This window comes from Primulina huaijiensis, chromosome 16, assembly GCF_012295235.1.
Source record: "Primulina huaijiensis isolate GDHJ02 chromosome 16, ASM1229523v2, whole genome shotgun sequence".
Taxonomy (NCBI): domain Eukaryota; kingdom Viridiplantae; phylum Streptophyta; class Magnoliopsida; order Lamiales; family Gesneriaceae; genus Primulina; species Primulina huaijiensis.
In genome coordinates this window covers 7,559-79,647 of record NC_133321.1, presented here as the reverse complement: position 1 = coordinate 79,647, position 72,089 = coordinate 7,559, and the positions used below count along the sequence as shown (strand labels likewise).

At 36.8% G+C, this 72,089-nt stretch overlaps 1 protein-coding gene and 1 pseudogene across 1 annotated transcript; one reads left to right on the top strand and one right to left on the bottom strand.

The window, feature by feature from the left end:
- Positions 1 to 6,524: 6,524 nt before the first annotated feature.
- Positions 6,525 to 7,108, bottom strand: LOC140961817 (monothiol glutaredoxin-S10). The gene has a single exon (XM_073420536.1). It carries the CDS (start codon positions 7,008 to 7,010, stop codon positions 6,702 to 6,704), a length of 309 nt encoding a protein of 102 aa, XP_073276637.1. The 5' UTR covers positions 7,011 to 7,108; the 3' UTR covers positions 6,525 to 6,701.
- Positions 7,109 to 24,237: 17,129 nt separating this feature from the next.
- Positions 24,238 to 32,227, top strand: LOC140961213 (sister chromatid cohesion protein PDS5 homolog C-like; annotated as a pseudogene).
- Positions 32,228 to 72,089: the final 39,862 nt, after the last annotated feature.

Genomic DNA, 72,089 nt, shown 5'->3' with positions numbered 1-72,089 from the left:
GAAGAACACCCACCATCAAACCAGGTTGACGAGGCTCCAGAAAGTCCAAACATAAAATCATTGTATGAGGTGATCAAATCAGCTGAGAAGGAGATATGAGATGGAAACCCACACACTTACTCTTTGTTGTCTGGTTTGGCGAGATTATCAAAGATGAAGCATGAGCAAAATATGTCTGAAAGGAATTACAATGACATGTGTCAATTAATGTTAGAGTTATGTCCTGCTGATAACAACGTTCGTAATAGTTTTTACGCTACAAATAAACTTATTAAAGCACTCGGACTTCCAGTCGAGAAGATTGATGCTTGTAACAACAATTGCATGATCTATTGGGGTGCAGACAATGCTTTGAATGAGTGTAAGATATGTGAATATCCGCGGTATAAACATAGTAGACGTAAATCTCAGAATACAAAGAAGCAAATTCCATACAAGAAGATGTATTACTTTCCAATCACTCATTGCCTACAACGGTTATATGCCTCAACTCCTACAACCACTCATATGCGGTGACATCACAACCACCATTATGATGGTGAAACAATGACACACCCATCCGATTCACCAGCGTGGTGTTATTTTGACGCCATACACCCATATTTTGCATTAGAGATTCGAAATGTGAGATTAGAACCATCGACTGATGGATTTCAACCTTTTTGACAAATTTGTCAACAATATTCATCGTGGCCTGTGATTCTGACGCCATATAACCTTCCACTATGGATGTGTATGAAAGAAGAGTACATGTTCCTTACTGTGATTGCACTTGGCTCGAGTAACCCAAAATATAAACTTGATGTTTTCTTTCATCCACTTATTGCAGAACTTCAATCACATTGTTCTAATGGTTTTGATACATACGACATTCACACCAAGAGAAAAGTCACTCTTAAAGTTATGTTGATGTGGAAAATAAGCGATTTCCCAGCGTACGCGATGTTATCAGGCTGAAGCACAGCTGGGAAACAAGCATGTCTTCATTGAATGTCAGATTCAGAGGCGTTCACTCTACCTTGTAGTGGTAAGACCTCGTGGTTCGAAAATCATAGGAAGTTTCTATCTGAGGATCACCCACTACGTTGCAATAAACACATGTTTCTTGGGCTTCTCCACCGAGCTACCAACTTGATAAGACACAACTTGGATTTCATGCATGTTGAGAAATTTTTTTCGACAATGTCTTTAACACAGTGATGGATATTACAGGATGTACTAAAGATAACGGTAAATCAAGAGGGGATCTTGTTGAAATGGTTATAAGACCAGAGTTACATCATAACAGGGTTACGAGAAGATATCCTAAAGCAAGATATGCACTAGACAAGCAAGAAAGAAAAGTTTTATTTAGATTGTTGAAGGAGGTTCAAATCTCTGATGGTTATGTTTCGAAAATGTCTCGTTGTATGGACATAAACAAGCAGCGCATTTTTGGTATGAATAGTCATGATTGTCATGTATCTATGCAACGTTTAATATCTGTTGCATTCACAGAGTTGTTACCATGTGACGTGTAGGAGGTTTTGACTAAGTTAAGTATTTTCTTTGCAAACCTAACGTCTAGGAATATTAAACAAAGTTATGTGATGTGCCTAAATGAACATATTCCTATCATTTTGTGTAAGTTGGGGAAGATATTTCCACCCAATTTCTTCGACTCCATGGAACATCTATGTGTACATCTTCATTACAAAGCCCTCTTGCAATTATGGTGGATGTATCCTTTGAAAGATTTTTGCGCAAGTTGAAGAACACAATACGTAACAAGGCACGATTCGAAGGATCCATATGCAATACGTAGTTGGTTAGAGAGACATCTATATTTTGTCAGCATTACTTCAGCGATTCATTAATGACCAAGGAAAAAAAAACTAGGCGGCAAGAATTTCATGATGTCAACGATCAAAACTCAGATATTTTGACCATATTTCTACATCATGGTCAACCGATTGGCTCTGAAAAATTTAGATGGCTTACGAATGAGGAATATCATGATGTTGCTACGTTCTACTAAGTTGTGTTGAAATCAAGCCCTTCGTGAGGTGCAAAAAGTTAATCCATCAAGTAGATTCATTTTTTTCCAATAAACAATTATAAGTTCCAACATTTGTATACAATTTCATAATGAAATTTAATTTATTATAGTAAGTACGAGAATACCACGCGTTCATAAATGCCAGATATAAGTGATTCTTGTGTTGAGGATCTGTTGCAGACAAATTTTTTTGTCTGAATTAAAAGCTATGTAAGATTATATAATTAATTATTCGTAATCATTGAAACATATATACGTCAATTAACTTCATTTTGGTCGTAGGCAACATTGCAAAAAACTGAATTCAATTCTCCTATCATTAACCAAGTTTCATTCTGGCCATTGCAGAAAGTGAATACTTACTAAGGTTACAATGAGTTTAATTTCCATTCTGTTAATGATACATCGTACAAGGACACCAATAATTCAGGATTCAATTTCACGGTCATTCAAGTTAGGGTCAATGTATCGAATTTTAATGTCACCTTGACGAGATAATTGAGGTTGAGAACTCGGTTTTTTCACTGAAACAAACAGTACTTTTTAAATGTTCTTGGTATGATACTCATCCTAGATCAGGGACGCGTACAAAAGAAGTATGACATTTTTTATGTTAATTATAAAAGAATTTTAGGATTTTACGAACCATTTGTGTTTGCTACACAAGTTTCACAAGTTGTATACTTGAATTACCCAACAAGTGAAAGAGCGAATTCTGATTGGCTGTTCGTGAGCAGTTTAAGAAAAAGAGCATATGTTACAGATATGGAGTCACGTGTAAACGTAGTTGATGCAACAACAGATGCTTTTCAAAACAACGAAAGTCAAAATAATGCATCAAAAATCTATTCTTGTTGACATCACAAGATCTTGTCGATGTCACGGTTCTTTATGATAATGATCTTGATGTGAACAACAGTGACAGTGATAGAGACGATGTTCAAGTTTCAAGCGATGATGTCTTGTACAACGACAATGACAACGATTAGAGTTATCAATGCACTTTCTGTAACTCTGCTTGTTTTTTTAACCGTATCATGTATTTCTTAGTATAATTTAATGCTCTACTGACGTGGTTGCTTCTGTATAATTTAATGTAATATTTGAGATGTAAAGATTTCATTATCAGTATTGACATATCGGTTTGATGCTTCAAATACCACAATATTTTGCACGTAGTTTGTTTACTTCCCATTTATACGTATATATTACGTATCGCTACAAGAAAATACTGAATACACGACACTTAAAAGACAACGGTTTTACAAAAAAACCGTTGTCTTTTATTTTTTAATAACGGTTTTAGTGAAAACCGTTGTTTTTTAGCATTTTTTAAAGCAACGACAACGGTTTTAGAAAACCGTTGTGGATTAGCGTGTTTTTTGGACAAACAACAACGGTTTTGCTTAAACTGTCGCTATATTTAGCGACAGTTTTAAAACAAAAACCGTCGCAAACTGTCTATAAATATTCGCTTTTCGGTCCATTTTCCTCCACATGGCTACACATCTACGATAAATGTTTCTCTCTTAGACGATTTTAGTTTCGATTTATGGTAAGTTTTTTCGCTTCAATTCTTGGTAAATTTCTAAGTGTTAGTTAAGATCATGAATATTGTTAACTTAGTGAGATTGTAAGTTTTTTTTGGTAGATTTCTGAAATTATAAAAGTAATTTTTTTTTATTTTACACAAAAAAATTAGCGACGAATTATGTCTAAACCGTCGCTAATTTTAGCGACGGTATATCTTAAACCATCGCTAATGAGCGACGGCTTAGTCAAAACCCGTCGCTAAAATTAGCGACGGTATATCATAAACCGTCGCTAATTAGCGACGATTTTTGAAATACCGTCGCAATATGATAGCTACGACAACGGTTTAAAACTGTTGTCGTTGAACGCACTTTCAACAACACTGTCAGTTACAACGGTTTTCTGGCAGCTACGACAACGGAAAATATCCATTGTCGTTTTGCGTTTTTGCTGTAGTGTATGGCTTCACAGCAGCCTGGCAGCTCACTTGTGGATAACCGTATAGCTTTATCAATGCATGATGACATGTAAGTTGTTTTATTACGTTAAATAATTTATTAAAATAAACAGTAATATATTAGTACATAATACTGTAGTTTGTTACGTTATTATAAGATTTAATTCAATTATCTATAACACATTTAAGCCGCATAATGGAAAGGTGTCGAGATACATTACTTCTACATTCGAATTACAGACCTGCCTTATTGGCCATTCGTGGAAGTATGTCACACCTGAGCAGAAGCAGTGGTACTGGGATGAGTTCGTCATATGTACTATAATATTGAAATTTTACTTTGTCATTTTTTAATTATTTAGTTTTGTTAATATCAGTTTAAGTTAATTATAAATATTACTTCAAATTTTGCAGAAAACGTATAAGTGGACCGAAGCAGATGACGAGGCGATAAAAAATATATGGTTTAGGCAGTGTGGTAACCTTTACCGCCACACCATACGCTTGTGGAGAAATTATGGCCGGTATCCACAGAAAGTGAGCGAGGAAAAATGGACGAGTTGGAATGCTATTTGGGAAAGTGAATATTGGAAAGCGAGGGCTTCAAAGAACAAGGACAACAGAAACAACGAGCCTGCAGGTAGGGACTAACACAACCAAGCATATTGCAGGATCGAGGTCATATGCTGAATATGGAGATACTCTGGTAACTAACTTGTTTATTATCAACATTATATACGTATATCGTATAATCATTCTCATTACAAGTAATACCATTATTGTTATTGTTATTCAATTTTGTATGCAGTGTCAACAGCATGGGCGAGACCCTGCATCATGGGAGTTGTATGTCCACACATATAAGCATGCATATGAGACGTTTGTCAACGAGCGATCGCAGCGTGTGGATGTAAGTTTCATTTTCTAAATTTATCGAAGTAATTTTATGTAATAATTCTTAAAATAAATATAATTCAAATAAGTAATATAAACTATATTCTTCCTCGTAGGAAGCTACAGAAACATATATAGCTGAGTCGTTGACGCCGTACGTGGATGGGACTATTCTGGAAGCATTGTACACATTAGGTCAACATTGTGTTCAAGTTGGTGACAGGTGGGCCAGAAAAAAGGAGAATTTATGGTTGTGGATCCATGGATTGTATGATTTATCCCGAGGAGATGGCTCCACGTCAATATGGAGGTTCTAGTAGCGCTGAGAGTTTTATGAAAGCTATTAGTCAGGAGACACAAAAATTGAAGGAGGATTTAACAACATCAAATGAATGATCTGACATACTAATGATGGAGTTCCAGGAGTCCAAAAAGAAGAACGAGTTGTTGAGGACTTGAATGTCCTCTTTGGAAGAGCAAGTACGTCTACTGGTCGCTGGCATGTCTCAAGGAGCACCTATGCAGCCATACGACAGTGCCTTCCACCAACAAAGTTCCTCCCACAATGGCCGCTTCAATAGGAGGCGGATCACATAGTGGCCACTTCACAGCAGGAGGATCACACAACGGCTGCTTTGTCACCACCATCACATGAGCATAGTTCTTTGTATGGACGCGGTTACTCACAGCAATATATTGGGTCATCACATGACTTGGGCCGAGACGATGATGATGACGATGACGATGATGATGGAGACGATGGTGATGGTGACGACCACGACGGTTACGCCGATGACGAGATTGAGGTACCGTAGGATTTTTTTATTTTCTGTTGATGATACTTATTGTACATTTTAGTTTAAATATCGTTCGAATTTTGTTTTTTTTAAATAACGATCTGATTCAGTTTGATATATATTAGTTTAATGTTCTTTTTTGAACAATTTTAATTTAATTTATTTTGTTTGATAAATATTCAAAAACATTATAACAAAATTTTAAAAAAAACCGTTAGCAACTGTTTGTGCAATTCCGTCGCTAAATATAAAAAATATTCATTATCAAAAATTTAAATATTTTAATTTCAAAAATATTATTTAAAATAAATAAATTAGCGACGATTTTTGAAAAACCGTTAGCAATTGTTTGTGCAATTCCGTCGCTAAATTTATCGACGATTTTTGAAAAACCATCGCTAATGTCCAACGACAATCGATATAGTGACGGCGGTCAAAATCGTCGCTAACAGTTTTAGCGACGGATTTGACCGTCGCAAAGTTGTTGTTGTTTTTTTTTTTTTTTTTTTTTTTTTTTGTATTGATCATGTGTGAGGATGGAATGTCAAAATTGATTCCAGAGCATGTTATTTTTACTATCTTTTGTTTAAGATAGATAAGTATCTTCACATTTTGGCATATATAATTTGGCAAAGAATTCTGTTAGACAGGGATAGGATGATATATATATATGTATATAATCTCATATAAACCTACTCATAATTTGGAAATCAGGGAGCACATCACTAAATTATCTCAAGAACCAATGGATGATATATGTATATACTTACGCATGCTAAAAGAGAAATTTAATCAATTAACCGAATTAAAATGGAAATTTCAGTTCATAAAACAAACTGATCATCAAACTCAAGCCCCATAAGAGTAAGCCCACACATGACATTCATCTTAACTTTACATAAATCCGATCCTAAAAAACAATCGAGAACGAAGGCAAAAACAACTTCTAAACATTGTGATTAATCACACATGGATAAAAGTTCTAAAGCCAAATTGCACCAGCATCTTTCAGCATTTTCTTGAGCTTCCCGTTGAGCTGAAAAGTCATGACTGTGTCCGCCGAGCCGACGAACTTTCCTCCGATGAACACGGCTGGAACCGTGGGGCTGCAACCGAGCTTCATCAACGCCCATTCCATTTCCCTACTTCTCGAATCCTCATCGAGCTCGTGGATCGTAGGGCTCACCCCTTGCTCATAGAAAAGTCTCTTTATAGCATGGCACATGCAACACGTACTCTTGCTGAAGATCACCACAGCTTTCTGCGAAGCTAGCTTTTCTATTCGATCCATCTACGAATCAAAGAGAAAGAAACAAGGTTCCCAAGCTGTAGTTTGAAAAAATATTTGTGGAGTTGGTTTGCTTTGTGACTTTTAGCATGTTAAGTGGGTATATTTATAGAGAGAAATATATAACATGATGAAGTGGTGATGGATTATAAAGGGAACAGATAAATCATGAAAAAGATGCAGATTCTTTTAGATATTTGGATAGATGCTGATAGAGATATTAAATCACATCATATAGTTAATTAATTTGAAAAAAATAATTCATTTACGTTGCATGGAAACCTTCGAAACATACTCATGATAATCTATCAGACATGCACTACCAAAAGCAGATTCTTCACATCATGTTGAATTCTTGATGTAACATAGTACGGTAGCTCATCTTTTCAAATATGGATATGACACGTGTTAAGCATGCGACCGATCGATCGATGTCGAGTTTTCGATGGTGATCTAGAGCATATATAACGGAATCGTCATGTCTGACTTTTTATATTGGAAGACAAAGATAGAGTAGAATCCGTTTAATCTTCAAGGAAAAACAAAGTGGGGCATTTTGAGTTGAGTCAGATGATGGTGAGATGCGGCGAGTTGATCTCCTTTTGCTGCATTTGGATCATCCTGATTAGGCAAAGGTCAGGCACTGGCTTTTTTTCTCAACTTTTCTAAGGATATATATTATATATAATTTCCTAAATCATACGAAAAATTAAAAAATATATGGAAAAAAAAAACAACTTATCATGTAAAATCTCCCAAAATCATAAAATGGGGTTTGTAAATTCCGTGAAATATATATGGAAAAAGAATAAAACCGGCCCTTTATGTAAATTAAATTAAAGAGGAGTTGTTTTGTTAAAAAAAAGCAGTTGTTTTTAAAAAATTATTAATGCATCATGTAGGTCTATGAGATGAAAATTTTAATACAAATTTTTCTTGAATTAAATATGTTTTTCTAAGCATCTTCATTCAGACGGACTACCAAGTTTTTACGTAAAATAAAATGATGTATCTATCGGTATAAATATGATTTTACTAAACTCCTATTAGTTATTTATTTAATGGTTGTTTTTTGAAAAACTGGTAAAACTCGCATGGAGTTACCTCTACGTACAACAATCTTTTCACTAAATAGTTTTCATATTTTTGTTACTTTTTTTAAGCTTCTATTGATGTGTTCAATTGTTAAGTATTTGGTCATTGGTGTTCCATCCTATATAATCAATTGTGTTTTATAAAACAACTTAACAATACCACTTTATTTTGAAATTGTATAATAACTTTCTTCGTGCAAAAAGTCTTATCAATATTGTGCCATGTGAAATATAAAATTTCATGTAAACATTTAAAAGTACTAATATTTGATTCTAATAGAATTCTTCTATTTATACCATCTTTGAAAGTTTAAGAAATACGACAATTAACAAATAACAAAAAATCAAATGAAGTAAGTAATATGACATGATTAAACAATAATATTAGGTAATATATTTAACCTTCAATTGAATTTGCGATATTAAACTAGCCGATAATCTTTCTTTTTTTCTTCATACATTTTATTTTATTTTTGCTTCACACATAATGTCGAGGAAATTAAATATTATACAAATAAACACTTGTTTTATATATAGCTTAATGAACATATATGAAAGAATTCTATTATCCAAAAAATATAAATGAGTTTGTCTGTCTTTGTTGGTTGCAGAAACACTAACAATCTTGATTTTGATGATAACAAAACTTGTTATTGTATTTCTAACATATTTACTCAAGTGTGAAGTTGAGACATCAAGTTGGAAGCTGAAACTTCAATTTCGCAACCGGTTGAATTCTGGCGAGGTGTAGTATTTTGAGCATATCTTACAAAAAAAAGATCGAAATAACCTAAGGCCAAAACGGTTCGAAAGCCAACTCAATTATCTACAAGTCATATTTCAGGCCGGTCGAACCAGTTCGAATGTTATCTAGGTCAAACTGCTAATTGAAGTTCAGACAAGACATTTCGGATTCTGCAAACGGTTCAAAAAGAGCAGTGTTAGTATTTTTCCCATATCTCTCAGCTGGATGATTCAAATGACAATCCGCCAACGTTTTTGTATAGAAAACTCAATTTGGAACAAGTAGTATTTCACGTTAGTTGGGCAAAATCGAATGGTATCTAGGTCAAACCGGTTGCTGAACTACCAAACCGATTGCACGAAAACAACAATCAATTGGGTATGAGCAGTTGCGGTATTTTGGCCATATCTCGCAGCTCGATTATTGAAAAGAAGCGATTGAGTATGCGTTGGAAAGATAAGAAGATGATCTACAAATCATCTTCAAAAGTCAAAGTCTGAATCGAAGCTTAAGATGCTGATAAATGGCGATAAAGCTACTAGTTCTACACAACACACCAGTTGAGCTGCGGTTGAAATGCTGACCAGATTGAACAGCTGACCAGTTTGAACCGTTAACCAGTTTCAACCGCTGACCAGTTTTCAACAGCTGACCAGTTTGAACTCTTGACCAACCAGTTTAAGCTCGGGAAAAAGTCCAGCAAGGCGAATTTGACCGTTGCAATCTCAGAAACAATACATAAACTTTCCAAACGGTTATTTTTTTGTGTCTAACGTATATATCATTGTTGGGGCTTATAAATACAACATCTTGAACATCCAACAAGAGCTTTTTAAGGGGATTCAAAGCATGGGCAGTTAGCATGAAGATATCTGCTATTTGAGAGCACAAGCACTTGTGTGAGGATACATTTGAGATGTACACTTTAAAGGATAAATTCCTTGCACACAATCATTCACACATATACAAGAGAGTTGAACTTCAAAGTTTAGTTGAGTGGGTCTTCACACAAAGATATTAAAGATTGTGTTTGTAGTCTTGGCATAAGAGACGTTAAAAATTATGCTGATTGTGAGGTTGCGGCCTACAATCGAGAGTGTGCTAGGAATTTCAATTAGGCAAGAGATACGTCCTAAGTTGAAATGGGTTTGTACAAGGTGTTGTATAAATCAAAGTATTCTAGTGGATCCTTCCCAAGAGAAAGAAGGGGTGAGCACTACAGAAAAAAAGCCNTTTGACCGTTGCAATCTCAGAAACAGTACAGAAATTTTCCAAACGGTCATATTCCTGTGTCTAACGTATATATCATTGTTGGAGCTTATAAATACAACATCTTGAACATCCAACAAGAGCTTTTTAAGGGGATTCAAAGCATGGACAGTTAGCATGAAGATATCTGCTATTTGAGAGCACAAGCCCTTGTGTGAGGATACATTTGAGATGTACACTTTAAAGGATAAATTCCTCACACACAATCACTCACACATAAACAAGAGAGTTGAACTTCAAAGTTTAGTTGAGTGAGTCTTCACACAAAGACATTAAAGATTGTGTTTGTAGTCTTGGCATAAGAGACGTTAAAAATTATGCTGATTGTGAGGTTGCGGCCTACAATCGAGAGTGTGCTAGGAATTTCAATTAGGCAAGAGATACGTCCTAAGTTGAAATGGGTTTGTACAAGGTGTTGTATAAATCAAAGTATTCTAGTGGATCCTTCCCAAGAGAAAGAAGGGGTGAGCACTACAGAAAAAAAGCCAAACGTTGTTAAAGCCCCTGTGGTTAAAGGGTGCGCTCAAAAACAACGATTTTTATCCATTGTTGTAGACACATTTTGCAACGGTTTTTTATCCATTGTTGTAGACACATTTTGTGACGGTTTTTCAAAAACCGTCGCCACAAAATTTAGCGACGGATTTGTGTCACACCGTCGCTAGTTAGCGACGGTTTAATAAACCGTCGCTAAATATTCGCGACAGTTAATTAATTAAGTCCGTCGCTAATTTTAGCGACGGTTATTTTATGATTTCCGTCGTTAATATTTTCAGTAAAATAAAAAAAATTACTTTTAATAATGTAATGAATTTAAAAAAACTTATAATTTGAATAGGCTAACAATATTCAAGATCTTAACTAAAACTTAAAAATTTATAAAAAAAATAAAGAGAAAAAATTTACTTGAAATCGAAACTGAAATCGTGTAAGAAGAAAAATTCTAAGTGTTTTGAAATGGTGTGTGTTAAAATGGACCGAATGGACGGGTATTTATAGATAATTTGCGACGGTTTTTGTATAAACCGTCGCTAGTAGCGACGGTTTAGCCAAGAACCGTCGAAATGTTAAAATTTGCCGTAGCGACGGGTTTGATAAAACCGTCGCGAAATTAGCGATGGTTTTAACAAACTGTCGCTAAATTTAAAACATGCGACGGATTTAATCAAAATCGTCGCTAAATAAAGCGACGGATTGTATACCGATTATTTCGAGTGTCTTTAGCTTGGTTTGAAAACCAAACTCGATTTAATTCATCGGTGTTCAAATTTTCAAGAACAAGCTATTGTAGCTTTTAAAAACAATTATTTTTTCAAAGAGTTTATTCACCACCCCTCTAAACTTTTTCCCGATCCCAACAGTCTTTATCAGACTTCAGAGGTGAAATATCTATTTTGATACTCTGCACGTATAAATTACAAGGCTAGAAGATGTAATTTTTTTATTATCAATTTTAACACCAAATGAAGTTAAATAAAATATGTTGTTATATACTCGAATTCTTTTCTTATATTGAATGGACTTTGTAGATTCAGTAATAGTAAATGGAAGAACTAGTTATTAAGGCCCATGTCTATTTGGATAAGTTTAATTTTTAGGTAAATTTGTAGACAGTCCCTAGATCAAACAATTCTTGTTCCTAACTCCCTGGTGAGAGATTTTTATAATCAAAATTCCAAAAATACCTTTTATTCTTTATAAAAATTTAATTGATCCCTCGCGCTTTCGAAATGGTATCAGAGCCTAAGTAAATTTATTTCAAACACAAAATTTTATTATTACTAGAAACAAAATGTTTGAAGAGGAGAATTTCGAATAAATTATGAATCCGAACTTAGGTTCGAGAAAAATAATTTACAAGGATTATTCCAATATTTTGGAATATACACAAGAGCCTCTAACTATGGTTAGATATCAGGAGAAGAAAGGGACGCTACAACAGCACCCTCAGGTAAACTTATAATTCAAAATAATAAGTTTCTGGAGATAAAATCTGATTCCTCTAAGCTATCTTTATATCTTAAAGAAATCCAGAAAACGGTACAAAATTATGACAATTTGCTATACTATGTACCTCAACGAGTTGAAAAAGTCCTAGAAAAACAAGAAGAAATTCTTGTAACTTTAAAGGACATTCAAACAAGATTTCAAAAACTAGAACAACAACCAAGTTCTAGTAAGAGAACTTCAGGAGGATGGTTACCACCATCATTTGGTCTGAACCCTTGTTACATCAACAAGGAAAGGCCAGAGTAGTGTCAAAACCATTGACTGAAGAAGAAAAAATGATCAATCTAATTAAGTCTGTCTCAAAAAAGAAATTAATCTGATGACAACCTTAGAAAGGATTGGTCTGGAGGATCTACAAGAGCTTGCAAAATCTTTCGCAAATCTCAAAGTTGTAGATCTGAAGATGAACACAGCAGGAGGTGAAATACATATAATAACTTGGTCATATTCTCAGGAATCACTAAGAGAAAGTGTGGGATCTCAGAATGTAAACATGAGAGAATCTCAATCTGATTTCCATACTGGTGGAGGATCATACCCAGCGGAACAAGGACAAGGAGAAATCAAATTCCCTTGCACCAAACACCCTATGGGAAAACTGTTTTAGATCCTATACATCCTTATGGGGTTATGCTTAACCTAGATGTATTAGATTTCAGAAACAGAGAAGAACTCACAGATGATTGGACATATGCTATGAGAATCGCAGCAGGAACACTTGATCTCAACAAAGAAGGATTCATTAAACTTTTAGAAATGAGTTTTATGGGATCAGTAAAAATTTCTTAGGACATGACTTCATTAGAAATGAAAGAGTCAGTCCTGGCTGGTGAATCTCTCAGTGAGATTGCTGGAAAAATGGCTATCCTATTTAAAGTACAATTCATAGGGGTAGACTATTTTAACAGTCAAGATACAGAGAAGAGGAAGAAATATACTCAATCTCTGTATAGTCTTGAATTACATTACATCTGTTTGGTGGATGAATACATTATGTTATTCACTAAATATAAATGGAATTTAGGGGTCGAAGAAGATATAGCAATGCAGCTATTCTTCACCAAGATGCCAAGTCCCTGGAGAGAAATGCTCATAAGGGAATATGTACTTGGAAATCCAGATACATTAGCAAGAAGAGCCTCTTTCCTTAAAGGAAAATTGGCAGAATAGTGTCATTTGGCAGCATTACAAAAGAATTACAAACGTTTAAGGGGTATTAACAAATGTACTCCTTTGTGGTGTAAGGAAAATGATCTTCCAACAATTATTGGAAGTAAACCACAAAAACATAAAAGGAAAAGTTTCAGGATTCATCCTTATGCTAGAAGTGGAAGAAGTTCTTGGAAACCAAGAACAGTTTGGTCTAGACAAAAAGCTAGATCTTACAAATCTGGACAAAGAAGTGGACCATCAAGGAGTGGGATATCATCCCAAGCATCGAGTACATCTCGAAGCACAGGAAGAACACCTACAAAGAAAACTTTCAGGAGAGCTCATACTCGAGCTAATGAAATTTTCAAGGATTGTAATTGCTGGACATGGGGAGCAAGATGTCATATTTCGACCAACTATCCAGAAAATGAAAAGAGAGGTATTAAATGCTTCGATCCAACTCCGGATATTGAAGAAGCATTTTATTACCAAGATCTTATTCAGGTATACAGATTTGAGGATATTGCCTCAGATGAAAGTATATATGAAGAAGAAGAAGTCTTAAGTCAGGAAGAATCCGATGGATCTGAATCGGGAGCTGACTGAAGACGAGGTGTTTCGACACAAGACACATGAGGATTTGTCTGGTTTCTTTAGTCAGACAACAATATCTCATAACATGCTCCAAAGGATCATGAAAGAAAATCCTAGTCTACAGAGATATCAGGGATTCTCTGCAGGACAGGTGGAAAAGTTCTTAGGAAATCTTGGCCTAAGAAACAGAAAGCATCATCTAATCTATAAAATTTCCAGAAGGGAAATGGCAATTCCTATGGAACTTACCGGAAATAGAATGGAGATGCAGCTAATTCCTTCAGAAGAAATAAAGGAGGAATTACAAAAATTCAAGATAGAAGTAGCAAGGACCATGTCTTGGATTCATATTGGAGCAATCTAAATTATGATAAAAGCTACTTTCAAAGAAGGTATAGATTCACCCATTGATATTGCAATATGCGATAAAAGAATGGGGAACCTTCAAGATTCAGTACTGGGAACAATCTCGGGAAATCTCTGTGCAGGAAAGATTGTAGGAGTTATCTATCCAAGGATAGCCTACAACTTGGCAGATCGAGATTTTAGCCGAGCCATGACATTGCATCAGAATTTCAAGGAGAAAAGGCTAATGAAAGAAGGTAATAGACCATATTCTATTACCTATCAGATTTCATATGCTCTATCTAATACACATCATTCAGAATTGTTTATTAGAAATGAGTTTATTGAAATACCAGAGATATTTGGAAAAGTTGCTCAGGCAATTTATCCAGAAAGAGTCGAGTTTCCTTTAATACAAGAAACCGATATCCAAATACAAGAAAAACCGATCCTACAAAGGAATCAAAGTCTTAGATTGGAATCAAGAAGACTATCTTTTTAGGGAGATTGAATAACAAGTTACAGGTGGGGAAAAACACATGTCCAAGAAATCTAACAGGAGCTGACATATTGTTAGGAAATAATTTCCTACAAATATTCAAGTCCTATACTCAAGAGAATGAGACTAGAAGATTAGTGTTCACAACACCATGTGATCACAAAATCATAGTCCAGAGACTACGAGAGGCATTTTATAGAAAATTGCCGATCCAGTTTCGCAGCAAGCGTGGTGATTCAGGAAAACTTCTGAACCCAAAAATGAAGGATTCTCGACGGTTTGGAGAAACAATGCTCCAATTAAGAGCAGATAAAGAACTTCAACCGGAAGAGATAGAATGCCTTAAGATAAATCTACATAATAATGAGGTAGAATTTGAATCTAAGGTATCATTGGAATATCAAGAAAAGGATCAAATAAAACTACAATGAAGATCCCTTGGCATGGTGGGATAGAAATCAACTCAAAGCTTGTCTTAAAATTAAGGAAGACAAAGAGTATGAATTTGTCCGTTGCAAGCCTATCCCAATGAATATCATTGACCGAAGGGATATGCAGATTATAATCAAGGAACATTTGGACCTTGATTTAATCAAAGCAGGAATGTCATCATGTAGCAGTCCAGGTTTTCTGGTAAGAAATCATGGTGAAATAAAACGAGGAAAACCCAAATTAGTTATTAATTATCAAGAAATTAATAATATTCTCGAGTTTGATAGGCATTCATACCTAGTAGAGAACATCTAATTAGCTGCATATGCAATGCTAAGATATTCTTTAAATTCGATTGTAAGTCTGGTTTTTATCAGATTCGAATGGAAGAAGAAAGCAAGAAATTCACAGCTTTCTCCACACCACAAGGACATTATATCTGGGAAGTGTTACCAATGGGATTGGCTAATTCACCTCAGATATTTCAAAGAAAGATGGATAATCTTTTTAAAGATTATTTTAAGTTTATGTTTGTTTATATTGACGATGTTTTAATAGCATCTAAGGATATGAATGAACATGTTAAACATTTGGAAATTTTCTCCCATGTTTGTAAACAAGAAGGACTGATTTTATCTGGAAAGAAAGCAGTCATTGCAACAAAAAAGATTGAATTCATCGGAATTGTTATCGATGAGTCATGAATAATTCTGCAAGAACACATAGTGGAAAAGGTGCAGAATTTTCCAGAAAATCTCAAACACAAGAAGCAACTTCAAAGTTTCTTAGGAGTTGTTAATTTTCCCGGGATGTATATTAAGAACCTAGCAACATATAGAAAGGTACTGTTTAGTCCATTATTGAAAAAAATTCCAGATTTATATGGACAAAATAACATACGAAGGGACTAAGCCAATTAAAAGATATTTGTAAAAGTCTTCCTAAAATGGCTATTTCTCAAGATGAAAATGATCTGGTGTTATACACAGATGCCAGTGATCATTGGTGGGCAGCAATTCTTACTAAGCTCACAACAGATGGAGAACAACCATGCAGATATTGCAGTGGTTTATTCTCAGATGCAGAAGCCATTAGATGGCACATCAACGAAAAATAATTCTATGCAGTGAAAAGAGCTTTTGAAAAATGGTCATTATTTTTACTTGCAAAGAAATTCACTTTGAAAGTTGATAATACACAGGTGAAAGCTTTTTTAAGGAATAGAATTGAATCTAAACCAGAGAAGGCCCGATTGTTAAGATGGCAAGCTTTATTTCAAAATTATATTTTTGATATAATGATTATTAAATCTCATGAAAATATTCTTGCAGATTTTTTAACAAGAGATGGACAACATTGACATTGATGCTATTATCAAGATGCAGAGGCATTTGAGGGAATACATTGAAATGCTTCAAACCGAGTTCAACAAGTTAGCACTGAACGCAGAAATTGCGGGAAGGCTTCAACAAGCTGATAAGAGAATTGTCTCTGATCGAATCACAAGATGCTTACAAGCATATACTCAGTTATGGTCTGTAATACAAAGGCCTCTCCTCCAAGGCATTGAGAAATCATTGGTTTCCAAAATGGAGAGTTTTTGAGTACATGACTCTATACCTGGAGCAGGGGATTCGAATACCCCTAGCACAAGTGTTAAGACGGGATCATCTTCTGATGAGTCGTCCAAAACAAAAATTGAAACTCTAGATTTTAATCTCGAGTCTTCAAGTCAACGCTTCACCTCGGGGATTGAAGAGGGAGAGATCAACCTTAGACCCAATACTGACAGGGGAAAAGTTAAGGTTGGTACTAATGAAGCTGCAATTTCTCCATTTCAGGTTTACCAACAGAATTGGGAGAAATTAAAAACAAGAATTGGAATCAACCCAGCTACCAACAAGGCTGATGTCTCAGGGAAATATCCTAGGGTATGGATGAAACCTAATTCATATCCCAAGGAGGTCAAAGCCTGGTATGAATTCGGAGCTCTTGCCTCAGTTTATACCACATCACTCAGCTTTCCAGAAATTTCAGGACTACCTAAATGGATTCAGGAAGCTGTTCATGAGACTTGGGAAAAAAACGATTATTTGTCCAGAGGAAATGTTTTGGAGCTATACTTCTTTAGTGCAGCACTAGAACCAGCAGGGAAAGGCTCCAACGAAGCCTTTCATTTCATCAAGTTAAGGAGGCCGGATACAAATATTCAGAAATTTATCAAGGACCCTCCGATAGAAGAAACAACCCTGGTTGCTTCGATAACTGAAAACGACATTTCAACCAGAAGAGCATGGGGTTTATGGGTCTGTCTTACGGAGATGGACAAAGTCAAGTTTCCATTTAAGTTTTATCAAATTCTTTAAATGGATCGTTCCTGTTAAATACAATGACAGGAAAAACAACAAGTTTTGCAGAAGAAATATTTGAAAAGAAAAGAAATCTTCTGTGGAACAGCAAGCTACCGGCAAGTAAAGAGACTTGCCGAAAATTCTACAATATGGCACATATAGGAAGATGGTCAGAAAACTTATGTCCTGAATGCCAGAACCAAAAGGAACCAGAGTTCGGTAAAGGATTCAAACCGAGATCTGATTGGAAATATTTTACCGAAACAAGGATAAGTGGGGAATGACCACAAGCATATTTTCCTCGAGAATATAAAAAGCCTAAGATTCCTCGACAAAGTTAAAAATGGACATGTGATCAGCTCACTAACCAAAAGAAAAACCACCATGTGAGTGGAATGACAGAACCACCAATAATCGGTGGAAAAAGACAGAAAACATTGGATACTCTATCTTTAAAGACTAAAGGAATCCAATGAATAAAACAAGACAACTGGTCCCAAAATTCACACTATAAATAAGGGTAAATGGGAAAACAGTAAACCACACCAGAAAAAAACTAAAGAAAATGTATTTCACATATCTGAAGGTTTTAAAAAGAAGAATCAAGTATAACAGAAGTCAGATGGAAGCTCTCAGATCGTTAGTTCAAACTTTCAAAGAAAAGGTCGATGAGATTACAGCAGATATCTTACAAGCTCATTTCTACTGGTATTGCGGAGAAATAAAAGAAGAATAAAAGTTGATTTCTAGATTGATAATCTAGAAAAAGACAGTCCGAGATAATGGAGGGACCACCTCAATGGACCACTCAACCACTACATGGTCCATGTGCAAGCTGTAAAGGCTTATCAAGATTTGGAATCCGAATCTCAAATCCGAAGAAGCCTTCTATAAATAAGACAAGAAGAAGGAAATGAATATCATCGAACATTTTCCTCATTTCTTTCAAAAATCAGTTGTAATATTTCTCTTTCTAGTTTATGTGTTTTCTAAGTTCGGCTACTATAAGTAGCTAAACAAGTTTCTCCTCTTCTACAGGAGGTTTCAATGTAATAATAAATGTTTGTGTTTGAATAAAGAAATCTTTGCTCTAGCCCCTCTTATGTATTATTTTCAAATTTTTATCTTTTACTGTACATGCTAAGGTAGGAAACAAATTAGGGTTGTGCCAAGTGCTGCTGAAAGAATCCGTGATAGTAACCATCGGTTGCGATCGTGTGGTTGAACTGTGAGGAGCAGTTCGTCAAAGACGGTGGATATAACCTGGTGGTACTCCGGTCAAAGAGGTAAAATATTTAATTTATTATACGGAAGCATGATGGACCGTTATTTAAAAAGAAATCAATTAATTAAAATATAAAGGTTGAGGGGTAGTTTGGGTAATTAGGGAGTGGAAAGAAAGTTGTGCAGATATGAGGACTGGATCCAAAGTCTCCCTTAATTTTTTATTGTAGTCAAAAGATTCGAATTGACATTCTTTTTACGAAAATATAGGCAATAATTATATGTTCATCTATAATTCTTTATTCAGGTTTGACTCAACTGATAAATAAAAAACAAATATGATATAATATTAATAAATAAAAATTTTAAAATTCAATTTATGTCTATCATTCACTTAATTATTACTTTCAACTATCGAATCGAAATAATTTTTTTTATGTTTTAATCATTAATTTTTATAAGTGATGATAATGATATTACGTATTTCAAATATAACACAGAGATATATATTAATTGAAACATTATTATCTATTTCGGTATGCTATACTTGTTTGTTGATATATTAATTTTTAGAATGATTTTTTTTTTAAAATAAAAGTTTAGAATTATAATTTCTTAGCCTACACGAAGATAAATTCTTGGGTCCACCCTTGCTTGCATGTCTATATATTCATATTCTAAGGATTATTTTCAATGTTAACTCGTATATTTTGTAGATTCAGATTCTGTTTATCTTAGTAGAAAATGGAATTATAATTTTTTTTCCATTCGATTTTAAACTTGAATTTAAAATAGTAAGCTATTTGTAAGAAAAGAAAATATGAAATCAAGATGAATTTTTTTGGGCCAATGAGCCACATAGGGGGGATTTTTTTTTAAATAAACTTGTTTCTTGTCTCATATTGAACTTGTTTATACATATATTTTGGGGTAGAATTGTAACGTCTGAAAAACCGACCTACGCAAACCACATGCATGTAAAATTGTTTTAATTGCTTAATCGTTTTATTTAATTGTTTTTAAATGCTTGCATGATATTTATTATATGATTAAATGTATAATTGCATGATTATATGATTATATGACATGTTTTCATGAATTTAAGGATTTTACCCGAATATTCGATAATAGGCAGGGAAAAAGAGACATGGGACGACCAAGACAGGAATATGTATTTTTATTTAAATAATGACAAGGCTTTCTAATATCTTTAAAAATGATATAATTTTTCTAAAAATGTTAGAGTTCGAATTATTTTACGAGTCGAGCTCGATTTTTCTCGGGAAACCGGTTTTGGGCAAACAAGGAGTTTTAAAAGATCAAAAATATTATTTTATGGAAACTAATTTCATAAACTTTTATTATTTAATTAATTAAGTGTTATTGGACCAAATTTAATTAATTTAAGTAGGTCCAATTATCCTTAAGTTGCAAGCCCAAAACCAAAGCCCATTAATATGTTAATTAAATTATAAATAAGTGTTTTAGGTTTTCAAAACTTGAGAATTCAGCTTCCAAAACAGCCGAGAACACCTTGCACACACTCACAATATTTTCGAAAATTTGGGAAGGAAAGAAGTTTGTGTTCTTCGTCGTCCGATCGTCCAACGTCGCACCCTCGCCGAAGATCGTATATTCGAGCGTTATAAACGCAAAGACACGTTTCCTAAACTCTTTTAACATCATACAAATCATAATATGCTTGATTTAATTGTTTATGCATGAAAAATATTGATGCTCGATTATTTTACGGTACGTTACGTATTTTCAAAGTTTTAACGATTTTACGCTTGTTTCGAAATCGTTTTTGAATCCGACGGATACGCTGCCAAAACCTGATAAAATATGAATGAATTATATTAAAAAACATGATATAATCAGGGAGAAAAGTATGCTGGGACTGAAGTTTAAATTAAAAAAAAAAGAGAGAGAAAGAAGAGGAAGACACCGTAGGTTACTTGGCTTGTTCTTAATGCTATGGTTCGATCACTATGCTCGGGGCTTGGGGGCTCGGTCAGAGCTAGGTCAGGGTGTGGGGTGGTCTCATCTAGGTCTGGGGTGGGTCCTAGGGTGGCTAGGGTCCTAGCTCTAGGCTTGGGGAAGGTGTCCACCCAAAGTGGGACTCCTCCCATAATCACGCATAGGAGCTGTCGGGGAAGAAGAGGGGCGCGCAACTGGCCTAGGGGTGAGCCAGGGTGGTCCATGAGGGTCCTAAGGTGATGGGTAGGAGTCGGTCTAGGGGTTGGTGCGGCTGGGTTCGCTGCTGGCTCGGCTAGAAGTGTAAGAACGTTAGGAACCTCCTTGTGCGCGCAGGCTGCTGTCTACTTCAGGCGGCTCGTGCGCGGGGTCCAGGGCTTGGGCTGGTCTTGGTAGGGTCTGGGAGTGGTCTAGGTAAGGTTAGGGTCAGGTGGGCTCGGTGGTGGCTCGCTGGAAGTGTCCTAGTTGGGTTAGGATTTCTAGAGGTGCTAGGAGACTCTTGCACAACACATGCAGATTTTTTTAGCAAAGTTCTAGGAGTGATTGGGTGAGCTAGGGGCTGGTTCTTTGGGCTGGGATTGATCAGGAGGGTTCCTAGATGGGTTGTCTAGGGTTTCGCTCGAGGTGGCTCCGCCGTGGCTAGAGTAAATTGAGAGATGGCTCGGTAGGTTCACTAATGTGTCAATTTCAAAAATTTAATAACAAAAATTGAATCAATGGGTCCACGGGTGTGGCTCATGACTTGGAAGGGTAGAATAAATACTAAAAATGTTATGTTAAAAATTTGGGATCAAAATAACGAGTTTTGGAATTTTCTGGGATTTTATCGCCGCACGAAACGCTAATTAAAGAATTAATTGAAAAACCTAATTTAAGCTTTATAAAATTATGAAAAATTAGGTTTAAGCTTAAATAATTATTAAAAGTCTAAGTTTTTAATTTGGGAATTTTATATTAAGGTTTGGTTTAATTCGAGATTAAAACGCGTTAATATGTCTTATTTAAAGATTAATTTAAAAGTCATCGATTTAGGCCAAATAAAAATATGAGAAAATTCATGTACGCTCAAATAATTATTTAGAATAATCTCATATCATTAAAAGTGAAAAAAGATAAATTCGAGAATTTTTACGTCCAGGGACAAAACAGTCTTTTTACACTTAAGAAAATACGAAAACGCTTGGCAGCATCCCGAAGGATCATAACGCATTTTAAATGATATTATATGATTTAAAATGATGATTTTTATGATAATATGTATTTTTACGATTTCTGGTAAAGATGTGCAATTTTTACTATTTAAAATGCTATTTTTGGAAAGCTATGTTATTTTATGATTTTAAAAGAAATGGAAAAATATTTTGAGGGATGTGAATTGACTGTGACAAATGATATGATATATGATGTATGATTTTTGGAGATGACGTGAGGGCCAAGGCCCCAGAGGGAACCCATATTCGGGCCAAGGCCCCAGAGGGACCCCGTCTATGGAAAAAGGCCCCCGAGAGATCCCGACGATCGTATTTCCATGGTGGAGCCTAGTGCCCACCCCCATGGACCATGTGGAACTAAGACTGCAGTCGACCAAATGATAAAAACTAGTCACTTTCAAGGATCAAACTTCACCCAAAATAATATATGATTGAAAGCTTATGATAAAAATGATTTTACGATTTATGATTCAATTACGCTTAAATGATTTTAAATCGTTTATTGTCAAAAGCTATTTTAAATAAAAATATGATTTTCAAATGCATGTGAGTGTATATGTATTATTTGCTAATTATGTTTAGAGCTTGATGAGTATTTAGATTCACTAGGTTTGTATGATGCAGGATTTGATGATTTTGGAGGCGGTGACTATTGAGACGATCGAGTGCATCAGTACACACCCGAGGGCCCTTATGTTTCCGCACTAGCTAGATAGATTTATGATTTAAAGATTTATGTTAAGGATTTTAGTTAGAGATATTTTTATCCTTTATTTTTTTATTGTTAGTTGATCTTTTCAAAGGTCAAGTTAGAAATTTTTGGTTAGTCGATGCTTTATGATTTTTTTTATACACTTGAGACTTAAATTGTTANAAAAATATATTCTATTTTTCAACCATCGGTCTCCGTTCGTCGATCGCAACTCGAATAACCTTTTAATATTACATTTTAATGCAACCATGTAGAAAAATATATTTTAAACATGTAAAATATGCACAACATATTTAATTTATGCAATTAAAATAATTAATTGAAATACACAAAGAATTTGATAATTTGTATGCATGTGGTTCGCATGACCCTTCAAATTTTCGGGGCGTTACATTAAACATGAAAATTAGTTTACAGTTAACAAAAAATATATTAGATAATACAAAAAGTAAATAAAATGAATTTTTTTGTATTTACCTTGGTATATACATTTTTAAATGCTTTGTTCACGTCATCAATGGAAGGGAATGGTTCTTACTCCATTTCCTAGTCAACCAATGACACATTCGAGGTATCTGTACATTAGGACCTTCCCGACGTCTAGCAAACACTTCAGCAATTGGTGGAAAATATTCATAGGCCAAAATCTAGCACAAAAAATAAACACATTTATTAGTATGATATAAAATAACAACGATATTTTATATAATGAACAATATTTAGTTACCCGTAAAAGATGAATAAATCCACTTATATTGAAGCTATTGCACCCACTGAAATTTGGATCATTTCCACAGCGTGCGACCAAATTTTCATAGCTTCTGAACTTACTTTCGAGATATTTTCTAAGTCCATAAAGTACTTCTTCGAAAGCTATTGTACCCCATGGATAGTTAATAAAACTATCAAAGTTATTAACTAATCTAATCCATTCTAAATCCACTGTATCATTTTTATTTTTCTTTGTCTACCCAATACACCTGCCACGAACAAAACACTAGCCAATTTCAACTTCTCTATGTCTATCACATCCCCTAAGTCATTTTTTTACTCATCTATTCTAACTATGAAATCCCCCAAACCTATACTGTCTCTTCCACCAAAATGCCTCCACCTAAATTCATCTTCATCAGGTATCACATGATAAAATTTTGAACAATTTAACCCCGTTAGCAAATAATACTCTAACAATGAAAACATTAAAGATCGTTTACGATATATCATCCAAAATTCATTACATCTACTGATTTCTTACCAATACGTGATTTTCTCGTTCGATTTTTTGCAGACGAATACCTTGTAGACTTATTTTTAGTCAGAAACCAAATAAAATTACAATGAATGGTAAGGAAGGTTGAGAAGAAGAAGATATTTTGTGAAGATTGAGAATGAATGGAGTGAAATGTGGATTGAATTGAGTTGAATGAGATTGAGTCGTGCAAATTTTTTTATTTAATTAAATCATATATTTTATTTTATATAAAATTAAAATAAAAATTTATATACACTAATAAAAAAAAGTAATTTTTAAACAAATTAAAAAAAAAAGAAAAAAATAAATTACATTCGCTCTTTTTTATGAATAAACACTTCCACCGTCCCCTTCTCCTTATTTTCCCTAAAATTTCTACCTACCCGGTCGACGTTCTTAGGGTTCCTGAGTCCACGTTATTCGATGCTGTTGAATCGAGCTGCAAATTGTTTATTTGTGTAGAACGATCTGTTAATAGAAACTTATGCCGACACTTTCAGATATGGAGCTGGAAGAACGTCTCACAGCAGCTGGGAACGCTCTTTTTCAGCCCCCCTCTTCTCTCGATGAGCTCCTCCGTCTCCTCGATGTAAGCTTTCTCTCTCCCTCCAAACTAATCTCTTGAATTGTGTTTTTTCATCTGCAATTTTTTTACTGGAAGGCGTGACACTCAGTTACTGGAACCATTGTTCGGAATTTGTAAACTGAGTATAAAAAAATATAAACATCACAAGGTGCCTTGTTAATAATTACCTTTATTTTGTACGAGAAATCAATTATTTTTATCCATGTAACTATATACATTTTTTTTTGTTGGAGCCATTTGATCCTTGTTTCTGTTATCACTTATATCAGTATATCCCTCTTATTTGAAAAAAAAGGGAGGGGAGTGCATATTTTTGAGAAGAATATAACTCTATTTCTACATATTACATTATTACTGATGGAATACAAAAGAAGATTGGGGGTAACGATCCTTAAATTCATTAAGGTGAAAAATTCATTTCCAATTTGTTTATGCTAGCTAATTAATTCTCTTGGTATACAGTCTCTTATATTTTTTGTTCTTTTGACTTGATTTAAGCGAATTGAGGAACTTCTATCAAAAGTGGAGCAGTCACCTACCAAATCCATGCTAACTGCCCTTTCACCACTAATGGATGCGTTGATTACAGAATATTTTCTAAAGCATTCTGATGTTGATGTAAAAGTAGGTGTGGCTTCTTGCGTCGGTGAGATCACCCGAATTACTGCCCCAGATGCTCCATATGATGATGACAAAATGAAGGTGATTCTTACCCCATCTCTCACTACATGGGTGTTTTCCCCTGGGATGTTTTCATAACTTTTCATATGGGCATAATACAGGATGTTTTTCACTTGATTGTATCATCTTTTGAGGATTTATCGGACACATCTAGCAGATCTCATCATAAGAGGGCCTCTATTCTTGAAACTGTGGCAAAAGTCAGGTCTTGTGTTATCATGTTGGATTTAGAATGTGATCAGATGATCGTTGAGATGTTTCAGCACTTTCTTAAAGCTATAAGGTACAGATTGGGCGTTTATTGATTGAGTGTTGTTTTATGTCTAGCCTTTGACAAGGTTTTATTTGCTTCACATTCCTTCAAGCCCATATTAGCCAACTTTCGACTGATTTTTCCTCGTTGTACGTGCAAATTTGAGTTCTGTAAGTATATGAAATCTTTTGATAAATATTTCAAAAACTTGATCAAAATCTTACAAAATTCAGTAAAGCTATAGGAACTATCTAGAAAAGAAACAATAGAGGTACTTGAGTAAGAGTTTTGGTAACACGTGAAGGATGAAGTGAAGTAATGAAGTAAGTATATGTAAAACTAGGCAATTTTGAAATTTGCCAAATTTTTTCTTTTCTATTATTCAAAAACAGAAAATTGATAATTAGTTGATATGCACGGAAATATTTATCATTTTCTGTTGCTCTACATGTTGACATTTACCTACCTAACTTTAAATGGTATGTTTTAGGCGCCTTTCTTAGATATGGCACACGGCTGAGTTTTTGCTGTCCATGCCTTGTAGTTTGTACCTCGAGCCTAATTCCTTTTCTTGTGACATCAGGCATTATTAATCATTAGATACACAATTAAATTGATGAAAATTTCAACTGAAGAGATTAAACTGAGATTAATAATTACGCAATGTATTGATGAAGTGAACTTGATGTTGGATTTATTGAAAGAATTAATTAGCAAATGAATTTTGAGAATCTTTAGGAATATCTAGTTTGCCTTCAAAGTTCGGAGTTTTAGGTGGGTAATCCACACAACTGTACGCTATACTGCATCATATTTGAAAAGGGATGGCAATTAATACTTGTTGGATTTTGGACTGTGTAAATATTAACCATGAAAGCTATGCTATTTTATGACAATGCTCAATCTGAACTGCTTAAGTATTGTTAATGTGATACTTCCAGAGTTCATCATTCAGAAATCATTTTTGCATCCATGGAGACCGTTATGACACTGGTCATAGAAGAAAGTGAAGATATCTCGTCAGACCTACTCAATCCCATTTTAGATACCTTGAAAAGGAACAATAAGGTTAATTTTTTAGACTTTTATTCAAACCTTGAACCCTCCTTTTTTTCCTTGCTAATTAATAGATGCTTGGCAGGAGGTTCTTCCAATCGCAAAGAAATTAGCTGAGAAAGTTATTCAGAATTGTGCACTGAAGCTTAGACCTTATTTAACACAAGCATTAAAAACTTCAGATACTAATTTTGATGATTATAGCGGAGTTGTAGCTTCCACATGCGAGCCAAATGCTAGTACTGTTGGGCACAGTAATGAAAACATCTCCAAATACCAGAAGGTACAGTTTCTGTTCTATCGCAAATCATCTTACCTATGAGTTTCTTGCTTTCTGGTTTGGTAAGCCCCAGAGTCTACTTGTGATCTCAGTTTTACTTTCTTCCAAATTCAAACATCTAGAGAAGTACTATATCTATATGTCATGTTGTTGCATTTTTGTGGTTTTGCTATTGTCATTAAGGATTTAGTTTGAGATCTTTGCTATTAAGTCTTGGCATACCTTACTTTTTAGGAATGGTGCTCAGGCATTTTAGTTAATTGATTTGTTAGATTCTGTTTTTCAGCTCCTTTTAATACTTGTATTGCCTTTATTTTTTAAAAAACTTGCTTGTATTGCCTTTATTTTTTTTATAAACTTACATGTTTTGCCTCTATTAGCGAGGCTTTAATCAGATAAGCTAGTTAATTGGAATATATGGTTTTTTAATTCCAAAAAGAAAATAATGTGCATTTCCTAGTTATAACAGTTCAAAAGGAAAAAAACAAGTTTTGCAGAATATAATTTCCTAGTTATTAGTTACAACAGATCAAATAAAATGCATTTCTATGTGATACTCTATGGAAGATATGTCACATTCATTCATTGGTTATGTGAATATTGATGCAATGTGCGTTTACATAAGACTGAGTTGATTGCGGAGTGAGAACATAGATACGCTTCAAAAAATTATTCTCACACCCCACTTTTGACATTTATAATTTTATCATTGTTTTATGTTGAAAAATTTATCCCGCTTAAATGTTCTTTTTTATATTATAGTGCCTTTCCAAAGGGGTTCATTATATTTGTCAATTCTTGCTTGCAATCATCACTTTGAAATAATTTCCCCATCTAGTTCTCGCCCTTTTACTTCTGTTTTGTAAATTTTCAAGTCAAATAATATGATAAAATTGTAAAGGTTGTTGATTCTTTCATATATTTTGGGATACTAGTGACAATATATTTATATATTTTTGCTTTCTAACTTGCACCAGCTTTGAAAGCCAAGAATTTTTTATGGGCAAAAACTCTCATTCAGTTGTAAGTTTATGACAGTAAATCGAATTTTTTTTCTTGCTGATGCAACCCCTCATTTTCTTATTTTGCTATTATGATTTAAAATATGTTCATTGCTCAAGACCACCTTGTCTATTTCTCCTGGGCCATTCCTGTAATAAAGTTCTCACGAGTGTTATTGTGAAGTCTGACAAGGGTTAAAATCTTGCAAGCATAACTTGTCGTGTTATTCTCATTTTCTCATTATTCATGGTAACCATGATGAGCTTTGCTAGCCAGTGTTTACACAGGGACTTTTCTTTCGCCAAAAAATGTACTGATTCTTGAAACCAAATTAACACATTCGACTAATCAAGTTGGTGGATTGTGAATATTCACCAGCCACTCCCTCTGTCGGGAAAGGCATTATTCCTATTTGCTTTAAAAGTGATTGTTTGATCTCGTTGGTTTTGAACAGGTGGCTAAAGAGGGTTCAGCTGAGACCCCTGTGCTGGATAAAGATGCCCCTGTGACAAGATCACCCAAGTCAATTAGCAGTATCAATGAGATCATGACTGAAGAAACAATTCCTGATGCACACTATTCAAACATGGCAGATTCTAGCCGAAATGTCGAGGACAAATCAATGTCCAAAAATGTATCTAATGATTTGGGTGCTCGAAAACCAAAGATCTCGGGGCTTAAAGTGGAAACCGATGCTAAGAGAAAGGGAAGACAGTTTAAACCTGAGAATAATTTAGCAGTGTCTTCAGATCTTCTTGATGATCAGAAACAAAATGAGCAAGTGCCATGTCACCAAGACATTGCAGCTAAAGATGGTTCACCTGATGAGATTCTCTCTGTTGAAGCTGACATATCTTTGGACAATGTTGATGATGTTAGTATTCATCCTCTGCAATTAAAAGCAGTTGAGAAAGTNCACCTGATGAGATTCTCTCTGTTGAAGCTGACATATCTTTGGACAAAGTTAATGATATTAGTATTCATCCTCCGCAGTTAAAAGCACTTGAGAAAGAGGATGTAAATTTAGCATCTTCAACTCAAAGCCCTGGCATACCTGCCGATAGTCGATCTAAGAAGGCTGGCCGAGCAAACAGGAAGGAGAACTTGGGTACAAAGGCACTTGAAGGAACAGATATTTTAAAAGCAAAACAGCAGCGTCGCTCATTGAAAAAGAAATCTGACAAGGATAAAGTTTTGGCGGAAGAAGTTTTATCCAAGAATGATCGTATGAGTACCAGTGATTCAGAGGCAAGATCACTGGATCCAACTGAAAAGTTGGGGGATGCTAGTAACAAGGTGGAGGATGGATCCTCTTTGTCACAGAAAGAAGTAAGGAAAAAGGGTGCACAAAAGAAACCTGATAGTTTGAAATTTTATTCCAAAGAAGATCATGGACAAGTAATCATGTTTTCTCTTGATTTTTTATTTATTTATTTTTAATTTTTTTTTCAGTTACTTTTCCTGACCGATATATTTTTTTGTTTCAACACATGCTTCTCTTTTTCATCTGTAGGACATGGTTGCCTCACCAAGGACTCCTTTAAAATCATCAAAAAATGAGGACAGCGTGGATGAAACTAAAAGGATGAGTAATAAGAGAAAACGATCTCCAGGCACACAGAAAGTGCGTCATGACATTTTTTCTTTTATCGTGACTTTCATATCCTACTATAGAACCAGAGGTTCCTTGCACCTGTATTCCTTAAGTTTAGTTTGGATATCGGTCAAATCGAGGGTCAAATCGAGGACATTATTATCTCTCTTATTTATGCTTGGTCTGAGAGATTTCCAGTTGCTTCTTTTTTTTTTAAAAAAAATGTTCAAGAGATTTTGGATAATGAGAAAATTTGGGTCGGTTCCTCATCAAGTATTGGCAAGGACATCATAGGAAGTGGTGAATGTCCATCTCCCTTTTTGATAGTTTGTTTCTTATTTTTCCTTTAAAAAAAGGGATGCATCACATGTAATAGTAATGTTTTTGCGCTTGAAATATTCTTTTGAAACACGTGTAAAACTGCTTTGTTGCACTGGCGTTTAGAGAAAGTGCACAACCAAACTTTCAACAATATAAGTCAGTTCAGTTAAGTTTATTGTTATTTTGTGTCAGACATCTGAGACTAAAGAGTACGGGGAGGAATTGGTTGGCTCAAAAGTTAAGGTCTGGTGGCCAAAAGATCAGATGTAAGTCCTCCTTACATTCCACCCTGTACATAAAAGGGTTTATGAACAAAATTACTTTTTTTATGATGCTTTCATCGCTGTCAGGTTTTATGAAGGTGTTATTTCTTCTTTTGATTCTGTCAAGAAGAAGCATATGGTGAGGAAAAAATATCTTTCTTCCTTTCATTAATTACTTTGATTTGCATTTAAACTTGTTTCAGTGTAAACTGGCTTCCATCTGAAACAGGTGTTGTATAATGATGGCGACAAAGAAGTACTAAATCTAGGAAGGGAGCGATGGGAATTGGTTGGAGATGATTCATTTGCTGCCATGGTTAGAATTAGAAATTTGCTGGTTTCTAATTACTATTAAGACCTCATATATAAGATATATTTGACAATTTGTGTGACTAGGGCGAATCTATTGAGCATTCAAGTCCTGATGCATCCTCAGACATGTAAGTTTATTCTCCAGTTGCTACCTCTTCCATGTTTTGTTACTTCCTAGTATCCCTTCATGAAAATTAAGGTATTTATCTTCAACTTTTAAGGCTTGCAGCTATATCTACTGTGTCAATTTATGTTAGCTGGGTATCCATCCTTGAACTATTGTCTGGGATTAAGGGATGAGATTTACATTTTTAGTTCAGGAGCAATGGGAAGATCCCTGAATCATCTGCATTTCCCCATTTGAATTGTGTTTCATCCTGAAACCAGTTTCCTTAGTCAGTCTATAGAGGATGATGGTGATGATGATGATGATGATTATTATTATTATTATTTTTGTTCTTTTTATTTTATGTTTCTCCCTTCCTTGATGTTAACAATGTGGAACTAAATAGAACGGGATGTCAGAATTAAAATGTAAATCCCGCTGGACTCCGCTGCTTGTATGCATAGTATGGTAATATGTTTTGTAGGGAGTAATTTTAGTCCTATTGTTTCCTGTTTTGTTGAATCTATTAGGAAAGGGAACTATTTTACTAAGATGAACTTTTGTATGTCCATCTACGATAACATTTTATCATCTGGCCCATACAACACGAACCAAATGAATCTGATGATTTGTGTTACTTTATATGCATATGTTAATTCACTCAACGGGAAAACGCATGCTTTTTCTCACAAAATGCAACTATCCATTGAACTTTAGCAACTATGTGTTGATAATGGTCGAGTATTTTTTCCATTAACTTGGACTTTAAAATCTTGAAAGAAGGTGAAATGGTTTAAAGCCATCAAAAGCATATAGTGGCATATCTTTAAACAAATTCTCCAATCCCAAAACAAATTCCTAGATTTGCAGGGAGACCTTGCTAAAATTTGTGAAATTTGACCATGAAAGTTCCTTAGAGGGGAGAATTTGATGGAGAAATTATCTTTTGGAATCATTTTCTGAATGTTTATACTGATTATTTCTTTCTTTTTACCAGGCGCAGGAAGAAGAAAGGTTATCCAATTTCTGAATTGTCAAGCAAGCAGAGGAAGATGGATGGTTCACTTAAAAGGTTGTTCCTATAATTCTCAGTTTCCCCGTATATTTTTAGTTAAAAATAAGGTCAAATTATACTGATAATCAATGGCTTGTAGCAAGTCCACATCTTCTGGTAAGCCGAATGATGTAAAGTCTGGTGGGAAATCTGGAAGCAAATTTAAGGATGATGGCAAAGCAGAGTTGAAGTCCAAAAGTAACTCAAAATCCAGTGGGAAATCTATAGCAGATTCTGTCAAGGATAAAAACCCTTCTCAGAAACACAGGGGTAAATCTCATGAAGATTCTGCTAAGACATCTGGTAGATCAAGAGATGATGTTGCCAAAACTTTGAGCCACTCGAAACCAGACCGCCACCGAAATGTCAATTCTAAAGGTAATACTCCACAAAGTGGCAGATCCAGTAGTGTCAACGGAACAGGGACAGTGAAAGCTAGTTCGTCAAAGTTGAAAGAAACTGATCACATTAAGGGAAAAATCACTGACTTGGCAAAATCACAAGAATCCATCAGAGGGAAATCACCAGATACTGCGAAGTTTCAAGAAAGTGAGACTAAGGCTGCAAAAAAGCGAAGGAGTTGAAGTGCCTTATTAGTCTTCCTTTACGTTGCACTTTTCCTGCAATTTTCTGTGGGTATTGATATTAAACTAGGCACGGATGTTGTAAGTCTGAAATTGACATGCCATTTTTAGCTGGTTCTGCAGTCGATACTTGTCGTGGAGTCTTGTGATTTATTCTCAGACCATACGTAGGAATATATATCATATTGCGGGTCACTCCTTTTGGAATATTTGGTTTTTTAGTTCCAAAAAGGAAAAAGAAAAAAGAAGTTTTGCAGAATATGATTTCCTAGTTATTAGTTACAGCAGACCAAATAATGAGCATTTCTATGTGATACTCTACGAACTTACGTCACGTTCATACATCCGTTATACGATGATCGGTGCAAGGTGAGCTACGCAAGACTGAGTTAATTGCCTAGCGAGAACATTGATTCCAAAAACTGATAATAATAAGAGGAATTGTATTTATGCTTCAAAAATTTATTTTCACGCCGACTTTTGATATTTATAATTTTATCGTTGTGTTATGTTAAGAGGACAATCCTCATTAATCTATTCAAGATTCGATTCCGCTGTAATAGCTTTATGAGGCAACTTGATGAGCAACATCATTGGTCGATTTTCTCATAAACATTAAGGAAATAAAAGTTGGTCTTTCTATAATTGGTTGAATCTCCAACACAACTGAACAACTGGACCACAATCCTCAGCTTTAATCATCACCTTTCGAGCCGCCAGAAGTGAGCCAGAGTAAATGCAAATGTTGATAACACCTTGACTTTGACAAAAATCCATGCTAGTATAAATAGCAACATATTCTGCTCTTTTCACTGTTCAGGATTACGGATCACACAAGCTTTTGCACCCACAACTTGGTCAAATGAGTTTCTTACCACTGCCTCAATACTGTAGATATTCTCATCTCCGTTATAGCTCGCATCAACATCCATCCTCAGTTGGTTAAGCAACGGTGGCATCCAAAGCCTTCCTAAATCAGAATCCATCGAAATATTCGGAGTCTCGCATAACAAACTAGACTCCCTGAACATATCAATTGTTAAAAGGTGACCAGCGAGCCAATTTATTGTTTGAGTTTTATTGACTTGTATGTAAAACAATATTCATCTATATGATATATTAAGGTTGGGCCTAATAGAGACAAAAGTGGACACTAAATTTTTTTTCCAATTTTGCCCTTATATAATACTAATATTACATTTTTGTTTTTTTTTTTAAAAAATTTAACAAACATTTTTTGTACTTTTGTTTTTTTTTTATTTCAATAATTCAAATAACACTTTAATCCCTCGATAATTTGTCAAATTTCACTTTAGTCTCTCGATAATTATAAAAAATATTGTATACACACTCACCGCGTGTGCAGAGTAAATAATTTTAATAATATTTTACGATTTTATTTAATTATAACAATTTCTTTATATTTATACTCATGTAAGCTATATAGGTAAAGCCTTTTAATATACAAAAGGTACTATGATGTCTGCCTCTAAACGTAAGATCATGAAACTCATTAGGAAATGTACCGTATATTCTAAACAAGGTTTTAGTCGAATCAGCCACCTAAAATAAAGATAAAGGTCGCTTGAGCTTGAGTTTGAAACTAACATATGTGATATAAACGCCATATTTCATTGGTTATAGGCATGAAGATGTCCATTCGTAAAAATGGATGATCATATGATGGTGCACTGAACAACCATTCCTTGGACTGACCAAGTGGTTATCAGTTATCGAGTGAAATAGTCTGCGGTTATTGTTGTGCACCATTAGTTTTTTGGCCCGGGAGAATGTAGAAGCTCTGTGCACTAGCATGCATTTTGTTCTGTTTATCGACTTCATTTGTGAGACCCGGGGCCGAAGAGGACGGGGGGTGATCGCCGGTGCCATCAGTTGCACGGACAATGAGCGGCTCCTGACAGGCTTCTAGGTGGAGGGAACATGAATGAACCGATCCCACACGGGAATGAGAGGGATTCCGAGACTGTTCAATGTAATGGACTGTACAGTTGAAGAGGGCTTAAAAGATTTGATTTGTAATACTCATATCACGAAGGTGCATTTTCTTTTCGGTAGCTCATCACATAAGAACTCCAAAGTTAAGCGTGCTTGACTTGGGGCAATTTTGGGATGGGTGACCTCCTGGGAAGTTTCCCACGGTGCGTGTGAGTGAGGACATAAGCACGCTGGAAAGACTCGTCTTGGTATAGTGAGGACAGTCGTCGAATCTGGGGCGTTACATCATTAAAGGTCATCAAGTGGTGTGGTGGTGTAGTTTCGAAATACTTAAAAGCCAATACATCGTAGTCAGGGACTCCCGTTCCCACACTTAAATTTGTATCTCACATGGAAATTTAATCTAAATATTAGATTTATTGGGAGAAGAAGATTTGAATATGGTGGACCCAGATTTTCAAGAGTTTTGAAGATCGAAAACATGTAAAATATTGAAAACTTATATAATATTGGATTTGGATCCCTGCATTTATCTAGGTTTTGGACATGGATCCTAAAAGACTAATTTGTTCAGGACCCAAATAGATTTGGGTACCGAATTTATTTATTATTTATGATTGCAGGATACAGGAAAACTGACAAAAGGCTCAGTCTGATACTTGGACAGTAGGTCATCAAGACACATGACTGGAGACGCAAAATTAATATCATAACTGGTCAAATACTCAAGCCCCAAAATCAATTTTGAAGACGACTCTCAAGTTAGAACCATGCGTAAGGGTAAGATTATATGTATAACATCATTATTGATGATGTCTTATTGGTTGACAATTTGAAATATAACTTGATTAGCATCAATCAATTATTTGATCATTATCATTTAGTTGAATTTAGTAAACATACTTGCATTGTTAAGAAAACAACTGGTGACATCATTATGACAGGAAATAGATGTGATAACACATATAAACTTAGTTGGAGTAATCAACTCAATGAACCAGTTTTCTTTGTCGCTTCAAATCAATGTAAGAACTGGTTGTGACATTAGAGGTTGAACCACCTGAACTTCAAAACCATTGCACAACTGAGTAACTACGAAATGCTAACTGGTTTGCCAAAAATTAAGATTTCAAAAGATAAAATATGCTCAACTTGTCAGTTTGGGAGGCAAGTTAGATCATCTTTCAAGAACAAAGGAAGTAAATCTTCAACACGATGCTTAAAACAGATGCATATGGACTTATTTGGTCCAATACCAGATCCGATCATGGAACAGAATTTTTCAATCGAACTCTCTCTCAATTTCTTGAAAATTTGGGAATTAAACACGAGTTCTCAGCTGCGAGAACACCACAACAGAATGGTGTATTTGAAAATAGAAATCAGACTCTTAAAGAGGCAGCTAGAACTATGCTTACTGATTCTGGCATTTCTCAAAGGCTTTGGGCATAAGCAATTAACGTAGCGTGTTACACTTGGAACAAATCGATAATTAATAATAATCATTCTAAAACACCATATGAGATCTTCATACTTCAAAATATTTGGGTGTAAATGCTTCATTCACAATAATGGTAAAAAAAAACTTAATTGCCTTTGATATTAAATCAGATGAAGGAATATTTCTTGGATATTCATCAGTCAGTAAAGCTTATAGAGTGCTTAATAAGAGCACACTTAATGTTGAAAAATCAATGCATGTTGTCTTTGATGAAACTGTACTAACTGATAAGCCAATTGATCTAATTGAGCTAACTAATCGCTTAACATATATCAGTTTGGAGGATGATAATGAATATGAAGTTCACGCTGTAAGAAATTTCTTTCAAACACCAGAACCCAAAGTGGTAGATTAACCAGTTGGGCAGGACGCAGTTTCTGATTATCGGTTTGTGGAACATCAAGATGACATCCAAACCCAAACTGAAGTGTAACGTCCAAAAGTCAACCCACGTAAACCGCATGCATGCAAATGATTTAAATTGCTTAATTGCTTTATTTTGATTTTAAATGCTTAAATGATAAATAGTATATGATTGAAGGTCTAAATGAATGATTTCATGAAAAATGAAGATTTTATCCGAATAATCGATAATAGGCTGAGGAAAAGAGATTGGGGAGGTCCAAGATAAAATATTTTCGATAAATATTTTTGAGGCTTAATAATATGATTAAATATGATTAAGTTTTTTTAAAAATACCGGAGCCCAAATTATTTTACGAGACGAGCTTGCTTTTATATAGAAAGCCGATTTTGGTCAAGTAAAGGACTTTTAAAGGCTTAAAAATTATTATTTTTGAAAACAAATTTTGTAAAATTTTATTTTACAATTAAATAGGTATTAATGGACCTAATTTACCTATGATTGAAGGGCCCAATTATCTCTAAACAAAAATCCCAAAACCCTAACCCATTATACACATCAATTTTCGAAAATTTAAATAGAAATGCTAGGGTCTTCCAACTCCACAACAGCCGTTCTTCACACACCACACACACAAAAAATTTTCAAGAATTTCAAGAGGAATTTCAAGGTCGTTCGTCGCTCGTTCGTCTCCCTTCACAACTTACGCCAACGATTGTATATTCGAGCGTTTTAAAGAGAAAAGCATGATTCTAAACTTTTTTGATGCACCATTGAAATCATAATATGCATGTTTTATGTATTTTAGTATGAAAAATATTTGAATACAAATCGCTTAACATTTTGATGATTATTTTCAAAGTTTTGATGATTTTACGATTTTTTTGAGAACGCTATGAATTCTAAGGGACATGTTGCTAATACAAGGTGTTTAAGGGATGGAAATAGAGTCGTTTAAAGGTGGAACATAGGCTGGAATCAAGCTTGGCCAAGGATGGATGAACCTAGGGTTTCATGGAGAGTTTTGGGCTTCAAGGGCTCGGCTAGGGTGCAACCGCGCCAGGGCTTGGCCAGGGACTGTGCGTGGCTTGGTTTAAAGGCTAGGAGGGTCCATGGAAGGTTGGATTTGGCAGCAGCAAGAGATGGAAGACTCCACAATCCCTAGGACTCTTTCCCATTCACGCGTGCGGCTAGGTTCAGGAAGGGAAAGGTGCGCGACTGGTCTAGGTGGCTAGGCTGGTCCAGTAGGGCTTAGGGAGGATGGCTTGGGGTTAGGACACGGTCTGGTATAGCATGGTCCATGGTGGCTTGGGTGGTTGAGGTCCGTGACTTATTAGTCTTGCACAAGGATGGTTCGCGTGGGCTAGGGGCTGGTGCGCTGGTCCAGGAGGGTTCAGGAAGGGTCCAAGAGGGTCAGGGTTAGGTCTGGTCCTAGGTGGCTTGAGGGTGGCTCTGTGTTTGGGAGCCGTGGATTGATGCAGTGGTTAGGGTTCGAAGTTTGTAAGGAATAGAGGAAAGGGTTCGAACCGTGGTCTACGGGGGTCGATTCATGATTCATGAGGGTAGTTTAGGTATGCAAGGGCTTACGTGATGCATGCTGAGCAAGCGAAGGCAAAGCCAGACACTACGCTTATTACAGGCAAATTTTTGTTAGCGGGTGTAGCTAATTACGCTTTGCTAGATTCTGGAGCTACACATTCTTTAATATCTGAATCCTTCATGAAACGATTGGAAATTTTACCTGAGGACGTAGAGTCGGGATTTAGAGTTATAGTACCTTCTGGCGAACATATGGTCTCTACAAGCATGGTTTAAGATGTGGAGCTCAAATTGCAGAGGAATGTCGTTCGAGCAGACCTTATTATATTGCCAATGCTCGAGTTTGACATTATTTTGGGAATGGATTGGCTCACACTGAACGGAGTCACTATCGATTTTCAACGGAGTTTAGTATCTATTAGACCGCCCAATGGGAAAGCATTCATCTTTGAGGCGGTGCAGAACAATCAAATGCCGCACATTATTTCATGCATTCGTGCGAAGAAGTTTATCCGAAAAGGCTGCCAAGGTTTCTTGCTAGTATTATATCTGTACCCAATGCTGACAGTCGATCGATTGAGGATGTGGAAGTTGTCAAAGATTTTTCGGATGTGTTCCCTGATGATGTTTCTGGCATCCCGCCCTAGAGAGAGGTGGAATTTGCTATTGAGTTGATGTCTGGTACTATGCCAATCTCTAAGGCACCGTATCGTCTAGCACATGCTGAGATGAAAGAATTAAAGGACCAAATTCAAGAACTTCTAGACAAGGGCTTTATTCGACCTAGTTTCTCTCCATGAGGCGTGCCAGTGCTGTTTGTGAAGAAACTATACACCCAGATGCGCCTTGTCAAGGCGAGGCTAGTGTGAAAATTTCAGGCTCATCAGAGCACGTTTTCCCTACCAATTTCTCGATCGAAAACCAGAAAATTCTGTCCATTCTCTCATCATCGGCCTCTACTTGTTGTTCTGGAAAAATGTGTAAACCAATCAAATCGTCTACTCCAGGTGACCTCACTAGCCAAAAACCGTACCCATTGGAGTTGAATTGCATGTCTAATTCCACGGTTGAGGTTATGTCGGTATTGTTCAGTGGAATTACTGTAACGCCCCGAAAATTTAAAGGTCCACGCGAACCACATGCACGCAAGCTATTAAATTCTCTTGTATTTCAATTATTGTTTTAATTGCATAAATTAATTATGTTGTGCATATTGACATGTTTAAAATATACTTTTCTACATGATTGAATTAAAAATGTATTTTTAAAAGTTATTCGAGTTGCGATCGAGGAACGGAGACCGAGGGCTGAAAAATAGAAAATATTTTTATTAAATAATTGTTTTAATTATTTAAAATATGATTGATGCTTTTTATTATTTTTGAAAATAAGGGGTTTTGAGGTGATTTTATACGCCGGAACGTAAATTTTTTTGGTGTTAGATTTTCAATAAAAATACGAACGTTTTGGCAACCCGGCTAATAAATTAACAAACTTTATTAAACAAAATAATTTTTAATATTTTAATTAAACACTAGTGGGCTATATGGGCCTAATTAACATTGTTAATGGGCCTAAGCTAGCAATTAGAGTTTCATTATGATTTTGATTAATATTTAAAACTAAAAACCTACCCTACACCATATACAACTCACGCCCCACACCCCTTGAACATTCAAACTCCTCCTTTAAATTCATAGACACGGCACACACACAAAAGATCAAGGAAAAGCATCAAAGTTCTTCAAGGTTTTCTAGAGTTCTTCAAGCCGTCGTTCTTCGATTCGTCAACGTAAAATCGTGCGTTAAACACGCAAAGGCACTCCATATTCTTCTTTTACTCATCATCACACAATATTATATATTTATGTTTGAAATTTGCATGAGAAACAAGAGCACTTTGATAGATTTTCGTATATGCATCTAGGGTGATTTTAAAGCATGGGTTTTGATCGAAAAATAATGAATTTCATGTACCTAAGGGGCTGCCATGATTAGGAATTGAAAGGGGTTGTTTTTTACATGTTTCAGGTCCTACACACACACACAAAACGCTACAACATGAATAAGAACAAGCTGGATGCCATCGGGTAGCATGGGGTTTGAGGGGCACGGGTTATGGACTTGGGTTCTTGGCTTGGCTTTGGTTGGGACCAAGGCTTGGCTAGGATCCGTGAAGGGTCAAGGGTAGGGTCCTAGCCATGCTATAACCTGAGTTAAGAGGGCTGGGAGGAGTCATAGCAAACTAGGATTCTCACTCGAGAGCTACATCAAGGAGTAGCGCAGGTACAGTAGCTGGTGCAGGGGAGAGATGGCAAGGCCTGGGGGCTTTGGGCTGGGCTAGGTCGAGTCATTAGAGTCCTAGGAGGGTGCCTGAGGAGCTAGTTCAAGGTCTGGCTCGTTGGGTAAGAGGTTAAGCTAGGAAAAGAGAGCCCATACCAAGTAGGAGTTCTCGGCCAGTTTGTGTTGCAGGGATGTATGGCTTCGGTTTTCAACTGGGGCTTGAGTCCTATGGGTTCTAAGGGTCTAGGAGGGTTCCTAGGGGGGCTGGTCATGAGTTGGTGCAAAGTGGCTCGACGTGGCTCGAGCCAAACATAAAAAACGTGAGGAGGCACTATGGAGGCAGCATGTGCGCAGGTTGTGCTTCTGAATTTAGGTGGCTTCGCTGCTGCATCCAGGGGTTTGGGCTGGTCAGGGCTGGATTTAGGCGTGGTCCAGGGTTGGTTAGGGTCAGGTTGGGTCGATGGGTAACTAGCTCGAAGTGTCCTAGTTGGGTTAGGAGTCTTAGAAGTGCATGGTGACGCACACACACACACATGCAGAAAGGTGGGTCAAGTTTCAGCAGGGTTTGAGCGAGTTAGGGTCATGTTCTATGGGCCAGAGTTGGTCACTAGGGTTCATAGATGGGTTGGCTTGGGTTTGGCTCAAGGTGGCTCGGGTGTGGCTCGAGTATTTCGGGAGTTGGCTCGAGTGGTTCGATAAAGTGTCAATTTCGAATTATTAAGAAGGAAAATTGGAACCATGGGTCCACGGGTGGGGTTCATGGCTTCCAAGGGTAGAATAAATAATAAAAATGCTATGTTTAAAATTTGGGATCAAAATAATGAGTTTTGGATTTATCCGGGATTTAATCGCCGCACGAAACATTAATTAGAGAATTAATTGAAACACCTAGATTTAAGCTTAATAAAATTATGAAAAATTATATTTAAGCTCAAATAATTATTAAAAGTCTAAGTTTTTAATTTGAGAATTTTATATTAAAGTTTGGTTTAATTTGGAATTAAAACGCATTAATACATTATATTTAAAGATTAATTTAAAAGTTCTCGATTTAAGCTAAATAAAAATATGAGAAAATTAAAGTAAGCTTAAATAATTATTTGGGACATGTTAGAATCAATGAAATTAAGAAAATGTCGAAAACGTGAAATTTTATGTCCAAGGGTAAAACAGTAATGTTACACTCGAAAATTATTAAACGTCATGGCAGTGCTCTGAATGCTGTTTTATATGATAATATTATTATTTTTAATGTTCATGGATATTTATATGTTAAAATGTTTATGGATTTTATGATTTAACTTGAACATTTAAAAGACATGTTGCATGCTTGGTTTAGAAGAAAAACGTCATATGCATGTTTAAATTTTATAAAGTGATGAGAATATGAAACGTTGAAGAAAGTGAAGTAATTGTGACTAATACGATGATATGTTGGAGATATCGTGAGGGTGACGGTCCCAGTGGGAGCCCGAAGATCGTATTTCCTTGGATAAAGATATGTATACGATGATATGTTAATACGTAAGGCCAAGGAACAGTTGACCGGTGTGAGTGTTGCTGATGTCCTTGCCGCCCATTACTGTGGTTACAAGTAGATGGATCCATCGCCTGACACACAGACGTAGATGAACACGGAAGTCACAATTAACGATCTGAATTCAACGAAAAGGAAACGTATATGTTGATGTTATATGAATATGAATATGTTGAAGATGATATGAAAATTTTTATGAAAATGTTTATGTTTAAAGTTTATGCATGTCATGAAAATGGTATTTTTATGTATAAGTATTTTTCACTGTTACTTGTGGTTTTATACATATTATTTCGTATCAAGAATATGATGTGTTGAGTCTCTAGACTCATTAGGTGTGATTGATGCAGGTGAGTGTGATAATAATGTTGAGTGAGGCTTGGATTGAAACGTCTGCCTTTCTTTTGCTTAAAAAGTACTACAAATTTTTTTTAAACCTAACATGAAACGGCCGATACATATACATATACACATAAAATGATTTTGCCCATTTTTAAAATAAAACATCCAACTAGTATTTGAAAATCCAAAGGAAATAGTCAAAACAGAAAATCGTTAAACGTTTTACCAAACTTAAAAAAACGATAAGTTTGAAAAGTATAACCCATACTAAACCTCTCAAAAATCTCTCAAAATCATTAATAAATAGTCATAAAATCTTTAACGTAAATCATAAATCATAAATCATAAGTCATGAGTGTGAAAAGTAGAAGCGCTGGTCCTCGGGTTATGTGCACCTTCAGTTCAGCAAAGTCAATGTGGGGACCCGGACGCTAATTTATTTTCTTAATCATTATTAGGATCAAATGTAACAATTAAGTAAACTGGGTCATAAATTTGTTTTTTTAAAAATACATGATTGCGCAACATATGAAATAAATCTTATTTCATTTACGAGATCAACGTCTAGATCAAAAATACAATTCTTGTACATAACAACTATTGTTCATTCATTACATATCAGGTAATGAAAACAACTATACTTTTGGGTCCGAATCTCCACGCTAATCTCAATCTCTCATCCTCTTTTCGACCCTGATCCTGTCCCACCTGTTGTCATGCACACATACAAACACAACAACTGTAATATCCAAGCCTGGTGAACGGTACGGTTTAAGATTTTGTATGCTTATGGACTATTTGGTTAAGTTTATGTATAGTTTTGATGTTAAGAGTTGTGATATATGGTTTATAGTATTGTTGTTTATAGTCGTTGTGTAGTTGTTGTAGCATCGTTGCGATTTAATTCATGGTAATTCGTATGTTGAACCAATTGTTATGAGGCCAATTGGAGTGGTTAGATAAGACATAGAGGTGTAACTTTCTTATTTTGAGTTTTGTTCAAATCATTGTGGAAGATAAGCCAAAAGTGCCCCGAAGTGTGTCGTGTGTTTCGACGTTCCTCCAGTGACACATGTTGAGAGATTTAGCATAACTTTTTACTCAGACCTCCAAATGTTCTGATATTTGGAGAGGTTCAAGAAACGAAATAGAGCTACAACTTTGTAGTTTACCGTTTTTTTAAATTATGAAGGGAAGAGGCGTTTCGGAGGCGATCTTTGGAGAAGCTGTGTGCAGAGTAACAGAGTGCACCCGCACTCTATTGTTCAGTGCACCCGCGGTGACCAGAGTGCACCCGCACTCCAAAATGTAGCGCACCCGCGGTCTACTGTTTCAGATTTTTGGATGAGGTGCCGAAGGCATAGCGCACCCGCGGTGCAAGGGATAGCGCACCCGCGGTCCGTGAACAGTAAAGTCGTGTTTTTGGATTTAAGTGCTTAAATACATGAGTTGATTCCCTTTTCCCTCATTTCTCTCCTCATTCTCGATTTCTTCAGCTCAAGGGAAGCTAGGGTTCCATTTTCTTTCTTTTATTTCTTAGATTCAAGCTTTTGGATTATTGAAGAGAGAACAAGGTTATTTTGAGTTCAAGGAGCTAAGGTAAGCTTGTGGCTTTGATTATTTCTTGGTTTATGGTGTTGCGAGAAGTCTTGGGTATTTAGAGTGTGTTAGCTTTATGAATTTTATGGTATGGGTTTATGATTTTTGAGATGTTGATTGTGAAGTTTATGGTTTATTGTTGTAGGTTGTGTACCAAGAGAGTAGATTCAAGGTTCCAAGTGTTGTAAGTGGAATTTCATTTCTTGTGCTCACATGATAATATATGTATTGTGTTTCAATGGTTTTAAAGTGTTATTCCCTTCCATTTGATTCATGCTATGTATTAATACATCTTGTTGTATATTAGAGGCATCTTATGTCTCAACCATGTCAAAGGGAATACAAGAGAAAAGATAGTCTTCAAAGTGTTTGTTTTAATGCCAAAGAGAGAATTCAAATGTTTTATTGGATTGATAGATACATAGCCAGAGATTGCATGCAATAAGTTGATCAACGACCATAGGCTTATATCCCTCAGAGTTATCGATTCATATCGATGGGATAGAGGCACAGAGACAGAGATACTATATAGATATCAATCCAACAGAGAAAAGAGAAATACCATCGTTATTGTTATTCATTCTATGATATTCATGCTTCAGAGTTGATGGTATTTAATGTTTTCAAAACCATGTTTTACAGAGTATGGTATATGTACATTGCTATGTAAGAGTTCCACTTGTTGAGTTTCATACTCATTTCAGTTATTCATGTGATGCAGAGAAGAGTGACAGGCCGGGACGTTGATTGGAGCCGGGGTCATATGCATAAGTGAGGGAAGGAAGAAGACTATTTTGCAAGTATTTTGACAAGATCACAAAAATGATGTTTTTTATTTTGTTGCCTTATTTGATTGATCATGTATTAACTTTTGTTTATATATATTGTAATGTATTTTAAATCCTTCCTCCCTTCAAAGAAAATTTTAAATTTCCGCTGCTATTTTATTAAAAACGGATCAGAGGTGTTACAACAACCGCCGGATAACTCCCGCGAGAAATATATTCCCAGTATAAACAACCTATACATGCAATCATATAACAGATATAAAAGCATATAACAGTTATCAATAACATGTATAATAATCTGAAAGACATGAATCGATATAAAACTGTAAATCAAACTCTGGACTCATAATCTCTGACTCGACTCTTCTCTAATCTAGGGATCTCGGTCGAATAAGAACGCAACTTCTCCCACCTACTCTCCCAGCTAGATGGTGGTACGTTCTTATTACCAAACTTTGGCATTATGTATCGAATTTCTGCAATAAGAGTCGATCTACTCCTAAGCACATCGATACACCAAAAGTCCAGTGTCTTGGCGGCTCTGCCAAAGACTAGGCCTATATGCCCATGACTCAATACGTGCTCTACTATAAATCAATAGACTATGCATATCAATCTCATGAATTGCAAATATCAATGCAATAAAATAAAGTATGTGGTTTTGGGAAAACTCAAGTCAAATCTAACTCGAGTCATATCTTCCCGGTTTAACATTGATTTATACCTTTCTTTTCGTAGGTCAATCTGATCAATGAAATCAATACCAGTCTGGCTCTGCTCGTTCTTCGAAGTCGTCAATACCCACGCTGGAAGGACATATTCGAGAAGTACAATATCAATATACAACTCAAATCAATACTGGATCTAATCAGAACGCAATCTAATTCTGTTTCGACGGCATAACATCACAATCTCAATATACTTAGCAAAACAATATCAGCAGATACCAATCTCAACTCATAATCGATCAAAAAACATAATCTGATACCAAATCTGTATATTCTCAATCAAATTAAATCTGAAAATGATAACAATCTCATACGGTGTCTGTTCTTTAATCTGATTTCGATTATACGATTACAACAGTCTCAGGAACAGATAATATCAGTCATATCAGGATTTCTTCAATATCATAATTTTGAATCATAGCTAAACAAAAGAAAACTTACGTCCTTGTGAAGCCTTTGTCGAGGGGAACACAGTTCTGAACTCGAATCGAAGATCAGACGGACGGATCTTGTATAACACTCAAATTCTTAAAAAGAAAAGCTGGAGAATTTTTCTATGAAATTTCGATCTCCTCATCTTCAAATCTGAAGGTTTGAATGCTTGTTATATATATATATATCATGCATGGCAAGGATAGGTGGCTCCCTCTTGGTGCAGCACGTCTCGCGCATATGCGCGACCATCATCGGCGCATATGCGCGAGACCTACTGGTCTCTGCGCATCAAAGTCTTTTGCTCGCGCATATGCGCGCCCTGACCCCGCGCATATGAGCGAGACCTACTGTCTCGGCACTTGTCAAGCTCACTAGCTCACGCATATACGCGCCCTCTTCTCGCGCATATGCGCGAGGTTCTCTGCCATGCTCGTGCATATGCGCGCCTCGTGTCGCGCATATGCGCGAGGGGTTCTGTCCTCGCACATATCTCATGTCTTCTCTTGTTTTCCCCGGTCTGTTCCTTTCCGTCTATAATCACATCCATTATCAATTAATCATTTCAGATTACAATAATAAAATCTCGGGCATTACAGTCAACCATCAAGACCTCCCTCAAACTCACCTGCATCCATCACACCAAGTGAGTCTAAAGACTCAACACACCATAATCTTTATAACAAGTAATACGTATAAAACCACAAGCAACGGTGAAAAATACTTATACATAAAAATAACATTTTCATGACATGCATAACATAAACCTTAACCTTTTCTTTTTACTCAAAACATAACATAAAACCTTTTATCATGATCATAACATTTTTTCCTTTTCCTTTTCCTTTTCCTTTGTTGAATTCAGATCGTTAATTGTGACTTTCCTCAATCTTCAAAAAGTCGATGGATCCATCTACATGAAACCGTAGTACTGGGCGGTGGGAACACCAGCAACACTCTCACCGATCAACTAGGCCTTGGCCTATCCTCATTCGATTGAAAATATGATCGTCGGGCTCTCTCTGAGTCCTTCTCCCATAAATAGGCTCTCTTTGGGGTATTTTCTCTCACGATATCCCCATTCTTATCCTCATATCCTCATATCCTCAATAGTCATAATGACTTAACTTCCTTCAACGTTTTACATTTTCATCACTTTATAAAAGTCATGCATTTAATATCCTTTTTCTTTTAAAAACAAGCATGCAACATATTTTTTAACGTTATCGTTTTATCATAAAAATCCATAATCGTTTAAAATAAACATTTGAACATTTTAAAAGAAACCTTTTAACATATAAAAATCTATATATCTTTTAAATAAACATTTCAACATCCTAAACATTTAAAATATGCCTTTAAATCATAAACATTTAAAATAAACATTTTAACATATTAAATCATAAATTTTTAAAATAACATTTTGACATAATAAATCGTAAACATTTCATATCAATGTCATAAAAAATCATAAACATTTGAAATAATCATATTAGCACGTAAAACAACATTCAGGGCACTGCCATGACGTTTACTAATTTCTAGGTGTAAAAAGACCGTTTTACCACTGGACGTAAAATTTCCCGTTCTTGACTTTTTCTTAATTTCATTGATTCTAACACGTCCCAAATAATTATTTAAGCTTACATGAATTTTCTCCTATTTTTTTTTTAGCTTAATTCGATGACTTTTAAATTAATCTTTTAATATAATATATAAATGCGTTTTAATCCCGAATTAAACCAATCCTTAATATAAAATTCCAAAATTAAAAAATTAGACATTTAATAATTATTTGAGTTTAAATATAATTTTCCATAATTTTATAAAACTTAAAACTAGGTTTTTCAATTAATTCGTTGATTAGCGTTTCGTGCGGCGATTAAATCTCGGATAATTCCAAACTCGTTATTTTGATCCCAAATTTTAAACATATCATTTTTATTATTTATTCTACCCTTCCAAGTCATGAGCCACACCTGTGGACCCATAGATTCAATTTTAGCCTTTTAATTTTTGTTTTTAACACCTTATTGATCATACCAAGCCATCTCCTAATTTACCCGAGCCACCTCAAGCCAAACCCTAGCCAACCCACCTAGGGACCTTACTGACCAATCCTAGCCTAAATAACCATCCTTGGCCTGCTCAGAAGACTTCTGCCCCTCAACCCCCGATTGTATGCATGTGTGTAGGTGAGTATTATAGCTTATCTGGGACTCCTGACCCAACTAGGACCCTTCGAGCCGAGCCACCATCGAGCCCACCTGGCCCTAACCTTCCCTGGACCATGACCAGCCCTAGCCCAAGCCCCTAAACCCACGCACGAGCCGCCTGAAGCAAGCCCAGGCTGCACGCACTTTGTGATATTCCCTCACTTTTTCACCTCCAGCTGAGCCAGCAGCGAACCCAGCCGCACCAACCCATGGCTCGACCCCTGCCCATCATCCCAGGACCCTGATGGATCTACCTTGAGCCACCTAGCCCCAGCAGCGAGCCCCCTTGGCTGCTGTCACCTTCACAGATCGCGCACATGCTTTGGGGGAGAGTCCCTCCTCAAGTGGACTCTTCCCCAGCCCATGGCTCGAGCCACCCTCGAGTCCCAACCTTTCTGACCCTCTCTGAAATAGCCTGAGCCATAGCCTAGACGTCCTAGCCCAGCCCTCTCTCGAGCCACCCTCATAAATCACTCAGCCACCCTCAAGCATGCATGGGAAGAGTCCTTTCACGTGAGGACTCTTCTCTAGCCACTAAGCGTGAGCCCTAGCCGCCCTAGGACCCAACCCAGCCTTCAAACCTGACCCTGGCCAAGCCCTCAACCAGCCTTGGCCAGCCCCGTAACCCCAAGCAAAAGAAACCAGTCACTAGAACCACTCATTCACACACAACCCTTTGGCCCTTAATCTGAATGTAGCCCACGGTTCCAGCTTTGATCGTGTCTTGATTGTAGTGTATTAGTGCATCCTAGGACCCTTTAAAATCATATAAAACATGCCCTTAACAAGTCTTAATCATGGCAGCCCCTTCTAGCACATAAAAATCATGTTTTTGGAACAAAGATCAAGCTTTAAAAATTACCTTGGATGCACAAACGAAAATATATCAAGGTGCTCTTGTTTTTTTCATGCAATTTCAAAGATAAATATATAATATGGTGGGATGATGATTAAATGAAGAATATGGCGTGCCTTTACGTTTTTAACGCACGAATATACGTTGACGATTGCAAAGAACGGCGACGAAAAGACCTTGGCTTGAAACCCTTGAAGCTTTGAATCATTTTCTCTCAATTCTCTCTTGTGTGTGCCGTGTAAAATCTAGGAGAATTGGTGTGTGTGCAAATCTGAAAGTGGCGTAGGAATTGTGTAGGTTAAGGGGTGGGTTTAACAGTTTAAATACTTTAATTAATCCGTTAAACAAGCTTAGGCCCATTAAGAATGTAATTAGGACCATAAAGTCCATTAGTGCTTAATTAAAATATTAAAAATTATTTTGTTTAATAAAGTTTGTGAATTTATTAGCCGGGTTGCCAAAACGTTTGTATTTTTGTTGAAAATCCAATACCGATAAAAATTACGTCTCGGCGTATAAAATCACCTCAAAACTCCTTATTTTCAAAAATAATAAAAAACGTCATCCATATTTTAAATAATTAAAAACAATTAACCAAATAAAAACTTTTTCTATTTTTCAGTGCTCGGTCTCCGTTCCTCGATCGCAACTCGAATAACCTTTAAAAATACATTTTAATGCAATCATGTAGAAAATATATTTTAAACATGTAAATACGCACAACATACTTAATTAATGTAATTAAAACATTTAATTAAAATACACAAAGAATTTAATAATTGCATGCATGTGGTTCGCGTGAACCTTTAAATTTTCGGGGCGTTACATGGATGCCTGATTTGACTGGACAATAGGTGCACATAACCCGAGGACCAGCGCTTCTATTTTTCCGTAGTTATGATTTACGTTTACCATTATGATAAAGATTTTACGACTTTTTATTTATGTTATGAGAGGTTTTGAGAGGTTATAGTATGTGTTATACTTTTTAAATGATGTTTTAGGTTTATAAAACGTTTGACGATTTTTTGCTTTAAACTATTTCCTTTGGATTTTTAAATGGTTGTTTTATTTTCAAAATGACGTCAAGGTATTTTAAATTATATATATATATATGTATATTTTGAATTATAGAGATTAAGGAGAAATTTTTTTTTCTAGTACGATTTAAGAAAACTACTAGCAGAGGTTTCAATTAAGACCACTCTTTCTCAGATTCCGAAGGACTCCAGCAAAGTTTGTTTGATTGGGACCCCGATCTATAATCGTCAAGTGTAGTCAATTCCGATGGTGACCGGATGCCTTCCTTCCTGTCACCATCGGCGTTTGATACAAGTGGGAATTTTAAATCTTCTTTTTTTAGGCATGCGACAGGTTCTTTGGCTAATTTCTCCTCTGTTCATGCCCCATTTTTCAATTCATCTTCACCAAATGTCCATCGTGCTATGGAAATTCTAGTGGTAGGGCCATTTTTTTAAATATGGCCTCATTTACGTTTTTCCTCAATTTCTGGCGACTGTTCGTGGTGAGTTACCTAGTTTTCCGGCTGATTATGGGCTAGATGGTACCGGTTCTGTGTTCATCTCACTCTGTCTGGTCTGCGATGGTTCTCCGATTGGCAACTCGAGAGTTGACTCTGTCGAGTCACCCAGACTAGTTAGCTGAGTTGACCCACCATGTACAGCTGTTCCGGTTGTTCTGACATGTTATTTCTGCGCCTTCTGTTCCTCCTATGGCATCTTTTAGGGATATTTTGTGTCGTTCGTCTCCAAATTTGATGAAAAAGAGTTTTGCAGACGTTTTTGACTCGATGGATGAGGTGCCTGCACCGACAGTTCGAGAAGGGATTCCCAGATCAGGATATATCTTCCCTCTCTGCACCTTTTAAATTTTCTTTGGTAGGGCGTATAACTGGGAACATGGGTTTGACACCAAATAAAGATATTTTTATCTTCTCTTTCATGCACTGGTCTGCATGGATCCCACAATATCAAATTTTTCCACGTGGGTATATGGTTCTCACTCTTACCTACAAAAAGGATTATTTGAAACTTTGGAGTCAACATGAAATTTCTATAAGGACTGTCCTGATTCGCTTTTCCAAATGGACTTTAGAATTCAATTTTGAGGAGGATTATTCTATTTCTCTGGTTTGGATCAGGTTTCTTGATTTGCCTCTGCATCATTATGACAAAAAATCATGCACCTGATTGCTAAGATTTTAAGTAATCCATTTAAGGTTGATGAGATTATCGCTGATAGTTCTAGGGGCTTTTTTACTTGCGTATTTTTTGAAATTGATGTGCTTCAGGCTCGTCTGGAAAGGATTTGGGTAGGATGGGGGTCATAGTCAGATTGCCGAGGTTATCTATGAAAAAGTTCCCCATTTCTATACAAACGATCAGTTGTTGGATCAGATTCTGCCTAGACCTCACGATCAGTATACTCAGTCTCCTCCGTCCAATGAACAATAGCATCAGATTCTGCCTCCTTGTTCTCCTTATGTTATCGTCCTTTCCAGTGCTCCTTCTACAGAGTCTTCTGAGCAGGGATGGATTCAAAATCATAGTCAGTGCTGATGCTGTGGAAAGGTCCGGATCATTCTTATCTTACAAAGAATTCGTTTGAGATATTGCAGACCATACTTAAAAGATCTGGCTAGGATGAGTCATCTGGTGTTGTTTCTTGTAACGCCCGAAATATCCACATGTATGCAAATTATTTAAATAGATTAACTGTTTTATTTAATTGATTTTAAATGCTTACTTGATGCATATTATATGATTAAGGGTCTAATTGCATGATTTTATGAAAACTGTAGATTTTAACCGAATATTCGATAATAGGCTGGGGAAAGCAGACTGGGGACGACCTAGATAAAATAAATATTTTTCAATAAATATTTTCAAGGCTTATTAATAAGATTAAATATGATTAAATTTTTCTAAAAATGATAGAGCTCAAATTATTTTACGAAACGAGCTCAATTTTATCCGAGAAGTCTGTTTTGGGCAACAAGGGACTTTTAAAATATCAAAATATTATTTTTGAAAATTAATTTTTATAAACTTTTATTTTTCAATTAAATAGGTGTTATTGGGCCTAATTTACCTAAGATTAGTAGGCCCAATTGTTCCTAAACTCAAAGGCCCAAAACATAAGCCCATTAACATGCAAATTAAAATCTATAAAATAGAAAACTAGGGCTTCTAAGCCTCCTATCAGCCAAAAACACACACACACTACACACACAAGTTTCGAAAATTTGAGGAGGAGGAAACAAGGAGTTTTTCATCGCCCGTTCGTCCTTAAAACGCAAAGGCACGCTTCTAAATTCATTTGACGCATCATTCAAATCATATTATGCTTGATTTGTTTATTTTTGCATGAAAAATATTTAAACATGATTCCTTTAACGATAGAACAAATATTTTCAAAGTTTTGATGATTTTAATATTTTTTGAAAAACGTTATGAATTCCAAGGACACGCTGCCAATAGGATGTTTTTAAATGCTAGGAAAAGAGTCGTTAAGGGACAACAAAAGAGCTGGAGTCGAGCTTGGCTAGGAAGAAACGAACCTAGAGTTTCCTTAAGATACAAGGCTCAGCAGGGTAGGGCTAGGGCTAGGGCTGGTCAGGGCTGGCTCATCAGGGTCCGGTGCAGTCGTGGAAGGGTTCATGTAGGGCTGGTCCAGGCTGCCGCAGGAGATGGGAGAGTCCGCAAGCCCTAGGACTCTCCCCTTGCTCGCGCACAACTAGGTCCAAGAGAGGGGAGGATCACGGTGTGTATAGGGGTCTAGGTTGGTCCAGTAGGGTCTAGGGAAGAGGGCTCGCGCAAACCCTAGGACTCTCTTTTTTGCTTGTGCAGTCAGGGTTCATGGTGGCTCGAGTAGGTTGGGGCCGCGACTTGGAGAAAGGAAGAGAGGCTAGGGGGTTTGGCTTAGGACTTGGGCTGGCTCGGTGCTGGGTAGGAGGGGTTTAGGTAGAGTCCAAGATGGTCTGGCCAGGGTTAGGTCCAGGGTGATTCGGTGGTGGCTCGAGATTTCTGGGAGGCGAGTGGTTCTAAGGAAGTTAAGGCTCAAATTTGGTGATGGCTAGGCTAGGGGCTATGTGCGCTGGTCCAGGATGGTTCAAGGTTGTCTAGGAGGGGTTGGACATGGTCTGGTCCTAGGTGGCTCGAGGATGGTTCGAAGGTTTTGGGATAAAAACGTGAATTAGGGCCTATGGTTCGAAATTGCTATGAATAAAGGATATGGCTTGAACCGTGGTTCACGGGGGTTGGTTCATGGATTCATGAGGGTACTTAGGAATGAAAAGTTCATGTTTACAGTTTGGGAGTAAAATACTTAAGTTTGAATTAATTCGTGATTAAAAAGTTTTAAGGTTTAGTAATTAGGGAAATAAATTGAAAGGCTCGGGTTTACTTTTAAGAAAAATATTAGAAGTCGAATTTAAGCTTATATGATACTATGGGATAGGCTCGAGTAAAAAAAAAGTGAGAAAAAATCAATATCGAGAATTTTAGGGTGCAAGGGCAAAATAGTCATTTTATACCTGGGTAGTACGAAAAGGGTTGGCAGTGTCCCGAAGGATCATAACGCACGCTAAATGATATTTTTAAAATTTTTTGATGAAATTATGAAATTTTATGATTTATAGTAAAGCTGTGCAATTTTTACTGTTAAAATGCTATTTTACAAAGGACACAATATTTTATGATTAAAAAGAAAAAAAATATATTTTGAAGGATGTGAATTAACTGTGACAAAAATGATATCATATATGATTTTTGGGAATATCGTGAGGGATAAGGCCCCAGAGGGAGCCCGTTTATGGGAGAAGGCCCAGAGGGAGCCCAACGATCGTATTTCCATTTTACGTCGGTGCCTAGTGCCCGTCCCCATGTGCAATGGTGAGCTAAGGCTGATCAGTCGACCAAATGATACATTTAGTCACTTTCAAGGATCAAACTTCACCCAAAATGATAAATGATTGAAAGCTTTATGGTTTGACGATTTACGATTTATGATTACAAGCTTAATTTAATAAAAGTATGATTTTTAATGCATGTGTTTGTATATGTATTATTTGCTACTCGTGTTTAGAACGTGCTGAGTCATTAGACTCACTAGGTTTGAGTGTTGCAGGTGAGGATGAGATTGAGGGAGGCGCTGACGGTTGAGTGGATCGAGTCCAACAGTATACTCCCGAGAGACTTTATTTTCCAGCATTAGCTTGATAGTTAAATTTTTTTAAAGATTTTGTTAATTATTTAATTAGAGATTTTTATGCTTTTATTTTGAAGTTAGTATGATCATGTTAAAAGATTGGAGTTGAATTTTGTTAATTGGCGATTTATGGATTTTTATGCACTTGAGATTTTAAATGTTAAATTAATATTTTGGATGACGGAAATGTTCAATTATTTTAAATATGAATTTCGAATTTTATGTTTCAAAAAAAAAATTATTAGGATTTTAAAATTTGAAAAGTAGTGGACGTTTCAGTTGGTATCAGAGCCAAGGATCCCTAAAGGGTTGTGTTACTGCCACTCCGAGAAGTTCAAGAAGTCACGTCTCAAGTCTGTGAGTTTTTACTGCTTTAAATTTTGTATGCTAAAGTTTAATTTTATGATACATGGATTAGGAGGTTGGGTGTATTGTCCTAAATTTTAAATGCTTGTATGATGTGGAAATTAGGTGGTTACACTTTTTTGTTTATTAATTTAATGCATGTTGGATACGTGGTTTGGACGGCATGTACAGTTATGCTTCGGAGACGTGAGGAGAACTTGGTCTTTGTGTATCTCATATTTTGTGCTACATAAGATTAAGTTGAGGCGAATCAAACTTGGTGGTTTATGACTGCATGTTTCGAACGTTATATTGTGTAGGAAGTGAATTCCGAACTTGATTGTTATGGGTTGAATTTTAAGGAATTGTGATCTTAGGGACTGAATTAGAACAATTAGATGGACTTAATTGCAAGTTTTCAGAAATATTGGAGGTGATTTTGCTATAATTTGAAAATATAGGGGCTTAGTTGTATGAATCCGAAAACTTGGAGGGCTAAAATGCAAAAATTTAATGATTTAATTAGAGATTTTTATGCTTTTATTATGAAGTTAGTATGATCATGCTAAAAGGTTCGAGTTGAATTTTGTTAATTAACGATTTTTAAAGATTTTTATGCACTTGAGATTTTAATGTTAAATTAATATTTTGGATGACGGAAACGTTCAGTTTTTTTAAATATGAATTTTGAATTTAATGTTTCAAAAAAAAAATTAGTAGGATTTTTAAATTTAAAAATTAGTGGACGTTTCATTTCTTCACGTCCAAAAAATGTTGTTCTCCATCTTTCTAAGCTTGTAACAGGAGGGACTGCATTCGATGAGTCTAATCCACGTCTGAAGCGTTTTATGTCCCCTCATGTTATGGATGATACTATGTTGGCTACTCCCGTTGTTCATGATTCGGAGCTTCCAGCTTCTCTCAATGATTTGTGGTTTTTCTAGGGTAAAGTTCTTGGGGATTGTGGTTAGGATGTGCCTACAGATTCTACCAGTATGTTGAAGCTAAATTTACTGGTGACACATTCTAAACAACGCGAGATATTGAAGCAGAAGGGGAAGGGGAAGGTGGTCTTTTTCCATATGACCGACCTCCTTGATTCTTTCTTCATATCATTTTCTGCTTCTCTTTTTGGTGGTAGGTGGTGGGCGTTCACCAAAAATTTCTCCTTGCCCACCCTTTTGTTTGTTTTTGTTTTGATGTATGGCAGTTGTACCATTTTGTTTGTATCGTTTTATGTTTTTGATGTTATCACTGTATAGCCTTTTGGGAAGGTTTTGGTCTAGTCCCCCTCCCATTAACATTTCTCTGTATTACTCACTTTTGTATATACAGGTAGGGGGTCTGCCTAACACTCTGATACCGGTGGCGTTTTGTTTTAAAAAACCCTATATCCTAAACTCTAAACCATGGGGTCCGTCAGACTCGCCACTTGGTTTGATCTTATGGGATTTTTCGGTATTTCTTGGACCGCGATCTCCTCTTTTTCTTTTGATTGCTCTTGCACAGTAGCTCTGTAGCAGACATCACTTTTGGATTTTGCATTTCATGTAGTTGTTTGACACCTTACAGACTCAAAGTTTTACTTTTTGGGAACTACAAGACAGATGGTTCAGTGATATGTTTTTCTTATGTCTTCTGAGCTGCGATAGATGCTGACACATTGTTCCTATTTCATTTTGTCGATTTAGCTATGCTTCTCTCTGTTTGTATATTTTTACTTTCTCTATACCTTTCTAGGGTTTAGCTTCTACTTATTTAATTGCTACCCTAGTCTGCATTGTTTTAGGTTTCCTTTTTGTATCCTTTTGGAGTGGTCTTGGTCTAGTTCCCCTCCTCCTTTAGATTTTGTTTTTTTTTCCTGCCCAAATCGATGATTTCAAGCCAATTTCACCCTTTTCTCCTGTCCAATCGACCCATCCACCAGCCGAGTCTATTGGAACGGACCCTAGTTTCATGTTCATCGCCCTTTCTTCGGCCCATGGTAAGTCTCTGATCAGTGACTCGCGAGCCAAATTTGATACACTTGCACTTATTTGATAAGAAGACCCACTGTTCACTTGCTAAAATTTTGGGTAATCCTATTAAAGTTGATGACTAAACCGCCGATGTGTCTCATGATGCTTTTGACTGAGTTTGTGTGGAAGTCAATGTGTTGGAACCTCCCATCAAAAAAATTTGGGTCTGTTGGGGTGATCACTCTCAAGAGATTGATGTTATTTATGAGAAAATCTTGGCATAATGCACTGAATGAAAAATTTTGGAACATTCAGCGAGTGAGTGCTATTCTCATAACAAAAACTCCCTCCTTGTTCGACCCAAGCCTACTGATGCTGCTCCTCATCACCAACAGGGTACTTCGAGCCAGCCACCTCAAGGGGTGTGCATTCTGATTCTGTGAAGGGCCGTCGGGATCCCAATCTTGAGCTCTTCGTTTGTCCGGGATGCAAATGGAGAAGGAGGCATGTGCGTTGGGATCCACTCAGGAAGGATCCTCTTGCACCGAATGCCTTGGAGTCCTTTCGCATTGGAAGAGGGCAGAGCAACATTCAGCGGATCAAGAACTAGAGGTTCTCAACCCCTCTTTAAAGTATGTGCTGCACCCAGAGGGTTTGGGTGTTGGCATTATTGGAGATGCTCCTTTGGAGTAGGTTTTCACTTTGGGTGAGATTCTAAGTTGTATAACACCTACCACAGTTGAGATTTCCCCCTCGGGGACAGGTGATGTTTTTGCCCGGTCTTGGGCCATAGATATGGAAGAGGACGTTGCTTTTTTGTTGACAGTGTGGATCACCTGGCCACAAGATAAATTGCATACCTCAAAAATAATTATTTTGCATGTCATACAAACTTAAGAATATCGTGAACCTCGTTGGATCATCCCCAGACATATTTCCATAACATCCTAAAATTTATACCCAAAACAGCCCCTAAAGTTCATTCAGACACATATGACTCTCGAATTAAATAGAACCACTTAGGATGTACAAATTGACTCAAGTCTCAACCCACACGTAAAACACATCCCAATCTACTGCCCAAGGCCCTAAACCAGCCTTGAACCATCCCTGAACCCTGAACCATGCACCACGAACCATGAAGACACAAGCTGCCCCAAAGAGCGCCACTATGACACTCACGAGTTCCGTGTAACTTCCTATCGATTGAACTCAAACCAAGCCAAAAAAAAGCCCTAGACTTGACCCTTAGACGTCACCTAAGACCTTGGTTTGACTCGTTCCAACCCATGACACGTGCACAACCCCTTAAACCACCAAACCCGTAAGCCCTAAATCGTGCAGCTTCCTCTACGCCTTCAGCACAAGGATTCGGATCCAGCCCTCTTGATGCCTAACCAGTCCCTAACCAACCTGTACCAGGCTTACCCCAGTAACCTAAGACCCCGCATAGATACTAGCCATGAGCCTTGGTCCAGCCTATACCACTGCCGCATGTGAGACTCGCGACTATTCCCTTACGCGTGCATCTGCTCTCTTTTCACTTTCTGCTGCACCAGTAGCCTCTCTCCCCATCACAGACCACCTAATAACATCTAGACACACCCTATAATGTAACCATATGTAGCAACAAGCCCTAGGTTCTGTCCAGTGAATCCTACGATCCAAACTCAAGTAAAACAGAGAAGTTCATGCGTAATATATATAGAAAAAAATATTAATATCATTCAAGCATACATATGATCAAACCAACAAGTTTTCATGCATGATTTGTATAAAAATACAATATATAACATGATTGATGCGTCAAAGAAAGGTTTGGACATTCTTTTACGTTATAAACATACGAAATATTGAAAACAAACGCGAGGAAAAACGGAGGCCAAACGGAGATGGTTTGCTGTGTTTTATTGCTTCAAAAGTGACTAAGATATTCAGGAAACATAGTGTGATGATCTGCTAAAGGTTCTGTTGGAAGAAGAAACAAAAAATCCTCCAAACCTAGTCGAATAATTCGGCCGAGATATGTGTGTGTGAGTTTAGTGTATGTTCTTGGTGTTTTCATGTGTGTGGCATGATATGTGAGAATTCTAGGGTAGGACTCTTCCTCTTATATTTAATAAAACATTAGCTAGGTGTTTAGGTTAATTAATCAAAGTTTTAAATCATAATTAGTTCATCCAACTTTTAAAATTTATCAAATTAAGAGTCCTACAAATTCTAAATTCTACTCATAATTAAAAACTAACTAATTTAATTAATTAAGTCATAAAAATAATTATTAAAATATTGTATTCAGAGTTAAAGATTTTAAATCCCCTACTATTCGAAATTTATTAATTAAAATGTTTGACGTCTTTATTTCGCTCGATAAATTAAATTTAACCATTAATTGCTAAAATTCATAAATTATTTAAATCACTTAACTTATCGACTGAAAATAAATATATATACATTTAAAATAATTTAACGCATAGCATGCATCACCTAAATTATTAATTAAATAAATAAACTATTTTAATCATGCATGAGTTTACGTGTACTGGTTTTTGGGCACTACAGTTCATCCCCCTCTTAAATAAATTTTGTCCTCGAAATTAAGTCTTATCAAATAACTATGAGTAGCGAATCCTCATATCGACTCCGGTCTCTCAAGTAGCCTCCTCATCGGAATGGTTCCACCACTTGACCTTGACCTTGACCAACTTGGTAACTTTGTTCCGTACTCTCCTCTCCTATCGGTCTAAAATCTGAGTATGCCTCTCTTCTTATGATAGGTTCGGTGAAATCTGTAACGGCTCAAAGCTTAGTACATGTGAACGATTTGCCATGTACTTCCTTAGCATAGAAACATGGAACACATTGTGTACACCTATCAGATTAGGCAACAGTGCTACGCGATAAGCTAATGTTCCACTTTCTCGAGGATATCGAATGGTCCTACGAATCTCGGACTTAATTTTCCTTTCTTCCCAAATCTCGTAACACCCTTTATAGGTGTTATTTTTACGAAGACATGATCTCCTACGGAAAAATAAAGGTCCCTCCTTCTCTTGTCAACGTAGCTATTCTGACGACTCTGAGAAGTTCTCATCCTTTCCCGGATTTTGACTACTACATCCACTGTCTGCTGAACATATTCTAGACCAAGTTCTGATCTCTCGCCTACCTCATCCCAGTGAATAAGCGATCTGCACTTCCTTCCATACAAAGTCTCGTAGGAAGCCATATCTATAGATGACTGAAAGTTGTTGTTAAAGGTGAACTCCACTAGAGGTAGCTTTGATTCCCAATTCACATGGAAATTGATCATGAATGCGCGCAATAAGCCTTCCAAAATCTGTATCACCCTCTCGGACTGACCATCTGTCTGAGGATGGAATGTTGTACTGAATAGAAATTTCTTCCCCATTACGGAACGCAAGCTCTTCTAAAAGAACGACGTGAACCTGGGGTCTCTGTCAGATACTATGGTAACTAGGATTCCGTGTAATCTGACTATCTCTCGGATATAAAGTTTTGCATACTTCATCATTGAAAAGGTTGCCTTTACTGGCAAGAAGTGCACCGACTTGGTAAGACGATCAACGATTACCCAATTTGAGTTAGATCCTCTGACTGACCTCGGAAAACCGACTATGAAATCCATGGTAATGTTCTCCCATTTCCACTCAGGGATAGGAAGAGGTTTGAGCATCCGTGCTGGTCTCTGATGCTCTGCTTTCACCTGCTGTCAAGACATTTAGATACAAAGAGTCGAATGACTCGTTTCATTCCAGACCACCAATAAAGCATCTGTAAATATTTATACATCTTGGTACCTCCTGGATGAATGGAATATGGTGTCGTATGCACTTCTGATAATATATCTCCTTGAATTGAATCATCTCTAGGCACCCAAATTCTCCCTCTGTACCTTACAATCCCATTGCTCACAGCATAAAGCTTGCGGCCCTTAGATTCATTTCTCGAATGCCATTTTTCAGTTGCTCGTCAGATGAGTGTCAACTACTAATACGATCTATCAAGGTGGACTGCACTGTCAAGGTGAATAATCTAGGAGCTCTACCCCTAGGATAGACCTCGAGATCAAATTTCTGCATATCCTTCTATAGAGGTCTTTATACTGACAGCTGCGATACAATTCCTGCTTTCCTACTCAAGGCGTCGGCGACCATGTTGGATTTTCTCGGGTGATAGCTGATATGACAGTCACAGTCTTTTACCAACTCTAGCCACCGTCTCTGTCGCATGTTCAACTCTTTTTGAGTGAAGAAATATTTGATACTTTTATGATCAATAAATATCTGGCACTTCTTACCATACAAGTAGTGTCTTCATATCTTCAAAGCAAAGATCACGACAGCTAACTCCAGATCATGAGTTGGATAGTTCTTTTCATGCACCTTCAACTGTCTGGAGGCATACGCGATGACTCGGCCATGCTGCATCAGCACGACGCCTAATCCAAACTTATAAGCATCGGTGTACAACACAAAGTTTTCTTTCCCTGATGGAATGGCTAATACTAGCTTTGTTATAAGAGCTTTCTTCAAAGTGTCGAAACTCTTCTGGCAGTCAGTATTCCATACAAACTTGGCATTCTTCTTCGTAAACGAGGTGAGTGGCACCGCAATAGAAGATAATACCTGAATGAATTTTCTGTAGTAACTCGTCAATCCTAAGAAAATTCGGATCTCTAATAACCCATTCCTTCACTGTTTCCACTTTGTACGGGCCAAACTCAATGCCACTGCTGGAGATAACATGTCCCAAAAATGCTACTTTATCTAACAAAAATTCACACTTGCTGAACTTTGTGAACAACTTATGATCCTGCAATACTTGCAACGCGATACGCAGATGCTAGCTAAGCTCCTCCTGGTTCTTCGAATAAATGAAGATGTCATCAATGAATACGATGAAAAAGTGATCCAAGTAAGGCTGAAATATGCGATTCATGATATCCATGAAGATCGCTGGAGCATTTGTCATTCCGAACACCATCACTAGGAACTCGTAATGCCCATAGCAAATTCTAAAGGCTGTCTTTCGTACATCTGCGTTTTTCACCCTTAGCTGATGATACCCGCAGCGAAGATCTATCTTGGAAAACACAGAAGCTTTTTGCAATTGATTGAATAAGTCCTTGATCCCTGGCAATGGGTACTTATTATTCACTGTAACTCTATTCAACTCTCGGTAATCTATGCAAAGTCTCATACTACCATCATTCTTCTTTACAAAGATTGGCACGGTATCCAGTAGCCCCTGTATTTGCTGTTTGAGCTCCTTCATCTCTACGGGCGCTCAGTGCCTTGGAGATTGGCACGGTACCCGGCATAAGATCAATGGAAAACTCCACCTCGCGCTCAGGTGGGACACCTGCAATGTCGTCAGGAAAGACGTCTGGAAAATCTCTGACAACTGGAATGTATCCTACTGTCTGACTTGGAGTAATAGGGGCTGAAATTATGCTCGCCGATAACGCCTAACACCCCTTCTGTATGAGCTTCCTTTCCTGAAGACATGATATCATCTGCAGCGTGCTGTTGCGTCAACTTGGCTTGAATAAAAACTCCTCATTGCCCAATGGTCTGACCCTCACTGATTTTCATTGGAAGTCGATCGTCACTCCAATCTTTGACAACCTATCCATTCTCATAATGATGTCAAACTCGGGTATCGACAATACTATAAGGTTAGCATAGACTGTGTGGTCCTGTAGTTTGAGACTCATGTCTCTGACCACAATAGAAGTAGATTGTTTCTCCCCCGATGGAAAGGTCACATAATAATTCAAATCCAGCCTAGGGAGCTTGACGCCCAAATAACTCACAAAGTCATCCGATATAAAAAAATGATAGCCCAGGAATCTAACAGAGCATTTGTGGCTACTCTCGCTATATAGATCCTTTCTCAGATAATATTAACATACACTCCACTCAACAATTCTAAAAAATTACTAAACGTAATCTCATGCACAGGCTGAATCCACTATCCTGGAGTTCTCATATAAGTTTCAAAAATTAGCCTACTCATATACCCAAAAATTCGAAACATGCACAATAATTTCAATAAATAATATGATGTTGAATAAATTATATTACCTGTGAAGAGTGTAGTGTCTGGGGCCGCCTCCTCGGCATGCATCGCAAAGACTCTGCCCTGAGTTGTCTGCTCCCACTATGGACAATTCTTAAGCATGTGGTCAGTGGATCCACATTTGAAGCACTTGAACGAACCCTACAAACATTCTCTATCATGCTTGCGACTGCACTTTGGGCACATTTGATAGTCAGTAGGCTTCTGAGCAGCCTTCTTCTGTGGTTGTTGTCCCTTGCCCTTGTTAGGTCCTTGAAACGGCTTCTTAGCTCGCTGCTGAAATGGTCGCTGAGGCGCCTGAAATGGCCTCTTGCCCTGCCTTTCATTCTTGATATACTTCTGATCCTGTTCAGCCGCCAAAGCTCTGGACACCGCAACACATAAGTAGTAGAGCCAGCAATACAAACGCCACGACGCAAGATTGGCCGTAAACCATTAATGAAGTGCCTCAGTTTCTACCTGGAGTCATTAGCTATCGGGGGCACGAAGTGACACCCCTAATCAAACTTCCTCACTTACTCCTCCTGTAAGGTCCAAAATGTGATAACGTAATCAAAATGCATGCAAATCTATGATAAATGGAAAATGCCTAATTAAATTATTTTAATTGCTTTAATTATATGTAGCCGGCATGTTTATATTTTTAAAATGTGGTTTTCTAGTAGAATGAATAAAACAGTGTTTTTAAGGGTTATTCGAGACACGACCGAGGAACGGAAACGGGGGACTGTAAAGAGAAAATATTTTTATTAAATGATTATTTGTAATTATTCAATATATAGCATATTAAATATGAAAATTTCGAAAATAGTGTCTTTTGAGGTGTTTTTACATGTCGAGTCGTATTTTGAACCAATAATCGATTTTTGACGAAAACAAAGACTTTTTGGAGGTCCGGTTAATATTTTCGAAAAGTTTCCTAAAAGAAATATTTTTCCTACATTCTAATGGACCTATTATACTAAGGTTATTGGACCTAAGTTTCTACCTTATTATTTATAACTATAAGAGGTATTTCTAAGCCCTAAAACTCTTCAAACCACACGCCTCCTACACTAAGAAACGTAGGGTTTTCTCTCCCTAGCCACACGCACACACCCACACGTTGGTTTTAGGAAAAATGCAACAAGGATTCCCCGTATCTCCGGCAACGTCCCTTCGCATCAAGAATTGCATGTTCGTGCCTGATCACGCAAAGACACGCCTTATTCCTTCTCTTCTCATCGTTCATACAATATTATGTGTGAATATGTGTTCTTGCATGAAAAATCTATTAAGAATCATGGTATTTTTGTTTTTATGATATATACATGGAAAACTTGATTTTCTTGCATGATTCTTGATGGTTCTTGTTAAAAGAAAGGGGCTACGAGGTTAGGGACGTTAAAGGCTCAATTTACAGTGGGTTTAAGGACTCTTAGATGCACGGTTAAGGGCTTGTAAGGGAGGACAAAAGGGCTGTGTGATTTTTGGGTTTAAGGGAACTAGGGTTTTGATTTTTGTTCTTGAATGGTTTAGGCACGTGAAAGGGATTGGGCTGCATCCAAGCAACCTAGGAGGGTTGTAGGGTGGTCCTAGATAGGTTAAGGGGCGGCTGGAGCAAAGACAAGGGCTGTACGCATCGCGGCCTGGCCGCGCGATCATGCGGTGTGCGGGTGGAAGGCTACTCGTGCATGGCTCTTTAGGGTTGGTCTAGTGGGTCCTAAGGGGTTCGTCTTTGTCTTAAGAAGGCTGGTCAGGGTCTGGTTGCATCTGTTAGGGGTTAGGATCATAGGAACTTGGGAATTGTTTAGGGCTAGGGTTTCGAAGAATTGCGCAGAAATTTCCAGCAGGCTTCTAGGCATTTTGAAAATGGCTTGAATTGGGTTGAGAAAGGGTTGGTTAGGTATTAGTAAGATATGGTTAAAATTTGGTGAAGTTTGGTTAAGTTTCAGATTGATAGGGGTTAAAACCGGGACTTCGGTTCAAGCTTTAAAACAAATTATGAAATTTAGTCGAGGGCCTAAGGTTTCGTCTAAGAAATTATCATGGGTTTGTTTTACCGTGTTATGGTAAGTTGGATGGATTTGGGTCGAAATTTTAAGGTCTAGGGGTAAAATGGGAAGGTTAGGGTTTCAGGGGCAAAATGATCATTTTACATCTGAAAAATGATAAGAGTCCTGACAGTGTCCTGAATGCTGATTTTTAATGAATACGTAATTTTATGATGGAAAATGTTAAATGTTAAAAGAAGTGTTGCATGCTTAGTTTAAAAGAAAAATGATATTTATGAATGTATTTTTAAAAGTGATAGAAATGATGAAAATGTTTTGAATGAAGTTAGCTAATTGTGACGGTAAGGAAATGGGGATTCTTGAGGTACTAATCTCAATTGGAACCCGTTTACGGGAATAAGCCCCGTGGAAACCAAATATCGAATTTCCATAGGGCATGGCCCAGAAACAGAAATGTGATTGTTGGTGTCCCCGCTAACTATAGGCCAAGGCACAAAACGGAAAAGTGGTTACTGTTGTCCGGCCACCTGGTACCATGGTTACAGCTGAGATTGATCAATCGATCAAAAGATGAAAGGATGGTCACAACTAACAAAAGGATTTCAGTTGAACTCCCTAGTCAGTCGGGAGCATACCTCATCATTGAGTCACTCGCCTATCATATTGTTGCATGTGGATGTATACGTATTACTTGTTGCTATGGTTGAGGATTGTTGGGTCAATCGACTCACTAGGTGTGAATGATGCAGGTGAGGATTTTATTGTTGAGACAGGTGGGTTGGACGATTGAACTGGCTGGACGGATGGTGCACTAACCCGTGGACCTTTGCTAGTTTCTCCTCACAGCTATGCTTTGACATTATTTTAAAGATTTTGATGACTTTTGGAAATCAGCGGTTTTTTAGAGGAGTTATGACGTTTATGCTATTTTTGAAAAATGCTAGTTTTAGGTTCGATTTGACGTGTACAATGTTATGACTTTTACTAAATTTTGAGTAAAATAGATGGTGAGTTATTTTAAGGGTGCAAAATTATATACATATAGAGTTCGGCCGAAGCCTTACGAAAAAACAATTTCTAGTATATTTAAAAAAAACGAGTTAGGGATGTTACACCGCCACACTGCGGTCTCCCTGCCATAGTGTCATGAACTCTCTAGTCAGTCGGGAACGTACCTCATCAGTGAAGTACTTAGAGTAGAATACCTCCTTAGAGCCTTCCCAAGTAAGAGTCCGCAGGTTCACTGACACTGATACTCCTTCCCACCATAATCGAGCATCATATTTCAGCAAATAAGTGTCACACCTGACTCTATCAGCATCCTGCAGCTCCATAAAGGTAAAGATAACCTCTATGGACTTGATCCATCCTTCAGCCACCATAGTGATACGATTCTTCAATCATGAAAAGCAAACGCGCTCAAAAATGGAGTCACGCCCTCGATTCGATGAAAAAAGAACGTTGTGTTGTCCCGATCTTTTGAAACAAGCAACGATTTGTAATATCCACCTCTAAATTACGAATAACTTAGCAACAAATATTAACGGTGTGAAACAATCGAAATTCAGACGAACCTTCAAATAACTTGTCTTTGACAATCCGTGTGAAACAATTGACAAACGCCACAAAGATTAAATCTTTGATAAGTTTTATTTTTGTTTGACGAAGCAAAGCCTTGAAAAATTTGAGAGAAAACTCACAAAAACTTTTGTATAAATGCAAGATAATAATGTGAATAATTGTCAAATTTTCGTCCATATATGTTTTACAAAACAAAAGATATAAAAAATCTAGTTGCCTAAATAATTTGAACTCTAAACTAGGAAATAATAATACTTTTCCATAGGCGGCGTGCTGGGGCGCGAAACTCTACCGCCCTAGCGCCGAGGGTTCTGGATTTCGATGTCTAGAACAATACTTGGGGCACTAGAGCACGCAGATTTGACCGCCCTAGCGCTAGGCACGCGCTGGGGCGCGACATTTGACAGCCCTAGCGCGGCTGCTTCTAGTCTCGGGTGCTGTTTTTGTGTTATACGCGCTGGGGCACGAGAAACAACTGCCCTAGCATGAAGGCTTTTTTCCTCCTCACAATTTAGCACTTGAACAACGATCCTATGACTCCCAAACTCACTTTCATTTCTCACGAACCCTTCGAGACTTGGCACTTGCTTGCAAGATCTTCTTGATTCAGCCTTCTTTTTGCCATCCATGTTTAACCTTTCACTCACAGGTAAAGACATCAAATCCAAAGGAGTTAAATGGTTAAACCCATACACAATCTCAAATGGCGAATAGTTTGTAGTAGAATGTACGCTACGATTATAAGCAAACTCAATAAATGGAAAACATTCTTCCCAATGCTTTAAATTCTTTTTAAGAATAGCACGTAATAAAGTTCCTCACGTCCTATTGACAAACTCAGCTTGTCCATAAGTCCGAGGATGACAAGTCGTAGAAAATAGTAATTTAGTGCCAAGTTTAACCCACAACGTTTTCCAAAAGTAACTAAAAAACTTAACATCACGGTTAGAAACAATAGTCTTAGGCATATCATGCAACCTAACGACTGCAATGTTAGATGCATCATCAGTTTTGTGACAAGCAATAAAATGCGCCATTTTTGAAAGTCTATGCACAACAACAAATATAGAATCCATCCTCTTCTATGTCCTAGGAAATCCCAAAACATAATCCATAGAGATGTCAAGACAATGTTCACTAGGAATGGGAAGTGGTGTATACAATCCCTACGGTTGTGTCCTAGACTTAGCTTGTCTACAAGTTATGCATTTATCACACACTCGTTCAATGTCACGCTTCATATATGACCAATAAAAGTGTTCATGCAATGCTCCCAAAGTTTTGGCCACACCAAAGTGTCCCATTAAACCACCCCATGTGCTTCCCTAACAAGTAATTCACGAATAAATGATTTAATGATGTACAACCTATCTTCTCTAAACAAGAAACCATTATGCAAATAGAATTTATCATGTGGACCATGCATATATGTTTCAAACACATCCTTAAAATCACATATAATTTCTTGATATGCTCAAACTCGAAAATTTTAGATTCCAAGATAGAGAGTAGTATGTACTTCTGTGATAGTGCATCGGCCACTATGTTTTCCTTACCTTGCTTATATTTGATCATGTAGGGGAATGTCTCCACGAACGCCACCCACTTAGCATGCCGATTGTTCAACTTCTTCTGCCCCTTAAGGTGCTTTAGAGATTCATGATCCATATGAATCACAAACTCTTTAGGCCTCAAGTAGTGTTGTCATCTCTCTAGAGTCCTTACAAGCATGTACAACTCCTTGTCTTACGTCGGATAGTTCAGCACTTCTCCATTGAGCTTCTCACTAAATTACGCCACCGGCTGTCCTCCCTGCATGAAAACTCTGCCAATACCTACACTTGAAGCATCACATTCAATTTCAAAAGTGAAAGGATCTGTTAGAAAATAATAAGTGTTTAGAAAGGGGGGGTTGAATAAACACTCACAGATTATATGTTCTTTTAAAAAATTGAGTTCAGTTTAGTGACAAACTGACACTCGGTATCTCGTCAGTCGATAACAATCAGTTTAACTGAAAAAGCAGTTGCGGAAGTAAACTGACTGAAAGATAGAATAACTGAAATAGAATGATAACTGAAATAAAATGCACACGGTTTGTTTCTGGATGTTCGGATAATAGAATAACTCCTACATCACCCCTTCTATCACGAAGATAGGATTTCCACTAAAAGACTTTGATCGAATACAATAGTTGTACTGACCCACTTTAGTTTGGACTTATCACTGCCAATACTGAAACTCTTAGTTACAAAAAAAAACTTCTACAGCTCGTGACTGATCTTAGCACAACGTAAAGAATCTAGCAAATATTACAACGTGCTAATAAGCTCGAGAATGTAGCCTTGAATGCTACTGATAAAACTAATAAGTGTGAGCTTTTGATTTGCGTAGTGATTTTAGCAGCGTAACAGATTGAGTAGAATAGTTGTGTTGAAATTGTTTCGTTAAGTTCTTTCTCGGCTGCTTTCTTCATCTATTTATAGGCTTACCTCCTTAACGGTAACTTTAAGCAATTTTGAACTTTATATCCGTTGAATGCCACGTCGAAATTCCTCTGAAACCTGTACACTGTGATCTCTGAAATGCGGCGTTCCACTAAGTAACGGTCTGCAGTGTACTACTGTCGGTTGTTGATAATTGATGACGTGTTCAGCTGAAGAATCAGCTGCTAGGCGATAGCTGGTAGGGAATACAACTGCTGATAGTTAGCCACGCATTCAGTTGCTGGATTCAGTCGCACAGTTCATTTTCCTCGTGTTCAGTTATTTGCATAAGCAGTTGGTTCGCAATTTGTCAAACGCCGAAACTTAATTTCCAACAATTTCCCCCTTTTAGGTGTTTGACAAAACTAAGCAAATAATAACTGATCAATTGAACTCTTTGTAGATAAAATAATCTTCAATATTTATAAAATTCTCTCAGTGTACAAGTTTGTACAAAGAATGAAAGAATAAAATAATCCTCAAGAAAACGAATCCATCAACTGATAAAAATTCTTCTGTGAGACTCTGTGAGACTTCTTCTGGGTGGGTTATAGTGTGGGTTAGCTTAGGTCTTTTTCCCTTTTTTGTCAAACGCCTCCATTCTGACAGCTAGTCCCCGAACATCAACTGATAAAATCTTAACAGAGGTGACGACGTCTGAGACTGCATTAAGCATAGTAGTTTGCAGCAAGTCTATTTTTCTGGAAACAGATGTCTCCACGAATTCAACTCTATTGCCGATTGCACCCTGAGTCAGGAAAATACTTTCAGTTATACCTCTATTCTTTTTGATTTCGTCTACTGCAAAAGAGAGAGAGGTCACAGTAGCGTGAATGGCCTTCAGTTTCTCTGAGTTGAATACTTCTGAATGTTCCAGCTTCAGAGTGTGAGCTAGTTGAGTATGCTGAATCTTGGAGATGGCAGCAAGCATTTTATCCATGTTATTCTTAATATCCTGAATTTCTTCAAGAACTAAGTCAAGATCCGTGGATGAATGAGGAGGTGATTGTCCAGACGTTCCAGGTTCCTGTTCTTTTGAGACTTGATCAAAGACCACCAAGGTCCTGTCAAATACTACCGTCTCAGCAATAGTCTGTTCTGGAACATCTGTTTCAGTGACTTCTACTTGATCCTGAGGAGGTGAAGACTGATCCTGAGCAGCAAATGAACTATCCTGCTGAATATGAAAATCTGTGGGATTTTCAGTTGGAAGATCATGAACTGGTGCTTCTGTTTGATAATCAGCTAAAACTCGGGCTGGCTCGTCAGTTGGAAAATTTTCAAAAATGAACAACTGAGCCTCCATATTTTCAGTAATTTCTTGATCTTGTGACTGAGCTAGCACAACAGTTTGATCATCTGGTTCAGTATAGATAACAGGCTGAACTGGCTCTCCAGTTAAGATAGGAGCCTCTTGAGCTGCTTGATCAGTTGAGTGATCAACTGATTCAGAAATAGGTTCATCTGTTTGAGATTCTTGTACCACTGACTGAATGATTTCATCAATATTAGCGAGTGTCAAGTCAGCTTCTGAATACCTAGGATGATCAGCAGCAGAGGATTGTGGCACATCTTGGACTGGCTCTTCAGTTTGTTCAAAAATTGCCTGTTCAGTCACGGCAACTGACTGAACTGACTGCTCAGTTTCTTCAAAAATTGCCTTCTTGGCAGGTTCTTCAGTTAGATCTTCTGACGATAAATCGTGAGAAGCTTCTGGAAAGACCAGTTCTTGATTCTTTTCCCAATTCTTTATCTCCATTTGTAATGAGATAAGATCCGTTTCCAGTTGATCATGCACAGATTTGTCATTAAAAGCAGTTGGAATGGTAGGATCAAAGTTCTGTTTCAGTTGAGCAACTATCTTCTGTAGCTTTTTAGATCTCAACTGATTGAAGAAGTAGTTCTTCCGTTCCAACGCCTGAACAATGGTTGGTGCCTTAACCACTCTCAACACTGCATTTTCCAACTTGATGAATTTCTTCAGCTTGGATTTTCTCTGTAGCTCCTTGGCGAAGACATGCATTCGGAACTTTACCCATGCATCATAGGTTTTGAGCTTATTTGCTGAAAATTCATTGATCTCTTCCCAGATAAGATCAACATGAGTTTGAATGGCGTTTGTTGGCCTAGGCTCTTCTTGCATTTTGCCTTTGCCTTTAGAGTTAGACAGGACATGAGGAATGCTCAGCCCTGAAGTAGTAGCATCAACTTGTTCTCTGATCACCATCCCTTTTGATCTGACAGTAGGTAGAGGGGTGAAACCAGAGATGGTAATCATGGGAGCCTTTACTCCAGCAACTTTCTTCTTGTCACCTGGTGACCGTTGTCTTCTTTGGGAAAATGAGAGATAGAGGCAACTGATCCTCAGTTGAGGGTTCATCTCTAATTGCTTTCAGAGGAACAGCCTGGATTGGCTGTTGAGCTACTGATTCCATCAATCTTTTAGTTGGTATGGCTTCAACTGTAGCAGCAGGCTTGGTTTTCAACGTCCTTGGCTTCTTGGCAATCTTAGGAGATGGTGTTTTCTCCAAGTCAAATTCTCTGATGATCAATTTCCTTTTGGTTGTCTTCAGTTGTGCCAGAGTCTTGGCCTTCTTAACAGACATGGGAGCAGCCTGCTGTGTCCCAATCTCCTTTTTGACCTTCACAAACTGATCAGGAGAGATGTCCAGTTTGGTCTTTGGCGGCAGAATATTTTTAGTGTTGAAAACTTTAAACTTGGATGATCTTTCAGCAAGGTTACCCACTAAGCTCTTGGCCTTTAGAAAGTAACTGATCTGAACAGCATACCCCTTTGACTGCTTGGTTGATTGGAGCATGTTTCGCAGAATGCTGAATATGATATGCCTCCAATTTACCTTCTGTTCAGCCATTATCACAGTCATAACTTGAAATTTCTCAAGGGTGAGAGCAGCAAAAGAACCAGCCTTAGCCAGTACTCCCTTCGCCACAATATCAGCCAGTAGTTGGATTTCTGGCTTCAGTTCCTTCTTGGGATCGGAAACCTTGATTTTCCGCCCATCAGCTGACAACAGAGACTGCATCTCTTCAATACTGGAAGTTCTAACTTCAGAAAAACCGTTGAGCCCATCAGTTGCAACATAATTGCGTACTTTTGTTCAACTAATATAAACTATTTTTAATATTTTATTATTTTTTCTGTAATGTTTATTTTGCAAATTTTTTATCATTAATAATTTTTCTTATTGTTCATTTAAATAATTTTTTAAATATTCATAACTTCATTGAAACAATTTAAATTTGAAAAAATTCAATTGTATATTATAATAGGGTATTTCGGCAGCGTATGTGTATCCGATATCCGATGGGTATGGGGATGAGGATGAAATTAATACCCGATGGGTATGGGGATGGGTATGGGGATGAATTTAATAAATGGGTATGGGGATGGATGTATGAAATCCGACCCATACCCTACCCATTGCCATCCCTAAAACAAAAATGTTCTGACTTATCGGGCTTTGTCAAATTCTAGGCTCACCACCTTCTCAATAGACCCAATCATACTTACACCATGCTCATAGGCGATAGCCCCATCTTGCATGCGTGTAGTCATGTGTTCTTTGAAAGTGGTGTGCATCATTGTGTGAGTTTAATGCAATATGCAACTCTTGCATGTATATTCGAATGTCAACAGCATTCAATATTTTCTCAAACTGTCTCTACAGTTCATTTGACATAGAAGCAAGAACATAACACTTTAACTTGCATAATATGGTCCCACCATCTTTGTAAGAACCTTGTGTTGTATTATCGTAAATCATATTTTGATTCTCGATAATTCATGAAGTTGTCATATTATTAAGTGTATGAAGTATATAATTGACAATTAAAGTGAGAAAATATGTGGTGATAATGAAAGATTGTAGTAATAATTGATTTGTGTTTGAAAAGTATGCTGAACCGCAATAGAGAAGTGATACATGTTACGGTTTTTAGCATAATTATCTGAGTAATACTTCAAATAAAATGAAACTAATTTCATTAGAAAGATAATACATAGTACTAAAACTTTCATGTTTTGAGTTTTGTCCAAATCTATTTGAAAATAGAGGCAAAATATCCCGAAATGTATCATGTGCTTTGCAATTCCTGCACTGACACATTTTGGTATAATGTGCATAACTCTTGCGTCTGATATCCAAATTGAGTGAGGTTGGTAGCAAATGAAAGCCAAGACATAGATCTATAATTTCATGTTGACAATTTTTACTAATTCGAAGCCTAAAATAGCGTTTTGGACAGAAAAAGGCGCGCACCTGT

Coding starts and splice junctions, on each gene's coding strand:
- LOC140961817 (XM_073420536.1), bottom strand. CDS start 7,010: ATGGATCGAATAGAAAAGCTAGCTTCGCAGAAAGCTGTGGTGATCTTC.